Here is a 59,450-nt window from a genome sequence, read left to right as displayed (position 1 = left end):
GGGCCCCCCTGGAAAGGGGCGCTTGTAGGCGCCCGCGGCCAGGCGCGCTTGCCGGAGCAGCGGGGCTTTTCCCAAGCCGAGAGCCGGAGGGGTAAAGCTGGGAGCGTGCCGGAGCCACGGCGCAGGCGGCCGCAGTCTGCCTCCGCGACCTGCTTTTCCGACGTACAGTGCTAATTTGCAAGTGACTGACCGTGCATTAGTTACCTGCTCGGCGGGGAGGGTCTCCTCCCCCCCACCCGATGTCCACCACCATGCTTTGTACTGCGGACTGGTTCTTTTCTCCTGAGAGGCTCCAGGTGGCTGCGTGCTGACCAGTCCTGCCTAGCTTTTTCTCTTTTAATTCTTCTAAAGTGTTCATCTCTTAAAAAGAGTTTTGCAATTCGTGTGTTTCAAGTTACGTGGCCAATTCCCATGATACGCATAGGTGTTGTTTTTAGCGAACACGTGAGCATTTATCTTGCTTCCTGGGACGTTCGGAAGACTGTTGAAGTGGAACAGCTGAGGTGCCTCCAAAAGCTATCAGAGAAAGCAAAACGAATGTTTACTGCTATGTCACACTGAGGCCAGCACAGGAAGGAAACTCATTTTCAGCCATGTAAGAAAGGTGCCAAGAGCCAAGTTTAGCAGTTGCAAACCGATTGCTGTCTTACTATTTGAAATCAGTGCATAAGAAATGTAAATATGATAGTGTAGTTTGTTATTGTTGATTGTTTAAACTTAAATCTATTCAGAGCCAAATTTTCACAGATATTTTGAAAGGATCGTTCACTGTTTTTTAGTGCAGGTACCCAGCAGCTTAAGCTTCTCTAACCAGAGGTTTCTGTTGGCTAGGCCTTTGCTTTTTATTTTTACTTTTTTTAAAAAAATACCGGGGACTTCGTTGTCCTCAGGAAAAGGTTTTTTCTTTTTGTTTTTCATTCTTTTTCGCTTTTCTCTTTTCCTCATGGGCTCACTGAGCTAGTTTACTACTAGGTTGTGCAGATGCAAGGGTTGACAGATACAGAGAGGGATTGGACCCAGCAGCCAGGAATGGGCAAAGAGAGTGGTGGGGAGATGGTAGTTGCTCAACTATACCTTTTCAGCAGTGTAAACTAGCCTGCATAGTCGCTCTTAAGCATAGACAAAAAAGCAAAGAGTAGGCAAATTGAAGAAGAGTTTTAAGTTGTACATGTACATAACACTTCACAGGGGTGCAAACACTCCCACTCCCACACTGAACACACTTTTTCCATATAATTTATTTGGGGTTTTTTTGGAGCAATTAATGGTATGGGGGAGGGGGAACAGGGACATTTCCAAAGCTGAGTGCCAAGAGGCTTTCTGGGAACACCCGGCTGTCACTGTTACTAGCTGTAGCTGTGCTTGGTCCCCTTAGAAGGGTGAGGGAGAGGATGATGTTAGTAACTGGGTGCAGGCAGATGTCTTTTCTCTCCCAGTAACAGCCCGGGTATATTTATGCTGCCTGGAACTGTTGCTTCTGAGCTAAATTTACATCATCTTCTCCTCTTCCTCCTCTGCATTCTTTGGAATGCCATCTTTCAAAACAGTCTTGCGCTGCATACAAATTGTAGAGGAATGTTGAAATCCAATTCTTATTAAAGCAGCTGTTTTTGAAGAGTTTCTGAGTAACTGGACTGTTACCAATTTGGATTCATTGTCACAATACTTTTTCGGAAGATACATGTTTCCTCAGTGCTTTCAGGAGGGTTGAATCTCGAGTGTCCTTGGCTTACAGAGCTTTAAATTTTTGCAAGTAGCTCTTCAGAGAAATACTATTGAAAATATCTGTGTAAATGCATAGAACTCGGTGCATGTGCAAAAATGATTCAAATAGTAAGAAAATAGGTTGAGTGTAATGTATGCCTTAAATATTTATTTGTAGGCAGCATATCAGAGTGATATTGAAGTGTGAAACAGCCATAAAGCCGTGTGAAGGTAAATGTTTTATCAGAAAAAAAATCAATTTAGAAGAAATCAGTGATATGATGTCTTAATATAAGCCAGTAGATGAGGGGGAAAAGAAGTTGGGAGTGTTAGCAGATCAGCTGGTAGCACAAGGCTTTACAAAAGAGAAGTGAAACTTTGCACAGATTCGAAAGTAGTAGGAAACCTGACTTTAAAATAGTGGAAGAATAGAAATCAGTGGAGGAATCAAAATGAAGTTAGAAATAACCATACTGATGGGTGATAATAACTTTCTTGGCCCTTTAAATAGGTGAAAGGGATGGAATGATTGGGAAGTCAACAGTAAGAAAGAAGTCAAGATACCATATTGTGATTCAGAATGTATTTTACACCAGTGTATTATGTGGTAAAGTTAAAATTGCTGAAATGCTGATTGTCCTATAGTTATCATGGTCATCGTATGAAGAAAGAGCTAAGTGTATAGATCTGTTTTTTGTTGTGTCTTTTTTTATAGCTTCTGTAAGCTTCTGTGACATTTCTGCGAGAATGAACTTGTCTGGTCAAATTTTCTTTGTGATTTTTGGACAGCAGTGTATTTGTCTAAATTGCAACCAGTGCAGCAACTGAAGATGAAGTATCTTATATAAATAGCAGTACAGGAAAGGTATTCACTGTATTGGTAATTACAGTAACTTTAGCAATGTAAGGTGTGGGGTCTTGACGTAGGTCCTGATTTGAAAGTGTTCTTTTTGTTTGTTTTTGCTAAATACTTTCGCTGGCAGAAGTGATATGGTGTCTTAGGTATATAAAGGATGATATTCTTAAATATGCTGCAGCAAAATTGATTAAAAGAATTCATGTCTTGTTCAGCAAAAAGCTGTCTACAATAAAGTCATCTTACAGTAAATCCATGACACACAATTTCTGGCAGAACAACAGGAATAAATACATATATTAAATGCTTTCTCAGTTAAGACTGCGGGAACACCAACCAGAAATTTAGACACTGAAGCAATGTCCTTGCCTACATACTAAAGCAAATACTGTCACAAATTGTGTGGTATTGTTTTTCATTTCCTAAAACTTATATTCAGAATTATATTTGAAGTTAATTTAAAGCATATTAACTTATTCCACTGATTTCAATTTTCTTTAAATAAGTTTTTCAGAAGAAAGCTAAATGAAAAGAATGTGTGAGGTAATGCCTTTTAGGTTATAGATACAAAGGCTGTTATATTGATCACGAACCAAATGCTAACAATTTCTTCTTTGTTTGACAGCATTGCAGAAATTCAGAAAGATGTGGAATATCGACTGCCATTCACTGTAAACAACCTGACAATTAATATTAACATGTAAGTAAAGTGATACCTCTATGCACAGAAAATTAATGTTGTTCTCACAAAAAGTAGCAGTAGAATATAAGTGGCTCCTGTTCATAACTGATTTCAGGATCTATAAATTTGTCTTACATTAGTAGTTTTAGTGGTTTGAATGAAACTAGTTGCATTCATGATGCAGACACTCAACTTGAAGCATAACTGTTTTTTTCCATGCTCAATTTCTAAGAGATCCTGCATACTTCTAATTGAAGCAAGTAGCATAAAGTAAGCATTTCTGATGTCTTATTTCCCCTCTAGTAAAAGTAAATTTAAAAAGTAACTTACTAACCTGCTGCTAGGTCCTAGTATTCATTTTTACCTCAGTACGTGTGATCTTCTGAATCAGAACGTAAAATTGATTTATGATAATGTTTTGCTGAATTTACATGTTTTTTGCGTGCTTTTATTCTTTACTCTGGCAAATGCTCAAGTTATTATCCACAAGTTATTACTACTTTAGTCTCAAGGTTTTGATATGTTGTCTGATATTCTTACAGGTCATACTGCATTGTCTTTATTAGAAAGTTGTTAATTGTTAGAGAAATATTGTATTAGAAAATATCCCTGACACATTACTGCATGTGCTTTGTCTATGGACAGAATTACTTCATTGTTATCCATTCCTTTTTCCCCAGTAAATACTCCTTTCAGTTCCTTGGAAGCCTAATATTCTAATCTCTCTGAAGTGGCATTACTGACTTCTAATTTTGTAACTGAATAATCCTCTTGTGTAGTTCACGCTATATTTCTCCATAACAGTTTTCATAGAAAAGTAAGCTTAAAGTTGTCTTAAGTTGTCTTAAAGCAAACCTTATTATGGGGTATAGCTGTAGTAATGGTTTTGTTTTTTTTCTTTGTTTTTGTTTGTTTGTTTCAGCTTGCTACCACCTCAGTTTCCTCAGGAAAAACCAGTCATCAGTGTGTTCCCACCTGTGAGACATCATTTAATGGACAAGCAGGGTGTATATGTGACCTGTCCACTAATAAGTAATGTATGTATAATTGTGTAATTTGTAACTTTGCTAATTAGTAGCAGACCTATGTGTTAACATTAGTTAACACATGTCATATTAGGTTATTGTCAGTCTTTCTGGCAAAAAAGACTTGCTTGGATCCTAATCCCTTCTAATCCCTCTTGGCTTGAAAGCAAAAATGCAATAGTATTTAGTACCCTACTATTTTTTTCTGTTACTGCTATTACTGAATACTGAATTCGGTATTCAGTATTTAATATGTCTAAAACTGTTTTAAGTTATGCTGACTTAGAAAGTTACTGTCATTTTTGTTCATAGTATGATAGCACAGTTCTTGTTTCTCTACAGTATATTCCAAATAAAGGAGGATATTTTAAGACAGTTTTGCAGCCTAATTCTTTCTACTTGAATTCTAATAGAAAAGTGTGAAGGCCTAATGTGCAGTGTTTTAATATATTCTTCATTTTATTTACCATCAGAGATGCCTTCTAGAATGACACTTTTCCAAATGTAGTTAACGATGCTTTTTATCTCAACCTCAGATCTGGGATTTGTTTTTGGTTTTTTTTCTACCTGCTTAAGTGTGGTTCTCTAGCTGAGGGGTATTTTGTTTGTTAGAGATGCCTTGCTTAATTGATTCTCCATTTATGACATATTCAAAAAGTCTTGGTTTCTGTTCAGTTCTTTGTGGCTTTAGCCCTTAAAGGAACAAAGTTTCTAAAGTATTTCGGGCTGGTATATAAAGTTTACATTTGCTGATATGTCTCTGAAATCATTTACAGCACTGCCACGTGGCTGTAATAAATGGTTGTGTTCAGCATGTTTAAGAGTTGCTGGATTCCAGAAATACTTTTTCTTATGTATTTAGTTTTTCTAAATATTTTGTTTTACCAGTTTACAATGCACTCGGATCTTGGAAAAATTATTCAAAGTTTACTGGATGAGTTTTGGAAGAATCCACCAGTTCTGGCTCCTAGTTCAACATCGTTTCCATAGTAGGTGTTTATAAGCATACTGGAACTACAGTAACTTATTAAAAAAAATGTGAAGATTAAACAAGGCCTTAAGGGATGGAGGAAATGAAATAATATAATGGACTTATTGAGAAAGTTATAACACCCTTACCTCTGTATTTTGCAAATTGATGTGCATGCTTGATTACATGATTGTTTTAAGAAGCAACACTAAGTTGTGTTGGACTTATTGTATCAACATGTTAATACGACTTCATGCTTCTATTTTCTTGAAAATGAACAAATGTCATTATCAGAAGAAGTCTCTATAGACCATGATGTGAGCAGTTGTATTTTTTTCATATTCTGTTCATAATCTCTCAGACAAGGAAACAGTTTTTGTTGCCCAGATGTGAATTTAAATGATAATTGGATTAAACATGTAAGGATGGCCTGAGACATTCAGCTGTGAGCAGTGCAGGTGTACAGACAAGGCTGTAATATTTTACATTACAATTGTGGATTTAAAATCATTCATGTTATTTGAAAGTACTTACATATGTATTGCCAAAGTCATTAAATGCTATGCTGTAAATGAGAATTATTGAATAACACAGATGCATTTCTAGTACTTCTGTATGAAAACAATCTAAATTTATGCTCTCAAATTTTTCAGAAACAGATTTGTAATTACACTTCTGATTTGCTCTCTAACACCTAAAGAGCAATTGTTCTTTGACTGCTTTATAGTAGGATGTAGCTTAACAGACTTCTGTAACTATAGAGTGCTATAATGGGTAAAGTGGACTTACTCTGCTACAAGTAAATGAGAACAAAAATATTTATCATCTTCTAAAAGTTCAGTAGTCTCTTGTACATGCTCTAGTAATTATAATTCAGATGATAGAAATACGGTGTAAACCATTGATGATCGTGATCTCTTTTAGCCTTTACAGCAAACCAGCTGGAATGCCTCCGTATGCTCCTCAGGGGTTTCCATTTCTTCCTCCATATCCTCCCCAAGAAACAAATAGAGCTATAGCCCCTGTGCCAGTTGCTGAATCTGTTCCTTCAAGTTACACTACAGATAAGCCTGCTGCTCCCTCTTATGGCTTGATTGCTGATCTGCCACTGCCTGTCCCAACAGCTGAAGCAGTACTTCAGGTTTGTACACTGAGGTCTGTTGCTCAAGTTGTCAGACACTGGCTGTAAGTCTCCTTAAAGGCAGACAAGGCAATGCCACAAAACCCAAAGGATCAGTCTGAGTTAGTGTATTTAATTGTTTTGCTGGTGCTAGGAAAATGAAACTGTCATTTTGGTTGTGATTAAAAGGTTTTGAGAACAACACTGAAGGCAGAGCTGCAAGCTTCTTTTGAGTTTCACTGAAACTAGATTTTGTGCTGAATATTTGTGTATATATTTCTTCTGGGCTACACTGTATTCTTAAGTATATAATGACTGTTTTTACAACTCTGGAAAATGAAAAGCCCTTCTATACATGATTTCCTAGGTAGAATTTATCAGATGAGAACAATATGTTGTCTCCAGTCTTTACATGTAGGTATTTTTCTCATTTTCACCTGGTTCAAATAACTTTTCTTTGTGGAGCTTCTGTGTGTGTGTGTGTGTGTACCTACTTCCCCAACTCTCCCCCTACACACATGCACGCATGCTCCTGCAGCTCTGTACTCTAGAGGGAGTTTTTTAATCTCTTCCAATAAACTTGATATCTAACTTGATACTCTGTCATTGTAAGGTTAAAGTTGTCTTTAGAAACAAAAGCCTTTTTAATCTCAGAAGGCATATTTTGTTCATGTGGTGGAATTGAGAATTTTTACTTTCTATGAGAAGAGATACTTTTCTTCTCTAGAGACTTTTCCCTGAGGGTTATAGCTGTGAACACCATGTGTGAGATACCAAATTTCTATCCTTTTCTCTATTCTTATTTTTCTTAATTACTCTTCCTGTGTCTGTGTCATTCAGCAGATCTTTAATGGAACACTTAGCAAGACAGAATTATTGTCCTCCACATTTGACTACTCTTTTGTGACGTGCCATTTCAAATGTCATATTTTCGTTGTTGTGATTGAGTTAGACTTTTTATCTGGAGACTAGTACCATAGCTACTTACTGCTTTATTTTTATTGGTGACAAATATTTGTTTCCAGGGTTGGATTATGAAGAATTATCAAGAAATTGCTGTTCAGAGATTTGCTAACCATTCCTAAACTTCCATTTAGGTTGGCCAGAATGGATTTACTTACAAGATGCCTGATGTTCCTGATGCATTTCCAGAACTCTCAGAACTAAGGTAAATTTTTAGAATGTGATAAAACTTTCATGTTTTTTAAAAGGGGTCTGCATGTAATTTTTGTAATATTTCTGAATACATTATTGAAAGTACTTTGTAGAAAGGCCAGATAGGACAATTATTTTCTGACCATACAATTTACTAACTGGTAAGTCTTGTATTCAAATATGCTTCTTGTTTAGGATCTTCTCAGTGGGAACGATATTTCAGGATTCAACAGCTAGAATAAACATCTATTAGTTAAAAAAAAAAAAAAAAAAAAAAAAAAAAAAAAAAAAACCCTACAATCAAAGTCATCTGCTCTATCTTAAGGAATTTTACCAGGGACTTAATTGCTACTAATAGAACAGCTGTAACTTCTGAAGGGGAAGAAGGTGTAGGAGAAAGGACTTGAGACTGACTTTACATCAAAAGTATTACCTTGTCACAATTCAAAAATCAGATCGGTTACGTTCATAGTAACTTGCTCAGATCTATTGAGACAGGCTGCTTAATCTGTCTGACTGAAAGGATTATTATCTAATTATTAATTATGAAAGGGTCTTAGGAATGTTGTTTATTCACTTGCTGATCTCATCTTTGTGGTGTTGTCAGTTGTCATAGCTTATTAATTGGAAACTATTCTTTGAAGGAAAGAAAAGGACTTTTGGCAAGAAGAAATTGTTTTTTGTTGCTCTGGACACCTTTTAAGAGTCTGTGTTGAATTTAGCTAAATGGACTATAAGTCTTAGCAACATCTTTAATAAGTATCAGAAAGGTTTGAAGGTGTGGGGTTTTTTTGGTGTTCTGTGTGTGGTGGGGTTTTTTGTGTGTATGTGTTTTAGAAATAAATCATTTCAAGGAAGTGGTTCTTCTAAGGCTGGCTTAAATTCCATGATTCTTCTGTAGGCAGTTGAGGCTTTAGAATTTGGCAATATATGTGTATCTAAAAGTCATGAATGGTATTGCAGATGTGCTGGGTAACATTAAAAAATGTAAAGTAAGGCATGAAAGAGGGACACATTCACACCCTGCTTTTTAAGCTCACTACTGCAGATAGTAGTACACATAATTCAAATTTACAGGTAAATACCTCAAACTTTAATGTTTTGGCAAAAATGAGTAACTCTACATGTAATGTTTGCTGTTAGCTTTAAATATTCTTTCTCTCTGTTTGAATCTAGTATATCGCAGCTGACCAATATGAATGAGCAAGAGGAAGTGTTACTGGAACAGTTTGTGAATCTACCACAGCTGAAGCAAGTCATTACTGATAGAGATGAGTTAGTGAAAAGCATTGAAGAGCTGGCAAGTAAGCTTTCAAAACATCAGCATCTCTGGTTGTATTCTAGGTGCTGAATACTTAAATATAATAATAATAATAGTGATTTTATTTTACAGAAAAAAACTTATTGTTGGAGCCTAGCTTAGAGGCAAAAAGACAGACAGTGTTGGATAAAGTAAGTGAGCAATGAAGACTTTTCCAGAAGAAGTACTTGCAGTATTCTGTATTTTCAGGGGGGATAAAACATTCTTTCTTTTTACTTCCAGTATGAGCAACTCACACAGTTGAAAGCAGCCTTTGAGAAAAAGATGCAAAGACAGCATGAACTTAGTGAGGTATATTATATTATATCTATTTCATACAATCTTTTTAAGAATACTTTACTAAAACTGAAGCTTTGATTCATGCATTTATCCATGAAGAATATTCTTCTGGTTGAACTCTGCTTGTATGAAATAGTGAGATTCATTCACCTCTGGTATGAACTAAATCAGAGTGTCAAAAGTGTCAAAGTGCCAACTAATTTAAAAACAAAATGATGTTTAAATTACACTGCTGTTGTTCTATGATACAGTAGAAACAAAGTTGAAAGAATGTGATGAATGAGCCTTTTGATCTATTCTTAGGTTTAATCTTATGGCAAACTGTTTGAACAATAAAAGCCGTGTTAAATTAGTGTATCTGTTAAACTGTGCCTGATGAAAATGGTTAAAACCATTGCTGTACAATTTTAAACCTTCTGACCACTAGCTATACCAGTGTGTAACATACAGTGTCAAACTTTGCACATTCTAAAGCACAAACAGGGGAATGTCATTACTTCAAATGTAACTTGAGTAAGGAGAGAGTAAATTGTTAGTATATTTACCAGTTATGTATTTAAAAATGCAACTTCTCATGAAGTTTTTGATGTAGAAGCTGTTTTATTGTTTGCAAGATTTTTATTTGAGAGTATGATAATCCATAAAGACAGCATGTGTAGTATCTGAATTTCAAAATGCTGAAAGCATAACAAAATGTGAAATCACAAGTGGGTAAATTACATGATAGCAAACTAAATGATCTCATTAGTGACCTAAATGAATTTGATGCTTTTTTATTGCAAATCCGAACAGACAGCCTGCTAATGTCTTCTCTGTGTGATGTAAATTGGCTTTAAAGTGAACAGAGCTAGTCAGCTGGCATTGAGAATTTTTTTTTCTTCTATAAGAAACCTCTCAAGAACAGGACAAAACATCCCACTGTTATGTTACCTTTCCTTTTTTCTAAGTCTGATTTGCTGATTAACGGTTAGGAGGCTGAGAGCTGGAGCTGCAGCTGGATTTTTGCGCTCTTTTCTTCCTTGTATGCTCTATCTTTGTTTGAGATGTTTGCTTTATACCACTCGCCTGGTACTTTTTCTTCAAAACTCCAGGGAAGTCTTTTCACTTGTACTATGGCATATTTCAGTCATCTTTTATGACTACAAACTTTCTTTGTTTTACACAAGAGTACTGATTAAATCAACAGACTTTTCTGATTACATTACAACTTTCTATGGTAGGCAAACCAAATATTTTTTTGTGGGGGTAGAGGAAGAGGAGGGATCCAAGCATCTAAAACATTAAATCTGTATAAATATGCCTTAATGCTACAGTTACAGCTTTGTACAGACTCTTACTGAAAAATGAATCATGGTCTGACATATACTGTCCTAGTACAGTGAAGGAAAAAGAATGAAATTATACACAGTAAACAAATAAAGGTTTGAATTTATAAAAGCATATAAGAATGAATATAATGGATCAGAGTAGTAGCAGCCTGTCTACTTCTGGAGTCAGCAGTAGTATCTTGCATAGCTCTCCCCAAATTCTTTTCCACAAGTTCCCTTCCAGGAGGAGAATCTTCTAGTCTCCCTTTTGATTATGCATATTGGAAATGAACATGATTTCTTATGGTAGAGTTAAGTAGTTTAGCTACATACTGTGGGAAGAACTTCTTTGTTTGTTGAATCTGCCACCTGCACGCATCAGTTGATCTCTAGTTTGTAGTGAAGAATGCAGTGAATGTTTCATTCTCCTTTATGTTGTTCAAGATTTTATTTAAGTTATCAGTCTCTGTCTTTTCTGGGTTAGACTCCTAATCTACTAGTTTGCCATAATTTGATATAAAATTACTCCCTGCTTTTTGATACTTTAAATATACAGCCAAGCTCAAATCTGTAGTTGAACTTTTAGCAGAACAATTTTTCTGTTTCTTCCTAACTGTTTCAGGTGCAATAAAGTAAGCAGCGCAGTATAAACCACTCTGCTGAGCAGAGGTTAGCTGAGTAAAGACAATGTGAAGCAGTAGTTTGTACAAAATTGTGTTTGTACTAGCAAAATATCTTTCTCTTTGCCAAATCATTGCCTAATAAGGGGAGGGGGAAAATATACAGTTAAGTTTTTGCAAAGTTATGTGTGGATATTATTTTCCATAATACCTATTTCAGGGACTAAGTGAGGGAAACTCCATATTAATAGCATTCATTTTTGAAAACCTAAACTAGGATTGACTGAATCATTTCGAGGTTATTAAAAGCTGAACCAGAAAGGACTTTTATCACTTTAAGCTTTTGGGGCTTGTATAACTGACTTTGAATTTCAGTAGAGTCTGTTTATTTTAGGCACTTAAACAATAATTCTATTCAGAAAGTATGCACTCGAGAACCAGACATTTATAAGCTGGATGCTTTCAAACAGTGTAGAATATCAATAAAGTTGAAAAGCTTTATGCACTTGTGAGTTAAATTGATCTCAAGAACTAAACTGGCAACACTTTTTTCAGATTGCATCATTTCTAGTTGATCTATTTACACTGCTTCTTGGAGATGATGCTCTGTTTAGTCACTTAGTCTTATATATTATAATAATGCTCTATCCACATATCCCATGTTTATGTAGTCATTTATCTGTCTTATCCTTGGAAATGTGAATTTTGATGGACAATTTGATATTAAATAGGTGTTTTTATTTTCTTAGAGTTGCAGTCCAAGTGCTCTGCAAGCCAGACTGAAAGTAGCTGCTCATGAAGCTGAAGAGGAATCTGACACTATTGCAGAAGACTTCTTAGAAGGCAAAACAGAAATAGATGACTTTCTCAGTAGTTTCATGGAAAAGAGAACAGTATGTAATGAACAAGTCATTCTAATCAGAGATACAGAGCACAGAAATTTAAGACTTAAGCAGACCTGAGCGATCTTGTAATCCAGGATAGTGGTTTAGCAAGCTCAAACAAAATAAAAATATATCCATAAGTGGCTTTAGTCACTTTAAAATGGACTCTGAATACCTAAGGAGCATAAGCTTTTAACACAGGAATACAAGGATCTTCTGCATCAGACTTTAGACCTGTACTGTTGCAGATATTTTTGTGTCCCATATTCTTCTCTATTCTGTAAAAATATAAGGAAGTTAACCACAAGGGCATTTCTAAATTTGGGAGGAAGTCCCTAGAGAATGATATGTTGTATTAAGCAACCTTAACCCTTAACAATTACTTTAGAAAGTTTAATTTATTCTATTGATGGCTATCACCAAATAAGTTCATTAATCACCTTTTCTTTCAAGAAGTCTAATAAATGTATTTCATGACATAGGAAGTGCATCTTTTCTGCTGCAAGTAGTTGCTTTGGAGTGATGTTATCAAAATATAGACAATTACTCAGCTTGAATTTTGGAAGAGAGGTGGGTTCACAGGGCTTTCCCTTTTCAAAGAGACTGCAAAGTAGCTAAATCATTAATGAGAAACTGCAGTATGTGTAGTAAAAAGTTCCTTTCCAGAATCACTGGTCCTGTGTCTTTTATTTTAGCTCTGCCACTGTAGAAGAGCCAAAGAGGAAAAACTTCAACAGGCAATAGCAATGCACAGCCAATTTCATGCTCCACTATAGGTAAACTGCTGTTTTAATATTTGTGGTGAACTTTTTTTATTTAAATCTGCTACATTGTCACACACTTACTAATTGCTAATTGAAAGTTTGTTTACTACAATATGTGGTGTTCTAATAATGCCTCATGTGGAAGTTAAGTTCAAATGGACATCACTAGTTCCATCTCCTATTTTTTAGTGAGAGAAAACAGTCAATAGCAGCAAAACTTCTGTTTAGGACTGCATGTGCTGCACTTGTTATGAATTAAATCCAAAACTTAATATATGAAGAAGTTAAAAATGTCTAATTATGGAAATTTGTCTTTACAGAATTCCTGCAAAATGGACCTACAACGAGAAGAGTGAACAAACCCCATAAAGCACACTTTTTAATAACTATTATTTGCAAATAACCATTTCATCATATGTGGTTGTATTTCTAGAGGAGATCGTATACAGAGCTGGGACTGTTTTGTACAAATTAGAATGTCTCTTTATATTCTCATTGTACTAGAGAAATCCTTCTATTGCAATCTTTGCACTAATTTCTTGTATTTATTGTTGATAGTTCTTATTATACTTGAGTTCCTGCTGCTATACTCCATTCTTTAGAGATTAAATATCAAAGCTGTAATTTTGACTAGCTTTTTACATTTTTATAAAAACATGATTCATATCTTTTGTATTCTTGACTTTAAACATAGGTTTGGCTTGATCTGTGAAAGAGTTTGAGACAGCTAGTGATGGGGCTTTGGAAACAGGAGTTAATTATTTAAGATTGTCAGTGAATTCACTGGCTGTTTTTTCTTGAGGCCAAAAATGCTTAGCAGCATTTTTTTTTTAAGTAATAATACAAAACTAAATTTAGCCTGTATTGTGTTTTGGATAAGTAGTTTTGACTTAAGCAAAGTATGTTTTGGAACATTTTCTTTGAATCAATCAAATAAATGATCTCTAGATTTAATGTATTACTCAGCACTAATGGAATTTTGATTTCAGGAGTGGCATGGTACCTACCAGTGTAATTAAATACAACTTGCATTTAGCAATTTCATTTTTGTCTTGGTTTTACTTGGAAAGAGTGGAAAAAAAAATCAAGTCACTTCCTAGTTCTGGTGTATCATACAATATGAATGGATTTATCATGTGATGAACCTGAAAGCACTTTACAAAATCTTAATTCTGAAGTTTTGTGAAGTAGCAGTTATTTTCCTTTTTTCTTTTTAAAAAGGAAAGGAATAAACACTGTTTTGTCTAGGGTTACCCAGTGTGTTATGTCAAGGCCAGTAATGAAAATTTGGAACAGTGAGTCTTAATCTTGTCCTTTAATCACTGAATCAGGTGAGAATGGGTAGTGTAGCCAAGAACCAAGTGTAGTATCTTGTAGGAGAAAAATACAACCTCCTGAACACATTCATGTATGTTATGTCTCTCTCTCTTTCTCTCTCTGTAAAAAGACACATTCTTTTTCTTATTTATCTTATCAGTGAATGAAGTTCTCATGCAGAAAGTCAGATTTTAGAAGAAAAGTAGTTGTACAGTTATGGGACAGAAATAAGATAAAACCTGCAGAAATTAATAATCTATCCGGAATCCTATTTTTTTTCTTTATATCTTTTGTCAGGAAGCAGTTTGGAGATAACAGCACTTTTGTAGCCAAGATGTTAACATCTGTGGTATCTAGATAGGGTCACAGGGCAATGTAGATTCAAGTCTCGGACTAAAGCAGGTCGGAACAGGACAGTGTTTTCTGTATTGGTAATTTTCTAGACAGTCCTAAAGTCTGTGCTCTTGTAGCAAAATGGAATAATGTATTTCTTTTCAGTTAGAGGTAAGTGAGTAAACTTGCAGTCATGAAAGTCACATAAGCACAGCAGGAAGTCTAATCCACAGACTAGTAAGTCTTCAAGTAGGCCTTTAGTCTGTGCTGTGTCATACTTTACAATATTGTGGTCTGTCTTAAGCTATCACTTTTCAGGGCAAGTAAGTTATTCTCTTGTACTCATGGGAATTTGTGGGTTGTTCATTTAGGTTTTTTTTTTTTGTTTGTTTGTTTGTTTTTGGTTTTTTTTGTTAAGCTGGCCCAAAATCTGCTATTAGGTGTCCCAAGCAAATGATCCAAATCAAAAAAGATGCTTAGGTGCCTGAAGCTTGTAAGTACTACTGTTTAAGTAATGAAGAATATCTCCTACAAAAAACATTGTTTCCACTGAGTGTGCATAACACTGCCTGTTTGTTGACATTGCACTTCTGCTAACATGCTAGCTGAAGTCCTAATTCAAAATGAGACACTGTAAAATATGTTTTGGATGATCTGAGTATTTTAATCTCTGCAGCCCAGGAGGAGACTTAGGTTTAAGATGCACTCTTGCCATCAGTGTTACCTTTTTGGCAAATTCCATCTACTTTTATGCTGAACGTGCAGGTTGTTCTGGATCTTTTTCTAAGCATCTAGGTAAGGAGCTTAAAGACTGGACACAATTCTGTGTAGAGTTATTTTTTTCCTTTCCCTGTGCAGAGAGAAAGGGACAGATGACCAAATACTTGGTGCTGTTCCTCAATTGAAGTGTTTCCCTTATACATTTTGTAATGATCTGGAAGAACAAATTTTTTCCTCATCTGTCACCTTCAGTTGAATGTTATGTGATGTGTTGTGGTGCTCTCATTTTAAGATTGAACTATCTAGCTAGCTCACCTTCAGAGGATTTGTTTCCCAGACCAGTACTAGTTCTCAACACTTCAGCTTTTCCTTGTAGACTACTCCTGTATTTTCTAAGAGAGCAAACTTACAGATTCAGGGCTTTTTCATACAGTGTTTCTGATAGCACTGGAGGACAGTCTATAAGAAAATGTCAATGTTCAATATCATTTCTTAGTACAGTGTTTTTTGTTCAGGGATGTGAATGTTCGGGGTTCTCTCTTTTCTCCTTTTACCTATTCTCTTGTATTGTTGTTCCTGTTCCTACACTTATTTCTATTTTTAGCCCCTCATGCAATCACAAACTCTTCCTTTAGGAACAGCACAGAAGTCTGTGTTCACAGAGGGTGTGTTGAGTTAACTACAGGTATCCTGTAACATGCAGGAAGGGCCAACCCATTTCTGGTTCTCAAGGAACAAGCCAGTCTACTACAGAGTTATCTCTTTCTGATTTAGTCTCACACCTGGTGGGCCAATGATGTTTGTTTTTTTTCTCTAATCTTCATTCGGTCACCAGATGACCTGGTGGAACACTGATCATGTTTTGCCCAACAAATAATGGTAAGTTTCTAGCACGCTGGTAGCGTTCACTGTTAGACTCTTCCCTTACCTTATCTTGCAGAAAGATGAAGTGTAGGTATAACTCCAGCTTGGAACAATTTCTTATGAAATGTAAGAGAATGGAAGCTGCTATTAGTTGCATATTAAAAGTCTCTTAAAAATGTGTCAAGTGAGCTCTTAAGCAGCTTGGAATAGTAGGGAATGTACAGTGAGTGACTTCTGGAGAGTGGTGCATTACGGCCATGTTCATAATGAGGTGTTCTGCTAAGTTGAAACAGTGACATAAATTAGCATGAATACAAGTCTTAGCATGAAATACTAAGGTGGGGGAGGGTTGCATTCTGTAGTGCAACAGCTGATGGAGCTGACTTTTGATATTTTTTAACTTCTGATCTCATTGCTAAATGTTTTCTATGATGGAATTTAAGCCTGTTATTCCTCTCTGAGTTAACTGACTACTGAAATCTCTGTATAGCAATTGTAACTGACTTTTTTTTTTTTTTTTTTTTTTTTTTTGATTTGCAGTATAAGGCTGTGAAATCAAATAAGTTACTGTAGGACATATATATATGTATATACTGGTGGTATACATAGGGTGGTATACAACTGTGGAGTTAATAGCACTTTCTGTTGGGGATTTTAGAAGAAAGCTTTCCTAGATTTCACAGTATGCTTGACATGCTAATCTTTCTAAAAGGCATTGACTGTCAGGTTTGTGCAGCTATGCTGGTCACAACTACAAGCAATAGACTATCCATTCTAAATAGTACCGAATGTTCTTACTATAATTGTTGTTTGCTCTGTAAATACTCTGTAGCTTTGTCACTTTGGACCTTGACCAAATACAGAAATTAGAAGTCTTTGTTAGTGTTGTTTCTGTCCAAGTTGTTTTTGCTACTTCCTTTGAAGACTAGGAATGTTCTCTTGAGAGATCTGAAGACTTTCACGTAAAGCTGAATTAAAACTCTGGCAGCAAACTTAAGTCAGTTATCACAGCCTTATTGTGTACGTGACTGAACAGTAAATACTGTAATGTGTTAAACTTACAAATAAACACTTTGGGATTTTTAAGAATTCTGGTAATTGTCTACATTGTGGGTGGATTTGTGCCTTGCAGGACGTGCTGGGTGGATACAGAATTGTGTTGGAAAGCATTTTGCAGTCAACAAGCAAATTACACAGTCTTCAATAAACTAGTTGAGGACAAACTTTCACACTTCTTTAACCCTATTTAACTCTTCTGACAACAGCAGTTCTTGGAGCCTTCTTCACTAGAATGAGCTTATGCTTTGAAAGCCCATATTGTAGCTCAGTTTATTGTTTTTGTAAATGCTATGTCTTGGTCAGATACCTGTAAAGATCAACATTTTTATATAGTAATAAGATAAAAGGAAAGCTTAGATATCAATAATAAGTAAATACCTTAACACAGTAAGAAGTAAGAAAGATTATGGCACTGTTTAGTTTTTTGGAAACAAAGCTATTGAAATAGCCTTGGAAACCAATACACTTTAACAGTGAGTCTTTGCCTGAATTCAGTCAGTATGGTTCTAATGGGCCAATAAGGTTTCATTAGCTTCTTTTCCAGAATGTTTTGTAATAACAGATCATTAAACTGTATTCTAAAGATTTTAAATAACTTGATTTGCTGACAGCAGATGCTTAACTGATAATTGAAATAATATAACTATGAATGTTTATCTTATCCTTTTGCTCTTATCCTTACCTATCTTCATATCTATCCATTCTCTGGCAGTGTCTCTGGCCTCTGAGTTCTGGGTTTGTGCTGGTGTGGGACTCTATTGGCACTGGAGCTATGGCAGGCTTTCTACTGGTCTTAGTAGTGTGATAAGCTGAGATACTTTCGACTTCTCTTCCCCCAGTGAATTACTAATGCCCATTTGTCACTGGAGGATTTTCAGTCACTGTGATGTTTATCTGTATTTGCACCACAGAGTGGAAGGGAGACCAGCCAACACGCAAGCTAAAGGAGCCCATTTCAGCCTATATACAAAAGCAGCCCATTGCCTTGACTGTGATGCTTGTGATCCGTTAGAGGATTTCTGTGTGCAGATGGAAGCAACATCCACATAAAAGCCTCCATTTAACTTGTCAGCGATGACAGAATGCTTATCTTCATTGCAAAGGCTACCTTCTAATTACCGCGTTCTTTAGATTATTATTAGTCTGTGTTATCAAGCAGTTTATGGTATACAAACTCTTGCTTTGGCTTGCCTCCTATCTTTAAAAGATGCAGCTCTCCCCTCACTGCTAATTTTAGAGCTTTCCTTCCTGCCTCCCTCCTTTTACTGTTGTTTTTCCCCTTAATCATGACTGTATCCTTCATTTTGAGCTGCCTACTCTTTTTTTCACCATATTTCTCAGCTCTTCAGAATCTATTTCCATTTGTTACTGCCTTTGCCTATGTTGTGTTAGATACCAATAAAAGCAGCTAATATGTTCATTTTCTGTTCTTCCAACCAGATTTATTTTGTAGAGAAAACTTAGCTGTTTGATCCCATTGCCTTGCAATACACATCAGAATGCATTTTCATACTAAAGAACAACTTGAATTCAATGAAGCTAAAATTACACCACAGAAATCTGTAGTGTTCTTCTAATTCCTTCTTTCCTGCAGTTTGTCATGCTTATTTGTATCCTGTTTCAAATTACAGTGAGCTTATTGTCAAAGTTGAAAGGATTTACAGCAGAGGGAAGACCCCCACAGGCTACAAGAAATTAAGGTAGTTCACTGTATATCTTGTTATCTCTTTATTTTTCCCTAGGAAAAAGTACGGGCTATAATAGACTCTCATATAATGAATGCAAGTCAACTGAGAGTTGAATGAGCTTTCTTAGTTATCATTTGTAGATTCCTTCCCAGCTTAAACTAATGAATTCAAATATTAAAGTAGTAAAGATATGAAAATCCCTTGATCTATGTGACAAAATGCTTCCTCAGTAACTGAAGAATTATGTTGCAAAAATCAGGAAAGGAGAACATCCTTTCATGCACTAATATGGAATAACATAACACTGCATGTCCTAAGTATTTATTTGGAAGTATTTCTCAGCAGGCTAACATAATGCCACAAATACATACATTACAATGAGAACAATAACAGCAAATGCAAAATTCTAAAGGCTGAAGGATGCATCACACAGAGCTGCTAAGTAAAGACTTCATTTAAAATATGTTAATATTTTAGTTATAGAGCTAGTTACAAGAAATAGCATAAGCAACATGAAGACTACTTTAAATTTGCATATATTCATATTATGTATCATTTCTAGACGTGTCTAACTGCACACAGTAATATCATGATACTGCAATTCTACATTTTAAAGATTGCCTAGCCTTAAACTCATTTTTAGCAGGATATTTTTGTTTTGTTTTCTTTGCTGAATTTACAGCATGTTTCTTTATTTTGAGAAAACCCATTCAAAATTTCCTTTAATACCATAAACTTTACAGGCTATGTTCAAAATATGAAATATTTTTTAAAAGCACAATTAAAATCAGGACTTTCCTGTATTAAAAATCCATAAAGATTAAAAAACAGAAGGCTAGATTCTCAATAGATTTTTAATTTATCATAGCTCAGCTTATTTTAATTGAGCTACACTGATTTCTCAAATTGAGGATCTGGCCTTTCCAGTATAACAGTAAGATGAATCTTGCCATTAGGAACTGAACTATTTCTTCAAATGCAGAAGCTCCCTTAGGAGATTGTTCATAGTACTGAAGTTGACTAACTCATTTTTAGTAACGGAATTTCTTAGAATAAAAAAAAAAAACACTCCACAAAAGCAGACTGAATAATAAAGCCTTAAATTTCCAAACTGAGGTATACTTATATAATTTAACTCTGCCTATAAGTCTACCCTTGAAGGAATAGTATGAAGTACAACTAAAAAAAAAGTTACATTTCTATTGTGCTATGTTTAACTAAAACACAATATCAAGTTACCCCTAAGCACGTAAGAGCAGACATAAAAAATTTATTTTTAAATGTTCTTAAAAAAAACAAAAACCAAGAAACATGCAATTACAGCCCCATGTGTAAGCTGTTTCAGGAAGTCCCAAGTTTCAAATATTTTTCCAAGGTTTATTTCTATATAATGGTTATAAAAGCTATACCTCTTACGATTTTATACTGAAAATTTTTAAACACAACTTGGAGAATAAACTTTGTTTTGTTCTTCTACTCCATTTCAACTCACAGGTAGAAAAATGCTGGAAAATGAGCAAAGAATTCTTTGAATTAGTCTTTTTGTTGAATTAGCACTGCAGTGTTCAGATTGGCAAATACTGCAAGGGAAACTGTATGCGAATGAAAAAAATTCATTCTACTTAGTTTATTTTAAACACTAAAATTGATAAAGGAACTAGTAGAAATAGTATTTCTTATTAGCGTAACCTTTCTTTAATTTTGGCCTTGGAGGAGCAATACTTTCAGAAGTGATTTAGACTCTCTATTCACCATACTAGAGATACCTCACTTCTGCTGAAATAAAATATTGACAAGCAGGAATCAAAATAGGCTGGAGAATCTGGATTTTTATTACCTTTAAAATGTTAACCTTTATCTCATTTAGATAACTCTGAATAGGAGCAAATTATAAACAATAGAACTTGAGAACAGAAAGTCTGGAGTATCCTGCCTGACATTTATCTTGTAGAGTGACACGTTACTATGAACACTGTGCAACTATTTATTTTTATATTCCTCAAAGCTTTGCTCACAGAAACCATTGAAATTTTCACACTTAGGTGAGATCTGAGTACAAACTCGATTCACTCAAGTGCAGCAGTTCCTCACCCAAGGATCTTTTTGCAGGATCAGAGTCCCCTTAAGTAAGCATATTGATTTGTTAGTTTTACTTTGCCTTGAGAGATTTTAATAGGAGAATATGCAAAATAATTGTTGAAATTGAAAACTGGGGGGAAAAAAGTGAAGAATATACACAGCATGCCTGAAGACAAAAAAGCTCTACAGAAGTAAATTTTGATTCACCGGTAAGGCTAATACTATCTTCAACTTTGTTCATAGGTATAACAGTACTTTGGAATTTTCTATCTTTGGAGAATATTATTTTGTACAATAAATTATGGAAATAAATGTACAAATTAAGGAATAATGTGCAGTTAAAACACTACAGTGGCTTAAATAAATATTTGTAACACCAGAGAGTACTATTCTTCAGCATTGTTTTAGAACTAATAATGGCTTATTTTGCTTAGATCTTTACTTACACAATTGCACAGTTCCCTTTCTTTGGGTTATTAATTTTTTTAGGCCACAGACCATTTCCATTCTCTGTCTGATGGAAAAATGTCATTCTAGACTGTGAAAAACACAGTTGTATGAGAATCTGGATCATTGCTGCTGTGAAGGTATTTCAGACTGCCAGAAATACAGCTTCATCTGAATCCTTGCCACTGTCTTCACTAGGCAGGCAGCCACCACTGCTTGGGGACCTGCAGCTTAAGTCCTCTACACCTGACTCCTGATCGCTGTTAGCTGAGAGGTCGGGATCAGAGCTTTTCAGGTTGTCTTGAGTCAAAATCAGGGCTGAATCTTCTTCATCCCCTTGTGAAGGGGTCCGAGATGGGAATGATTTCAGATTGTTGTTATACTCCTGGGGAGTGTTAGCCAAGCTGATGTTTGAAGTAGAGTTCACCAACTCTTTGTTTTGGTCTTGTTGCTTACTCTTGAATTTATTATCATTTAATTGCACTTTCTGAAGACTTGTCAATCTCTGAAATAAAGGAAAAGCATATATTACTGGCATATATTTAGATTCCAGGTCGCCTCTTATGTGTTTTTGCTTTATTAAAAAAAAAATATGAACTAAGTTCAGAATTCAGCCCAACTGTCGTCCTTTAAAACTGCCTCCTTGACTATTAATGTCTGTTGCGTATGAGAAGTACAGAATTCTGTCAAAAAAAGTAGTACTGAATGAGTTAGAAGGATATAAAACTTCTTTCAAGTCTTGTATTTTTGCACCAACGTCTAGGTGAAATTTTATTCTAAAAAAGAAAAAAGAAAAAAAAAAAAAACTTTGTCTTACAGATGCCACAAGCAAAACACTTCCAGTATGTGAGAACAAGAATGATGGCTGGAAATCCTTGTGGCAGAAAATTATGTAGCAAATAGGGGATTGTGCATTATTTAGTGCTCAGTTTAATTTAACTTCAGCTTGGAAGCTTGGGATTTCAAGATCAAATATTTATTACCTCTCCTAAGATGTTGAGTTCTTCTTCCAGCTGCTGAGTTTCTTCCTTCACCGCCATCAGATAATCGGTAACTGACTGTCGTGGATGCATCCCCTTTTCAAAGCGGTTGTACATACCACTCCAGAACCTGGAAGCAGTGGAAAGGTCAGCAATGGTGATGTGACTTCAGGAGACTTAAAATACATGCATTCTTCAGACACCTGCCCCCATTGGAGTGCATGCAAGTTCTACAATTCACTGAAATTTGATAAGATTCATAGTTCATTTGTGCTGAGTCAGCCATGAAGATTTAAATCAGTGGATATACACAGCTTGAACCAATTCTAAAACATAACAGAAGACCACTGTACCTTTGATTTAGTCAGATAGCTGTGGTTGCCTGATTCAGGCTTTTTGTTGATTCAAGACATGAATGATCAGGAAAAATGGTATAGCTTGTTGGAAAAGCTATGTTTATCCTCAAAGAATAATGCAGGGTTTTTTGTTGTTGTTTGTTTGTTTTTGGTTTTTATGTATATAAAGCATGTGCCACACAGCAAAGGTAGCTATATGGTAGCTGAGGTTACAACCTGTTTTTTTTTTCTTTTTTGCAATCCTAGTTCTTAATAATTGCCTTAATTCCCACAAAACTGATCTTAAAATGCTGTATACTTGTTTTTTTCTGCGGGATTGGGAGAGAACTTACCAAGGGGCTTCCCCCCCCCCCTATAAAGAAGGGTTAAAAAAAATCAGAATTTAAAAAAAAATATATATATGGTATCCTATTCTCTTAAAATTTACATTGCATTTTTAAACATTAAATGAATTGTATATCTGAAAAAAAAAGATTTTTTTGTTGTTGTTAGTGGCATATATGAAAGTGTTAGTGTTATGTCCTGCTGATAATCTAAAAATCAATGACATTGTAACTATTAACTCCATGCTTGCTACATGCTTATTTTGGGTTGTGTTCACAGGCAGTTTTGCCAGTGGTCCACAGTGGCCCTGATTCACTTAAGTGGTGGAAAATCATTTTCTTATTTTTTTTCTCCCTGTTTGTAACTGTAGCACTTCCTTTTGAGGTCTGCCAAACACTGCAACTGCCTGTGAAGTGGGTGAATGAGGCTAACATTCAGCAGCAGACCAAAGACCTTATTCCAGAGAAGTGCATAAATACATGCTACCATTTCTCTGAAGTAAATGAAATGGTTATGGAAAAAAAAGATTAAACTAGTGTTCTTAAGAAGTAATGTATTCAAGTGCTTTTCAGAATTGGGGGTTTAGCTTATGGTTCTAATGGAGAAGCCTTTGTTGAGAAGTCAGTTGCTGCAGACTGAACTGTAATTTATTGAAAGTAGTAGCCCGTAGCAAAAGCAAACACAGACCTATGGAAATTGGGAGACGCATACATGTTGAGAAGTTGTTCTTTCTATTTGCTTCTGGGCAAAGGAGTCTTATCTTTCTCTTCCTATAGAATTAGCTGACAAACTCCTAGATAAATAGTTAAGTTGATTTTTCATTTTCAGGAGAAAAGGACTCAAACTGCAGGTCTGTAACTTGTTCCATTGAATTTCCTGTCTTCTGTTTTCTTTCCAGTACATGGCCAGAACCTCACTTGGTAAGTAGTTAATCAAACAGGTTAAGTAATGGACAGACCTACCTTCGGGTACAGCTGTCTAGTCAATAGAGATATTTTAGGAAAGTCTGCACGCTCCTTAGTGGCTTATTACTCCTCTGCCAATCCTATGCTATTCAAGTCAGATCCCCCCTTCCACCTCTTATTATCAGACAGCTCATGCTCAGAAATCCTTACTCACTTAAGTAATTCCATTAAAATCAACAGGATTACTCATCCAAGGAGGATTTGTAATATCAGTATTTTATTTAAATTTTAGTTTTTGTGAATTTCTAATCAAGCTCTGTTTCATTTCGTTAAGATTAATGGCACAGTTATTCAAATCAGAATGTTAATATCAACATTTTAAAATTGTTAGGTTTTGTTAAATCTTGAAAACACTTAAATATCAAGTAAAACTTATTGGGTAAGTAAGTTTATATCTTGAAGTATAACAAAAAGGCAGAAAAAGTATTTGCTCTTTGTTTTATTAAACACTTGGGGGTTTTCCATATGATTTCTTGAAATCCCTTTTTTTTTTAAAAAAAAAAATAAAGTCACTGATTGACCAAATATTCATCACAAAATCTTGAATGGGGGAAGTTTAAGCAACTTTAAATTTAGAAGCCACAGAGGAGAACAGAATTTAAGGAGCCATTTCTCAGTGGAAGAAGTGAGTAACCTGAAATTAGGACACAGAACTATCAATACAGCTTTAATCTTAAGCTTCTTTTGAGACTACTGCTTTGTTGTGGAGTGGTACGGAGGTGTTGGCTGAGTAATTACTAGCAGGCAGGCGACTGACTTGTTGTATCTGATCCTAAATTTACCCATGTATAAGCTATATTCTGGAATGAGAAATACTTAACTACAAACACATGTTCTGTACTAACACATCCTACAAATTCCAACAGCAAGGGGTATTACCTACTTGTACAAGAAGTTGCATGGAGCTATCTGTGGACGCAGGGTCCCTTGAGTTTGACTGTGGTCCGATCTGTACAGAGGATTCAGGTAGTCTGCACGATTTTTCCACAAGTGAGCCCACAGCGAGTATGTTCGTTCTTGGATTCTGAAAAATTGCATAAAAGTAAAGTGTATATAGATAAAGATACCTCTGCTGCAGTTCAGGTATAGTTAGAGCTTGGATGAAGCATTCTAGTGCTCTGCATTGCTCATTTGTGATCAGCTTTATGCTTTCTTAATTCAATTACACTAAAGTTATAAGTATAGGCAAAAAGACCGTGGCAGTGAAGCTGCTCTGAATTTGAGCAACGAGAAGGAACCAAATGGCAACAGCAAACAATAACCGTCACTTTGCTGTTATCATTACTGCTGCCATGATCAGAATGAGAGAGAAAAGCAGGGGGTATCAGGACGTAACTGAGGAAGCAGAGCTCCAGGAAACAGATAGAAGGAGCAGAATATGAACACCAGCTCTGCCAGGAACTGTATTACTGCCCCTGCTTGGGAGTGAGGAGAGGTAAATTAATACATAATTGCTTTTGGGAAGGTCTGAAACGAACTACAGAACTCAGTTTTCTAAATACCTAGTAAAAGGTATAAAAGCAGTCAGGCAAACAGCAGCAGAGCCTGCTAACTGGCCCCCCTGGAAGGTTACCATACACAAGGCTGTCTATAAGAAAGTACCTGAGAGCTGAAGCATTAGCTGGGAAGTAGATGGGAGAGCTGTGACCCTCAAATTGAGAACTTAACTAGGGTTATATCATCTTCCACTTTTTAGTTTTACATTGACAGTTTCCCTTACATGTTGCTGTTGCTCTAATGCTGCTAGGGCCACTTGGCTAAAGATCTAATGCTCCTGTCAGTTTTCATTAATCCATCGTTCACATGCTGTGGATTATACTCACAGCTGTGCCACATCAAGGAGGATCAACTTTTTTGGTATTAATCTGTGTCACCAGAAGAAGGTGACTGAGAATTCTACACTGCACCTTGTGCCTTACAAAAGCACATCTGTGTAAACTGGCAAACAGCTCAGTCTTCACTACAGAAACACCCGCAGACCCCATGCTTAAATATGCTATTAAAGAAAAGGCTCTCATACTTAAGCTCTCGTCTCTCCTTCTGGCTGTTACACAGGAAATTACCAAACTGGCAAGAATAGATATGATGTTGTACATGGATCAAGAATCTTTCATTGAATTCAAAGGCACAAGGAAACTGTTCCATTAGCTGCCAAACACACTCAATGAACTGGTCGATAACAGGCGATATCTCCTTTGGATCACCATCTAAGTTGCCATACCTAAAACAAGACAAGATACATTCAATTATAACCTAAAATCCCCTAGGAAAACTGTATAATGCTAATGAAAAAGCAAAAAAAAACTTTGGTGTACAAGTTATAAGTATTAATTTCTAAAATCTCAATTACTTGTTTATTTTTACTTACAAAAATCAAGCAACACTGGAAGTCTTTTCATGGAGTAAAACAAAGCCAAAACTGAATAACAAACTTACAAACGTCTTGTTGCCTTACAGCTAATAAGAGCTGGCTACAACCATGTAGTAATGCTATTAATAAATAAAATGTTATGCCACAATAAGAGAAGTCGTTGTAAAAATGACTGTAATGGCTTTAAACACGCTATCTTAGCTGTTCTTTCAGACCATTGCTGAAAAACAGAAAAATGAGCAGGAGAGGAACAGAATAACCATGGCAGAAAATGGTTTAAAGCTGCCCTCTCTTGGTGAAACTTATATAAAGTGGGAAGTTTTTACACCCTGCTGTATTTATCAAATAAAAATGAAACTTTCTGTGTATAAAAGAAAGTCTGTTGGAACCACTTGCCATAGGTTACTTTAAAGAACAAGAGCCAGAATATATAAAACATATAAGTAAAAAAATATTCTGTAAGTCTGTCTAATAGTAGGAAGCATTTTCAATTGATTGTTCTGCATATGCAATACGTGTGTGTGTGTGCGCGCACGCGCATATATGTGTATATGCTAGAGCTGAAACCCATAAACATCTAAAATTGAAATGTCTAATTCTACTATTATTATGCCACAAACAATATAAGAATATTGCAATGGAAACCACAGCCATCACTGTGGTTTCATATAATCTTTCACCACTGATAATAATAGGCATCTGACGGCATTGTATTAAATACAGTAATTCGTGCTGGAATTTAGCAAGAGTTGTGGAGCTGCACACATTTCCAGAAAGGTAGTGGGTTTTTGTTATTGTTGTTGGGTTTTGTTAAAACATAAATCTATATTCAAATCCAGCAATATGAAGTTTCAGTATAAAACCTACATTTTAATTTTTATGGTGATGTAAAGGAAATGTAGAAAATGTGTGTGTGTTTACATATATACATATATATATTTGTATACATATTAATTTATAAAGGTCTCAGAATACTTTCATTACAAGAAAAGCATTTGTTATAGATGCACAAAATAACTTGTTCAAATAAATTGTTTTTTGTTTCCCTTTACCTGAAGAGTTTTGTTTTTCTGAACAAAAGCTGTTGTTTTCATTAGAGCACAAAAGGACGAGTGTATTTTAGATAACTCACAGAGACACCTAAAGTTAAATACGGTCCTGGTATCATAGAATCAGTAGGGTTGGAAGGGACCTCTGGAGATCATCTAGTCCAACCTTACCGCTCAAGCAGGGGCACCTAGAGCATGGTAGACAGGGTTGCGTCCAGGCGGGCTTTGAAGATCTCCAGAGAAGGAGACTCCACAACCTCTCTGGACAGCCTGGTCCAGTGCTCCGTCACTCTCACAGGGAAGAAATTCCTCCTCACGGTCAGGTGGAACTTCCTGTGCTTCAATTTCTGCCCATTGCCTCTAGTCCTGTCACAGGGGACAACTGAAAAGAGTCTGTCCCCGTCCCCTTGACACCCTCCCTTCAGCTACTTATCCACATTGATAAGATCCCCCCTCAGTCTTCTCTTCCCCAGGCTGAAGAGGCCCAGCTCTCGCAGCCGTTCCTCATAGGGCAGGTGCTCCAGCCCTCTGATCATCTTTGTAGCCCTACGCTGAACTCTCTCCAGTAGATCCATGTCTCTCTTGTCCTGGGGAGCCCAGAACTGGACACAGGACTCCAGATGAGGCCTCCCCAGGACTGAGTGGAGGGGCAGGATCACCTCCCTCGACCTGCTGGCAACACTCTTCCTAATGCACCCCAGGATACCGTTGGCTTTCTTGGCCACAAGGGCACATTGCTGGCTCATGGTCAGCTTGTCATCCACCAGGACCATCCCAGGTCCTTCTCTGCAGAGCTGCTCTCCACAAGGTCAGCCCCCAGCTTGTACTGGTGACTAGGGTTATTCCTCCCTAGGTGCAAGACTGCACTTGCTCTTGTTGAACCTCCTGAGGTTCCTCTCCGCCCAGCTCTCCAGCCTGTCCAGGTCTCTCTGAATGGCAGAACAGCCCTCAGGTGTATCAGCTGCTCCTCCCAGCTTGGTATCATCAGCAAACTTGCTGAGGAGGCACTCTGTCCCCTCAACCATGTCAGTGAAGTTGAACAGGATGGGACCCAGTACTGAGCCCTGGGGGACTCCACTAGCCACAGGCCTCCAACTAGACTCTGTGCCACCGATGATGACTCTCTGAGCTCTGCCTTTAGGCCAGTTCTCAATCCACCTCACTGTCCACTCGTCTAACCCACACTGCCTGAGCTTCTCTAGGAGGATGTTATGGGAGACAGTGTCAAAAGCCTTGCTGAAGTCAAGGTACACAACGTCCACTGCTCTCCCCTCATCTACCCAGCCAGTCATTCCATCCGAGAAGGCTATCAGGTTGGTTAAGTGGGATTTCCCCTTGGTGAATCCATGCTGACTACTCCTGATCACCTTCTTTTCCTCCATATGCCTGGAGATGACATCCAGAATGAGCTGTTCTGTCACCTTCCCAGGGATGGAGGCGAGGCTGACCAGCCTATAGTTGCCTGGGTCCTCCTTCTTGCCCTTTCTTCCAGTCCTCAGGCATCTCTCCAGTTCTCCATGACTTTTTTTGAACAGCTGCTTATGTAGGAAATCTTGGCGTTACTGAAAAGTCTGTTGGATTGCAAAGAGAAAAATTCCTTTGCCACATACTACTTTTCTCTCACATGCATCTCTCAATGCTAATAGCAAATGTAAGCAATCAGCTGAAAAATGATACAAAAATATTTCACTGTTTTTTCCAGGCAGCAGCTAAATTATATGGTGGGAGAAAAACCTGTGAAAATATCTTGAGAGCACCCAATTGATATGCTTTCAAAGGCAAGAGGTATAGTAAAACTGTAATGGCTGCAGATACTGACTGCATGAAGAAATATATAGAGAGAACATATAGAAAGCCTTAGCACAACCTTACCTGTGGTTAAATTTGTGACCAAAGGAAACCCAATCTTTTTCAATTAACACCTAAAATGAGAACATTGCATTCAGTGTTGTAAAGCAGTTGCAAGCAGAGCTGACAAGTCAGAGCAGGCAAAAAAATGATGTAAGGAAGCAGTACTGGAATCTCACTTAATTTTTAGAATAAGCAGGAAAGTGAAAGGAAGAATGATATAGGCAAGCAGTATTTGAATCCCAGTTAGTTCTTAGAGTAAGTAAAAAATTAAGAAGCAATGAACGCTGTTGCCAACTCAAGAGAAAGTAGCATTCTCATGATGCAGACAAGATGTCAGTATTTCGTCATAATTTAAATAAGCTTGATTCATCATTTCCTAAACTAGACTTTAAAAATGTTCCAGACCTCTTTTTTTTTGGATGTGACCATTAACTTGATTATTATCCCTAGATGCTTTACTAGTGCTGATTTGCTAGCAAAAGGATGCTCAAACATGGCTGCTCACTCCAATCTTAACACTGGGGGAGCACACACTTCTGACACTCAAAACTTCACTGAGACTGTAACTTGGATAGATAAAAACCCTCTCTTCCAGGTTAAAAGAAATATATATGTATATACATATATATATGGAAAGTTTATTTTCCTTTAGAAACAAAGATACTCATCTTAACATTTCCTTGAATGATGCCATAAAACTTTTATTTACTCTGTAAAACAGAGCCTGCTTACCATGAATCCCTTCATAGTTCTGTAATATGGATCCAACAGAAGGCTCGCTACTGAGCAAACCTGGGCTGTCCTATCCCAGCCATCAGAGCAGTGGACAAGCACACTCACACCTTCCTCAGCCACAGCCTAAGAATATAGTAAAAGGCAGAGGTATCACAAGCAGGGGAGAGACAAAGGTAAGAGAGGAAAAAGAGAGATAGAGCAACATACAGGGTGATAAGTTGAGCTGAGAATTGGGAATCCCTATTCTTTTTTCTTTTTTTCCCCATATACTTCCTGAATGACGTTGAGCATTATTCATTCTCATTTGCAAGGGCTTAATCTCATACATTACCTGCAATATGGTGGTGGCAACATCACCCTTTTATGCTCCAACACAGAATCACAGAACAATTAGGGTTGGATGGCATCTCTGGAGATCATCTTATCTAAGCCCCCTACTCAAGCAGAGTCATCTAGACCAGAACCATGCCCAGACAGTTCTTGAGCATCTCCAAGGATGGAGACTCCACAACCTCCCTGAACAGCCTGTTCCAGTGTTCAGCCACCCTCACAGTGAAGACTAATAGAAACATCTGGAAAATAGCTATACCAATTTTTATTTTAAGAAGCCTACTACATACAGGGAGATCCAGACCACACAGCCTGGAGAGTGATTAAAGCATATTCAGTACCATTGTCAGAATTAATGGCTACATAAAGCAGATTCAGATACACCTATATGCTCTAACTCACATAACAGTAGCAGAACAGCCTTGTTGCATAGTGCTTTCTATTTTCTAGGTTGATAGTAATGTTAGTAGTCTGTTTCTGGTGCCAGAGCTAGCCTGGATATTGTTACACTAGATTCATTCATTGTCCACTGAAGATGTGCCTCAAAAGACTTGAGGGGAAGCCGGTGGTAGTGGTGTGCATCCATATCTAATAAGCAAGATCTTTATGTAAATATTTAACGTAAATGACTGGGTATGGGGAGGTCCCATTTTATACACAATCCGGGGGATACATGCAAAGAAGGGATCATACTTACTGAGATCTCCAGAGTCTGGTGTTGCATTACTTTTGGAACTTGGGGGGGGAGGTTAAACATAGAATTTTTAGCGTTTGTCATTTCTAAAGATAACTTAGAAAGTAGAGAAAAAATAGGTTAGGAAAGACTCTACTTAGAAAAATAAACATTTAGGTTAAGTTTGGGCTTAAAAAGGAACAGGGAGTAATAATAAATTATCTCAAGAGAGAAGTAAAATTTACCAAAATAGAACCCTTGTGGGCAGAAGACCAAAACAGAACTGGGAACTGCACAAATAAGAATAGGTCAAAATGAATATCTGAGGAGGCATGCAAGCATATGGACAAAAGGAATAAATTGTTTTGGACATTATTTTAAGACTAGCTACTGGGGGAAAGTTGGCAAGAACTAGGGTTAAATGACTTGATTTCTGTAAGCTAATGAAACCTGGTTTCCAGATTTCTAGAATCTAAAGCTAATATTTCTAGGAGAAATATTAACATATGGAGCATTTGCCCTATGAGGAACGGCTGTGAGAGCTGGGCCTCTTCAGCCCGGGGAAGAGAAGACTGAGGGGGGATCTTAACAATGTGGATAAGTAGCTGAAGGGAGGGTGTCAAGGGGACGGGGACAAACTCTTTTCAGTTGTCCCCTGTGACAGGACAAGAGGCAATGGGCAGAAATTGAAGCACAGGCAGTTCCGCCTGATCATGAGGGGAAATTTCTTCCCTGTGAGAGTGACGGAGCACTGGACCAGGCTGTCCAGAGAGGTTGTGGAGTCTCCCCCTCTGGAGATATTCAAAGCCCGCCTGGATGCAACCCTGTCTACCATGCTCTAGGTGCCCCTGCTGAGCAGGGAGGTTGGACTAGATGATCTCCAGAGGTCCCTTCCAACCTTACTGATTCTATGATTCTGTGTATTTAGCCTGTAGTAGGCATTCAGGAAAGAAACTGCTGTTGTCTGCTGAGCAGAAAGAAAGCAAGGAAGGGACACAAGCATGGTTACTGAGAAGGGAAATTCATGAAATATTATTCATATATTGTTGTATAGCAGGTCATGTGAATAAAATAGCCTAGAAGAAATTGTAGTAATAAAAATAAGAACTAAACCCTAAAAGACAGAGCACAAGTTAAAGGAAGGGGCTATTAAAATTAAAATCTCTGTTAGTAGATGATAAATATCTGCATTATGAAATTCTCTCTCCTAATCCCATCCAATATATCAGAGCCAGCAACTGTTTCCAGCAACTGTTTTCTGAAACATCTATCAAGCATGTAACAGTAGAAGTGACTCTAGATTTTGGGCTTGGTAGTACACGAGTTGGTTCAGGAAGTGAATTTAGTTGCGTCACTAAATAAGCCAGGTGATAATACAATAGCAAATATTACTGCGTTACAGCTATCACGTGAAGAAGTCGTTCTAGAACAGTAACCTTTGACGAAGGGAATGGCCAAACAACAGCGGAGGCGAGGGAATAGGGACAGAAACACTGATGATCGCTGCTAGAGAGTAAAGTAGGAACATTCAAATACAACGCGTAACAAGATACAGGATAGCAGCTTGAGTAAATTTAAGGTCTTCAGTGCAAAACAACACAATTTCTTTTCTTTTTTTTTTTTTTTTTAATTATTAGCAAAATGTCCACATGGCAACACCAAAGTCCTCATATATTTTGCGTTACAAGACATGAGTTTTTCTGATCCAACTTCATTGAAGATAATCGGTTACCTTCAAGCAGAGAATTTGGTTCTCTCTTTCTGCATCTGGTTAGTCTAAGTTTCATTTTTCATTTTACATACTTTACCTTTGCAATAAAAATGCCGGCATCCATAATGGCTTTGATATGCTTCAGCCAGCCAGAATTTTCTAGGCCCCACAGAAAGTCACTCATAGAAGGCGACTTCATTTCACAAACTGCAAAATAAACTACATCTTAAACGCTCAGTAATTTAAACTTCTGAAGCTTTCCTTGGCTGACCAGCCCAGGAGTTACCTGTTCAGAGATCCTCTGTGTAAAACACCCATCTTTCGAAAAGAATTGCTGCTTAACAGTATAACATTAACATTCAAAGACATACACATTTTAGAAACAGGGCTTGGTCAAATTTCACCCAGTATGGAAATTTCATTTAAAAAGAAAACCTATTACACAGCCTGTTGCAAACAGTTTACCAATACTTCCTTCTGTGCAGCACAGGTTTTCCGTAATTGTGTAGGGAGCCAAGTTTTCAAACCCTTGAGAGAGGAGATTTTCTATTTAATAATTAGGACTTGGAATCAAAAAGAATACACATTTCTGCAGGTGGGCGGGCAGACAAGCACCTAATTCATGCCTCAGCCTCCTATCTGCCACTAGATTTGTTGAAGAAGCTGAATCTGGTAAGTGCTGTAAGAGCCAGGTCACCAAGTCCAGCCTTCAGCATCGCCACAGATAATGGTATTTCAGATAGAGCGATTCTCTGAACAGTTCTCCGTCCCTGATAGAAAAATTCATAAAATTTCATGCGCAGTCTAAAAACATTGTGATGGTAAGGAAAAAAATCATAATTCATCAAGAAAATATTTTGTTGAAAACTAACTCTGTGCCATGTTAAAGAAATTCTCCCAGTTTTTAATCACACTGATTGCCTATTTCTCTTTTAATATTCCAGAGTTTGTGACATCAAAAGAAAAAAAAGGCAGGCAATCAAAAGTTGATTCAGGTGATCTCATTCTAGCAGCAAAAAATAAATACCTAGTAATATTTGATGTTACCATTTTCAAGAGTGATATACTAAATTCACCACTGAAATAAATCATGAATTTCTTTTAATCTGACACTGTCTTAAAGATACTAATCTCATACTAAGCTCATTCAAGGAGTACAATGAAAAAAGTCCTTTTTTTCCTTTCTTTTCTTTTTTTTTTTAACTGAGTTAATGTATTATTTGTGAATTAATCATGTTTCATTAGGACTCTTATTCTCAGGAAATCTTTTAAAAGACTGAATTAAATTTTTGATCCATTACAACCAGTAACAAAATTTCCATTTCCTCCGATGCGACCACAATTTACTTTTGCAAGCCAAATTCAGAGTTTATACCACATCTGAATGTAACTAACTGTCTTGATTCCTTTTAATTAAGAGGCAAAATAGCCTAATGCATCCATATGAAATCTTGCAATCTTGGTACATAGGGCCTCTTCCAGATGTTTGCTTTAGAACATTTTTGAAAGGTATTTTTAAAAATGCATAGATAGTAGCAGTGAAAGCAAACAGCCTTTCACATGATTAATGGGCCTGTGCAGATGGCAGCATGACTATTTAGTAGCTGAATTCCAGCTGAAGCTGCTGTCTCTGTTTACAGAAGTCCAAGGTAAAGCTGAAATTGTGCTTTGTTCATTCCCACTACCAAATTAGAATCAATATTTACCCACCAGTTCACAGAGCAAAGTCCAGACTGTCTTAAATTAAAGGCATACACCATACATTTCAAAGGATTTTGGCTACCCATTGGGACCTTAATGCTGAGTTTAGTTCTACATTCAATTAGAAGGTCCTCAAGGAAAACATCCTTCCATCTCAGCATAAAAGGTACCAAAAATCTTGGAAAAAATACTGCTTCTCACACCTGTTCTGGGGGCAGAGAGCACAGAAAAACCAAGGAGCCCACGGACAGAGCTTGCAGAAATCCAGCAGCGCTTCCATGGCAGGGGAGGAGGAAACAGGGCTCTTGTTGGCAACTTTCTCTTCCCCAGCCAAAGTGCCTGGAGGGGACATGAGGCACCGGCGGGATCGATTCCCACCGCTGGCAGCACAGCTGCAGGTAGAGGAGGGTATCCCACCCGTGGCCGAGCCCTGCAGCTCTCCTCCCGCCTGATCCAGCACTCAAGTCCAAGGATCAGAGGGCTGCTCTTACATCAGCAACTAATGCTGCCAGTGCGAGGGGAGGAGAAGCTCGTATCCGCCGTTCAAATACAGACAGAGAGCAGGTGGGGTCGTCACCTCGCCGCACAGCAGACGGGGTCCRGCCTGGGCTGCCCCAGGAGGACAGAGCTCCCCCCAGCACAAAAACCAGGACAACAGGGTCGGCAGCACCTGCATCTGCACCGAGAAAGGTCCTTGTGCAACATTTCCTGCCAAGATTAAATATTATTTTGAGGACTTTGTGCACAAGATCAAAATTATGAGAAGTATCGTCATATCCACTTTCTCTCCCCCCCCCTCCCCCCCTTTTTTTTAACTAGTATTTTCCCAAGAGAAATATGAGGCAACAGGGACAACTGTCAAACAGTTTCTTTCCAGAAGGATATTCTGGCACTTCGAAGCATATTTTTGTTCCAATGTAAAGTGAAATATCAACATTTTTTGAAGCAAAAATTCTGAAAAAAAATACTACTCATTATCCTACAAATTCAGTCATTTTATAACACTAAGACATTTTGCTAAAAAACAAACAAGAGTAAATATATGTTACAGTTAACAAAATTACCAAATTAAAATTAGTAAAATTTTAAAGCTGAAACAAGAGATTCTTTTAAGTAATAAATTAATTCTTAACATTATTATGAATACAATTTAATTACTTCAGGTTTTTCCTGAAGAAATTTCACTGAAATCAATGCATTCGTAGTAAAAGTGCATTTTCCAATAGAAAACTCTATCATCAATTTTTGTTCAGATTTCCTTAGTGTTGAAAGTTATTTAAGATTATGTACTGAAAATAAGCTGCAGTTTTCCATATGTATTAAAAAAAAAATCTGACCTGTATATCTGCTTAATTCAAAAAATTGAATAAAATTACTTTTGCTGTATTTCTGTCGCAAGTCAGGCCTATTATGGCCTTACATCTTTTTTTCCATTGTTTCAAAGCAACAATACAGCACACATTAAACTAAAATCATTTATATCATTTATCTCTTTAAAGATTGTCAACCCTGTAACACCTCACAACATATCACGATCAGCAGACATGTTTTGTAAGGTTTGTAATGCAATGTTTTACGTTAGAGATTCACCTAGATATATTTAAATAGTCCTTTATGAAAACTTGAGGGCATATTAAATGCGTGATATCAGTGTCTTCTGCAGATCTTCTGATTCTGGTACCCTTTGTATGCACAGGTCAGGTCATAGATAATTTTAAAGGCCACAAAAGAAGCAGATAAAGGGACCCTACTATAAATGGGAAAATAGAAAAACTACACAGTACCTTACAGGAGGAAAACCCTGCTCATAAACTGGAATCCATAAGATGCAATTTGATATTTGGAATCACAGATTTCACTCCTCTGATGCTAATCTTATCAGTCAGGCTTCTAAATATGCAATTTCAACATAGTGAATATAAAGCCTATCAAAAAACAGGCTTTTTCAACCTGTGGTTCATTTAAAAATAGATGCTAAGATGTTATGTTCCCAAGCAGCATGAAATGTTAAAGTTAAAGGTATTAGAAATTATCTTGTTACATATCAGTTTGGGTCATGGGCCTGTCTGATGAAATTTTRGCTCTAAAATAGTACACATCGCTGTCCCATGCAACCAGGCTGCTTGTTTATTGTTTTAACTTTGATGGACTCAAACTAAACAAATAAAARGACAGGTTTATTCACCTGGCTTCTCTTCTGGCCAAACAAGACTTTGTAGTTAACTTAAAATCCCCTTATTTTCCAGTCCAAGATCCTTTAGATCAAGAAGCTAATCAAGAATGTGGCATGAAAAAAATGACATACTAAAAAYAAATTGCCTTCAAGATGTTGAGTTAACCTAAAGTAGCAGGTAAGGTTACCTGCATGTGCATTTGTAATGAATAGAGCAGTGTCCTGAGCCCTTCTCCTCCACTCGAGCATGTTTACTGATCAGGGGCCAAAAAACCCACCCAGACGACCTTGGAAAGGTCTTAGCCACGGATGACAGGAGCAGGTATGCTCTGTGCCCGTCTTCTTCTTGGTTATCCTCCCAAGAGGTATCTCAGCAGAGATACTGGACCTCACAAAAAGGCATTGATAATGGCAGTTCTCCACTCCCTGCGAGAGCAGTCGATGCCAAAAGGCCTCCTCYCCTGACAGTTCATCTCTACAGGGCAGGAGAAGCAACGGTTTAKCTGCGGCACGATTTACTTCTAGTTTTCATAAATTGCTCTTTTTGGAAACTGAGCACAACCATCCTGTGAGAGTCCCTCTTTGATGTAAAACTCCAATTTGCACACAGATAATGTGAGATGGATGAAGAATAAAGGTGTGTGGGCAGAGCAACCATGCAAGAATAGCTAGATCGAGCTGATCCAGGAGGTGAAAGTATTTTTTTTGTGTCTTCTGTTGATGATACACCTGAAGTAAACACTGGGGACTGGGAGGAGCAGAGGGAGCACTTTTCACTATTTGCTTTTTAAAAATCAACAAATTTTGGGTCAAGGATTTATTCTTACCCTTTTCCCAGAAGGCCTCTAACAGTAATGTAATCCAAATATTAAGTGGCAGTCTGGATGCACTAGTTTATACACTGCTCAGTATTTATAAAATAATCACTATTTATGTCCAGGAATTATTTAGTTTCTGAATGATTACACCCACTGACTGCGAGTTTCGCAAGTACACTTGATGTGACATGCTCCRTACAGAGCATAAACAGATTTCTATTAAAATTTACAATCTAAAATACATGAGTTCTTTACTGAACAATTAAAAAAAAAAATAATCAAACCGCATGTTTTCAGAGCTTAGAAAAAAAAAAGTCCTGTATTTTCCACTAGTTTTCCACTAGTATTCAAGTCAGAAAGTCATAAATAATTTTTTTTCATGATACCATCAAACTATAAAGAAGGTAAAAAAAGTAGTAGTAAGGCACAGAGAAACCTTAAGACGTCTGCCTTTAAAGTAAATGATATCTAGATTTCACTCATGGCACAAGGTGTTTGTACAATCAGGAAAACATCACGTTTTGCAATGATGGTCCATTGCACAAGTTCCATTAGCCAGCAGGGAGACACAAGTTCTGTTTTCATGCCAACTTTCACTACTGCTGATTTCAGAGAAATTACTTTGATTTGTATGACACAAGAATCAAATCTTTTCTCTATTTTTCAGTAAAAAGTTATTACCTTCAAGCATTTTTTGCAGACTGTTTCTCATGACGTGGATGTTCTCAATGCCAATGAACTGAAACTTGATGTTAGAATAGTTGTCTTCATTTTCATATCCTTTTCCTGCTGCTCTGTTTGCCATCGCATTGAGCTGAAAAATTAGAAAAACTAGATGAAAAACAACAGTGAGCAGGTTCTTTTCAAAATAAAGCTCATGGTCTACAGCAATAATTCAGAGTGATTTAAATCAAGTGTAAATAGGAAACATTTATCATAGTGTCAACAAAACAAAACGTTAGGCAGGAATCAGGGCTTTGATCTCAGTTTCAACCACATTAGTCAAGATGGACACAACACGGTTTATATAGGGCTCTTCCTCTAGGCTATGCTGCAAGAACATAAAGATTATTTGTTATTAAAATGCTAAACTGATTTTATTTTCAATCAGTGTTTTATATACTAGCAGAATACATCCAGAAGATGGCAGTGTCTCACCTGCCATGCCGCTGTAGCATGTGTACATTGTACAACCTTTCCCCAATTATGTATTTTACTGCTAAAATTATCAAAAAGTTGATATAGCACACTTCTCTGACACTTGGAATAACGTCACAGTTGTTTCTCCCTAGCTCTGCAGTAGCTTGTCTCCACTTGCATAAGACCACAAGAGATCTGAATTGACAGAATGACTACAAATATTTTCGTTTGCAGTGCAGCCCTATCAAATGCTTTGCTGAGCTTCAGCAAAAAAATACACTGAGCTGGAAGCAGGAGTTTTGTCTTTGAGTCTGTGTTTCCCATCCTAAATGTTTCTTTACCTCACTTCTCCTGAGTGCAAAATTAAGCGATTTTTATCTTTATTTCCCCCTTCTGAGATTATTGAGRAAAAGCAAATGGACTGCCAAGCATGTTATGCCAGGTTCTGATGTCCAGACTAAAAACTAAAGCTGATATAAATTAAGTACTTTTCCTTTTTTATCCTTTTTTTCTTGGGGGGGGGGGGATTTTCTAAAGCAGAATCTCACTGTCCTGTAAAATTGTCTGTTTTAATAAAGTTACTGCTTTTATGTGAARTGTGTTCTGTAAGGCTGGAAAGCCTTTGAATTTCAAAATAAATATCATAGCTCCAGATGTAACAAAAAAAATCTACTTTACAAAACTTCTGTGCCTCTAAGCATAACTAACAGCCTCTGCTCAGAAAATATTTAAGATTAAAATAACAATAGGTATTGCAAATGAGGACTGAAGTGCACTAACAGCTTTTGGTGAGACCCTGTGAGGGATCCATTGGACAAAAAAAGACTGGTCCTCATTGCACTGAGAACCAACTTCCATGAAAAATCCAAATGAGCTMTCTCTTATTTTGTCTAGGGGTTAAGAGACTAGCGAGATAATACCATTTCCAACTTATTTCCTAAACTCTCAGGAAGCACCGCTGATTTGCTTATTCAGTAGTCACTTTTGAAATCCACAAAAATATATTTCTGTACTATCCAAGTAATGGTAGCATGGTGCATACTGGCTCTTGCTATCTCTACCTCAAGCACATATATTCTCACTCTTCAGCTTTAGTTTAGAACTGAAAGGAGACAATTAAACAGGATTTTCTGCTGCCCACACATCTCCAACTAAAACGTATGAGGAGTCTGGCTATTTTATATTGTAAGTCAAAATASGTTGATGAGGACCAAATTTGAGCTCTTCACTTTAAAAGGAAAAAGCTGAAGACTATAAACTTTTTACACCATTATTATTTCCTTTTAGATGCATGAGGAAACAGACAGAAGAGACTGTTTTCTAATTCTTATTTTCTGCCTAATTTGGAAATGTGAAGATAATAGTCACTTTTTGCATCTTCACAGTGCTGTTATTTCTAAAACACCTGTTGCTACAAGTCCAACTTTGCATTAGAAATACCTAGTTGCAGTTGTGGATCATCATTACTAATTGCAACACTGCATGAATTTCACGGAATGACAAAAGGAACCCATACTTTTTTCATTTACTCAKTGCCTGTGAGGAACTGCTTTTAACTTGTAGTATGCAATTAAGGAAAAAGTGCAGGCAGAAATTTTTTCCAATCAGCCAACTGTCTGCTAATCTTTGATTATCAATGAACAATAATAAATTTTTTAAAAAAAGATATTGCATGCGAACAGCCTGTCTTTTAAGGGCAGAGTCCTCAGTATGACTTGCTAGAAGGATATTAATAATCTGCTGAATTCTATTCTTTCTCTTTTGAAGTAGATGTCAGTGTTCTAATATAAACAAAATAAAGCAGTCTGTCTATAATAACATATAGCTTTGGTGGAAAAAAAAAAATCTGTATGCATATTTCTAAGTTACCATCAAATCCTGAAACCCTAAATGAAAAGAACACAGCCCTTAACTGACCTAACATCAATACTGTAAACGCTATAAACTTCCTCTGTAACACAGCAATTTCATCATATAAATCCTGCTTTATTAAAGGCCAATCTGAAGCAGATCTCTTTAAAAGTAAATAAATAATAGGCTAAATTTGCAAGGCTTTCTGATAATTGTTTATTTTAAATATTGTCAACTGCCAAACTTTGCAGCTGCCACAATATTTACTAACAAGTTTTCCACATCATCTATCAAATTCCATCTGTTGCTCGTAAAGTAACTATCTTAAATCTCTCAAAATTGTGCCTATCCTAGCTTAATCTCAGTGGAGATGAGAGTACAATCTCTAAGGAAACAAACCTCACCAGACTTTTCATGGGACCTGCTTTGGTGTGGAGGATAACTTAGTAGTTTCTTTTTGCAGAGTTAGAAATAATTTGTTTTACCCATATCCAGCAAGTAGGTTTACATTAGCTTCTACTGTAAACACACAGAGAAAGGAGAAAATGGAGAAAGGCAGTCACCAAAGTAAAAGCTCTGCATATGTTCATCCTRGTGTATTTAAATGAAGTGGAAACAAAGCTTTACTCCTCAGCCAWGTCCTTTGTATTGAAGATTGTCAAGCACAAGATGGATAGCATACAGAAAGCACTTYGGAATATACAATGAAAATTCATAATTTTGCAAGGAACCAGTTCTGATGAGAAAAGAGGCAGGTAGGTTTTAACTTCCAACAGCAACAGAAAACCTTGCACCAGCTCGWTATCTTATCTTTGCATTTGTTAAAGCTTTCCTGAGGAATGCCAGGAACAGCTTGCACTAAAACACATTGGTTCCTTAATCTATGCTCTGGATTTGTACGTGTATTAGGAACTGCAGAATAGCAATGAGGCTGTATTTGGCACCTGGAATGACAGRAGGTTTAGCAAATTGGTCCATTCTYATAGTGCAGGCACAGATAAGTAGGAATCAGATTTCTTTAGGGCCAAACTTTGCTTCCAGAGAAATTCAATTAAAACAACAAGTCTTTATCTCCTGAACCACTCCTAAAGGAGCCAGCACTGCTGGAAACAGACAGCCATTCAGGACTGACTGCACTGATTCACTCTCTCCTTTTAAACTACTGACTTTTTTCACTCCACACATGTTTCACCACAGTAATATTACTCTTACAGGACTGGAGCTCTCTRTTATTGCCTTGCAAAACATCATTAGCTGCAAAGTCAGCAAGTCTTAAGTGACTCCACCATTGAGAATTTTCTTTAATTAGAGAGGGGTACCAATATCATCAGCCAACGAACATTACGCTGTTACACCATAACTATTATACACCAAAAGCTGTTAAATAAGCATTATTTGGGCAGTCCCATCAGTACTTACTGTCCAAAGCCTGCTGTGAACACAGTCACACCAACCTTTTCCTAGAGCTCACTGCTATTGTAATTGGAACTCAYATATTAACTTTGTTCAGAACTATGAGTAAAGCAGCACCATCCTCATTTCTCCAGTAGGAAGGAGGGAAACAAAGGTCAAACTATTCACCAAATGAAAAAGTGCAGTGAAGTATCCCACAGTCCCAATTCTCTAACTGCTGACTCCCACAGCAGCTGTGAGCACTCACTATTTTCCCACTAGCCCCTAGGTCTTCAGTCAATCAACAGCTGAACAGATGGGTTCCTCTCTGCTGGCTGTTTGCCTCAGTAGTCTGCCCCAAATCTCTGTCTGATTTGTCCTTCTTCATGGTGTGCAGTTTTAGTTCCCTTGCCCCTCCAGYCTCTGTCTCCCACAGCTCTGCACCTGTCACATGATGTTGAAACAGCTTTCTTGTTCCTTCCCTTCACACCTGGTTTTCCCTTTCTCCTTGCAGCTCATCTGATATCTGCACCACGGATTTTGTGGAGATTCTGCTCTTTTGGCTTCATTTYCTTCACCTGCTGTGATACCTTCAGAATGGACATTACTGGCAGCAGAAGACAGAAGATATCCCTACTCTCGCTTCCAGGCACTGAAACTGTAAGCCTGCTCCTTGTTACCTCAGGATAAATTTGCTTGCATTACAAATCTGGACACARTCTTTATTAGCTTCAAACCTCTTCTAGATCTTTACTAAGTACCTTCATACCACAATTTTTCTAAAGCTTTTTGTGTTGGCCAAAGATTTTAGCCAATTGTGGAGAAATGGCATCTACGATCATTATTTACTGTGTTTCAGATTCTGCCTCTAAAATACGAAAGTGCTAGAGATATACAAAGAAAAGTTCTGTTGAATTTTTGTAACCTTAGTAAATGTATTTTCCTTAGCCTCACGCTTCTGTTGTTAAAATTTTCCCACCTGCAGGAGAGATCTTACTTGGAAAATTTTAGAACAAGAAGGTAGAGGTTGGCAGCATTACAAACAACTGAAAATACAGTTGATAGCAGGAATTGCTTTTTCACTAGCCTCATCAGTAATGTAGTTTCTGTTGGCTGCTTTGTGTGTGCATAGACATGTGAGCCTTCTATCACATAACCTAACAGTTACTACTTAGAGTTATTATTTATTTTTCTGTATCAACATCTGTTAAGAACAAAACAGAAAAAGGCTCAATATAAAGAAAAAAGTATTTAAGAGGTGAAACACAGACAAGATTCCTAGTTAAGATTCCTCTGATAAATATAGATTCACATGTGGATTTACACAGATGCGACTGAGACCAGAATTATGATAACTGTCATTTGGGTAGCAAATCTTCCCTAGTGTATTCASCCCAGGTTCAGTCTTGCGGAGTATGTGCAAGAAATTTGGTGTACTCACTTTGGGCCGAGTGTCAACAACATATAAGAAATCACTTCCTGGATTTGCTTTTCTAATGGCCTGGAGCATCTGTTCATCTTCAAGGCATCGAGCACTGAAGCCAGATAAAGGTTGGCTGCTCCTACATATGGATGCCTGCAGAAAAATAGACAAACAAAAAAATCAATATAATTACTAAGGAAAAATGATTTAGCATCCCAAAGCATTTTAAAAAACAGCTGTTCACCACAGGTATACAGTTASATGAGAAGAGCAAAGTGATAAAAAYTCATTGCATACTAATAAACAATAGTCATTTTTACAAAGGCGGGAAAACAATGAAACCCCATTGGCCCAGGTCTAGAATCCAGCCTACGCATCTACTTTAAAATAGTGTATTTCCCTACCATGAAATAACTCCTGAAAGGTAGTATCTAGAGAGCGTAATGAGAACAAAACTGCAATCACAAGAACACTGACACCGCATAGAGTGGAGTCTTTCACACTGTCATCCGCACCTCAGCGTCCTGCTTGATGACACTGCTGCGGGGTTACACCCAGCTCACACCACTATGTGCTTTACTAAGGAGCCTGAGTCACCGCGAGTACAGGAAACAAAATGCAGCCAGATCACTGGTTGTGGTGTATTTTTAGCACTGCCTCTGGAGAAAGACCTTACTGCTTGGGAAGTGGGTCAGGCAGCCTGTCTCCTGGAGTACTGCTTGCTACTGCAGAAGGCAAGTGAGTTTCTCCCGAAACCCATCAGGACCAGCTCTCCAGCTGAAACTGGGAAAGAAGGAACAGACCATGAAACGGGGAGCAGAGAGGATTTCTTTCCTAATCATTGCTTGGCAGGGAATGGAAAGATTTGTAGAGGTCAGGGGTCTAATTCAAGTCCTTTTTTTTCAGACCTATCTAAGCACTGACCGTATGCATGAAGAGAATCTGTCTACTGAAGGCCATGACCTAAGCAGACTATAGATTATTTATAACTGTGAGAAGGAACATGCTCATTTTCAGCCAAGTTTTTGAAATACCAGTAGTTAGTAAAATTTGCATGTTTAATAAGGGACTAGGAATTGTGTCAGAGCCTGTTTAGGCTAATAGATTTTGCCAATAGRTTGTTATCTACAATTTTGCCACCTGGTCAGTGCATGCTTCGGTGATTCGATATATACTTATAGATACCTCACATGAAGCAAAAGGAGTGTATATGACTATGTCAACAACTTGTCATTTTAATAGAGGAAAGACACAGGTGAGGCTCTCTCACCTGTGTTGTACCGTATCTGAGGTAGATATAGATTGCGGGGCTAATGTTAAGGGTAAAGTTAGTGTTGTGGCTTAAGTTAAGATTCAGGAAAGCAGGGGCTGGAGCTCCTGATCATATCATCCTGAAGGTTCAAAGGGTTCAGATATGCACTGGCACCAGTATGAGAGAATGGCTTGTCCGTCAACATAAAGCTTGGGGTTAAGATTCTGTTTAGCCCCAGCCTATGAAACAGCTACACTGCCAGACCTGCTGACCCACTAGATGTCACAAGCAGGAATCAAAACCCATAATCTCCATGAGAGATCCTCCTGCTGACCCTGTCCAATTGCTTAGGTGAGTACGTATATCTATAGGAACCTCTGGGTATGTTCAAGAGCAGAGCTAGAGGTCAGGGTAGGTTTTGCTATARCACAGGCTGAACAGATGGTCTAGAGTATAATCTTAGTATATCCAYGGACATCCAGAGTAAGATGTCCCAATATCATTGAATTTTTAAGTATCAAAGAGGTATGGGCAAATTCTGGGCAGGAATGGTGAAAGACTCTATAATTAACACCAGTCCCCACTGCCAGCAACAGATCCCTTCCCACCCTGCTGCCACCATGGTTATTCAATGCCTTCTGTCCCAAATCCTTATTCCACTCCTAGTCATTGCTCTGTTACCTGGCAGCTCATGCCAACTTCTCAACTAACAAGAAGACATTTTTTCCAATGTTTGCAACCCTCTTTCCAGCCCTTTGAGCCTTGCAKGATCCACAAGTGAACAAGCRAATGCATTACTTCAGACCCCAGTGGTCTGAACATGTACCCTAACYTTAAACTGAATTTCAGCCACAATAYGGAAAACATCCAGGAAGAAATCATCAAACTCATCCAAACTGAACTGCTTTATATTGGTACTTAGCTGATCCCTGAGACCTTTTCTTTTGTTGAGATTTGGAAATGTCCAAGAGTTTTGAACACTAAATACCTATATTTGGGCATATGATGATGTTAAGAAGTACTCAGTGYTGAAAATTTTGGCAATTTATGCAAAGATGGCATTTAGTGTTTAAGTCTTCATATCCTCCTATTTTGTAACCAAATCCATAAATCTTTACTTAAGCAGAATTCTGCCACAACACAGGGTAAAGAAGGAGTCAAGGTAATGTTTAATTGCTTCCTTCTGAAGTTTAAGCCTAGGATAGGCGTTGCTGAAAGAAAAGATTTTCTTGGAGATTGTAGTTTATGCTTCCTGCTTGTGACACCTAGTGGAAAACATTCCCACCCTGCACGTCAAACTCAAAMGATGTCCTGTAATCCCACACCAGCTCCATCCCTTGGGAAATCTTGGCCATCTCCCAGCACTACTGGGAAAGACCTCACCATGCAGTTGCCAGTCTGGGACTGAAATAGGAGGAGATATTACACACACAGATCCTTCGAGAGTGCAGACGGGACACCATCATAACTGGCAATGAGAGCTGTGCTAAGCCAGTCCCTAGAGGTCTAGGACGCAAATGTGAAAACACACACAGTGCATAGGATCCCTCTGTCCAAGCGATTTCTTTACCTCAGCTGTCAGAAACAGAAGTGCAAATAGTCTAGATACAGGGATTTTTTGTTTTGTTTGTTTGTTTGTTTGTTTGTTTGTTTTTCCCTAGTGGTTACAAGCAAGCAAGACAGTTGCTGTCAGCCCTGAGAGCATGTGCAATGGGGAGGAGAAGGCGGCACTCCATACCTGCCAGGCTGCCTGCTACTGCCCTGCATCTCTCTACATCTCATTTAGTCTCCCCAGGTCCCTCTGGCCTCTTGTACCGCTCCACCTTCTTGTGCTACAGAGATCACGTATTTTGTGTTAACTAAATGAAGCTGAGTTTAAGTGACTGCACTCAACATCCATCAATGAACCAACTGTAATTCCAGGATGTGCCCATTGACAATATGTTCAAACCGCACTACCATTAAAAAAAGTCTTAACTAAGCACTGATTTTTAGTAAAGATTTACTAGAAGAATTACGAAAACTAGACCAAAATAAGCAAACACTCCAAAGCTACAAATTCACACTTACATTGTTATCCTTGCAGTAGTAAGAAAGAGCTGGGAAACGCCTTCGGCTCCGAAATTTAGAGCTCCCCACTATGATGTGTGCAGTTGCAGATTTTGGTACATACACTTCTGTAGGATAGGAGTCACAGACCTGTAAGAGGAAAAGCTGCTTACTTGGTCTACAAAATGCAACTAATATTAGGCATCTCCATTGCAAAACCAAAGAACCCCAAAACTCTAATCTCAGRGAATGTTCCATAATTATTGTATAAACATCACCTATGTTTTTCAAAACAGTCTCCCGAAGCAGGGAAGAATTCATTCTAATCTATAGATGACAAAACTGAAGCAGAAAGACTGAAGGGCTATATTTACACAGGTTGAATAATGCTGAGTGCCTCGTTGAGAACATGCATGTAGTAGATCAGAGTCAGGATTATGCTGTAATACAGCATATGATGAGATGAATAAAGAGATTAGAATTCAGAGGAAGAAATCAGGTTCTGAGAGAGTTGAAGATATGTAATGAAGGAGAAAGAAAAGGCAGGCCTTGTGGTTAAAGATGCTGTTGTGGTAAACTTCGTTCTGTCCATGATGTCATTTCTCCTACACTTTATCATAGCAGAGGTCAAACATTTCTTTCCGCTGGTTTTAACAAAATGAAAACAAACCCTGACAGCATATTCAGTCTCCTCTGAGAACTTCACTGGTATTCCTTAACATGGACATGTTCCAGCAACAGATCCAATGAAGCACATGGACCAACTCCYTTCAGAAAATATTTTGCTTATTATTTCTCACAATTAATTAACATTCTAGGGACTTCAACCATATGGAACTGATTTCCATGTGTACAGCATATATGTGTATAGCACAGAGCAGAAAGGGATCCTCTATCTAAGCAGTATGCCAGGCCACAGTCACACAGATTTGCTTTACAGTCTCCGCAATAGAAAAATCACAGCAACTCACTCCATAGTCTCTGTTTACATCACTAATCTGCCAATAATTGTTTGGAATACCCATCCGGTTATATTCTTCATTGAGGTCCACAAGTTTCCAGCCTTGTTCTCGCTCTTCTTTATCTAATTTTGGATTGAATGAGAAACAATACAGCTCTTCATATTTTACTGAAAGAAAAGAAAAGAAAAGAAAAGAAAAGAAAAGAAAAGAAAAGAAAAGAAAAGAAAAGAAAAGAAAAGAAAAGAAAAGGAGTAAGACACCTTAGTTTTCTCATCTTGAAATCACAGTCTAAAACCAAAATCTTGGGTCATATCCTTCAGACAGTTTCTCTTTTTAAATAGTATGCTTGCTGTACAAAAGCCTTTAGCCTGGCTTACAACTTCTTTCAAGCATACTTTGAAAGTACTGCGATGCTTTGTTTTGTGTATATTTTACAATGTGTGTGTTTTATTACTTATATAATTAAAATAGTGTTCCACCAGACCTCAAAATTCATCCAGCACAAAGACAATGTGTCAGTGATAATAAGCTTTCACTTGTTCTCCAGATGAATTTGCTGGCCAGAGGTAGCATACAAATCTTTTCATTAGTGCAACATCTGTCCTCTGGCAAAGACTAAAGCTCTGAACAGCAGWGTGTGGCATAATCTTCCATGATGAACTAACTCAAAAGTCCTAACATTGTCCTCAGGGAAGTCTTCAATAGATTCAACGACATTTTAGTTTTGTAGACTGTAAAATTCTGTCTTTGAATTACTAGCAAAGGCATTCTAGATCCATATGTTGTAGTACCCTAAAAGTAGCATGTGTTACATCTATCATTTCGTCATGACCATGACCATGTTTAAGTAGCTATGCCACCTGTCATACTTGGTCAAGGACCACTTAGCTCATAATGGACTTTTTAACTTCTTTTAAGAATATCTTTATTCATGTTAATGAGTGTCTCAATGCTGTTGGCTGGTGGCAGCCAAACTCTATTGCCTTTAAATGCAACCTGTCAGTGACATGAATTAACTATTCAGCATATAGCTTGAAATTACAGTTCTTGTTGCTTCTTAAGATACTGTTATGTCACCAAGGCATGTTTCGTCCTCGTACTCAAAGTTCCTTACAACTTTCTTACCAACAGATCTCTAACTTTAGAAATGAAGCAATCTAGATTGTAAATTGAGTCCTCTCTGATATCATAGTTCCCCACTAATAGAGATGCTTCATTATATAATTGTAATAAGATTTAAATATTTCACTTGCTTTTCTAATATTATGTACCTAATAAGCAGACTCTTAGACTATTACAGTAAGCAACTTATACATACTCAAACAATAACAATAACAACTACAGTAATAATAGTAATAGTAATAGTAATACTACTACTACTAATAATAAACTTCCATCTTTTTCTATAGGAAGCCTTTATTCTTATTTTGGATTATGYTTTTTTAAGGTGTATTTTAAGATATATTTTGCTTTTTTAATGTCAGTTAAATGAATCATATATACAACATGAAAAATAAAGTATGAACATAAATAAAGAAAACTTCTTGTTAAGTTTATCAAGAAAGTACTGAAGGCCAGTAAAGTCTTTACTGAAGGGAAAGGAGTAAGAAAGGAATGATTTGCACACTATTTGACAGCTCAAACTCCTTCTGTATTCTCTACTTTCAAAATTCTCTCATAGTACCTCTTAGGAATACAGTCTGGTTTATTTTTCATCCGCTAACATAAAGTCTAAACATAATCCATAAATCCAATATAAGCCCATTTTAATAAAGTGCTTTTGGCAGCACTCATTTTAATGTTTTATTGCCAAAACCATCTGGGCTTTCTCTTCAGCTGGGCCTGCACCCTGGAGTACTGTGAAGCTCTCAAAAATGCACTTATTCCAAAATACCCAGGTTAGTTATGACTAAACTCTGACTCAACATTACAGGTATGGTAAAATAAATACATAGTGGTAACAAAGTTGTTCAAATGCTAATAGTCCGTGCCTTAAGGCTCTGTTATCAGTTATTCTCCAGYGCTTCTAGGCCCTGCCACAATCTGTCATAGTTATTTTGCCATAAATGTATGCAGTGCTGATGTTAGACCCGTAATAAATGTTGTGGTCAGTTTGCTCCACAGCACAGCCACCTAAGCAAAAAGGCTAAATTCTGCTGCCAGCTTTATCTATCCAAATGCTATTAACAGCTGGCAAGAATAATACCAAACACAAAGTTGCTCCCTCAGTGCAAGTAGGCCACCACATAACATAYACTATATTAAGCGGGTACATGGCATCACTGAGGTTCAGCTATGGTGAAATGAATGAGCAGGCAGAGAATGGAAAGTAGYGCCTGAATCAGTCAAAATTTCTCCTCAGAGAGGAAAGGATACCTTGTAATGCCCAGTGACTTTAGTACAGCTTTACCCCTGCACCAAGAGGCACAGCAGAGCACTGTCAGCATACATTTTGCTCAACTTGCAGTTAGAAGCTTCTAAGCCGAGGTAAGCAAGATTTTATCATTCCTCACAAAAAGATCAGATGTTTTCCTGGAGAAGGGACTGTACAGTGCAGCTAAACTATGCAGATGGCTAATGCAAAGTGAAATTGTTGCATCTTCTTCATTCAAATGCGCTTGTCCGTTGCTGCCTGCCACTGAGCTTTTATTCCCTCTGTATCAAAAAGCTGCTTTCGAGTGCACAGCCCTATGCACACATCCTCCTTGTCCCAAGGCATGAGCCTTACAGAATCACATTCTTTCCAGCCTGCATGAACACATGCTTGCAGCTGCAGCCCAGGGAATTAATCCAGATTTACATTGGCAGAACCAAAGGCTGAACTTTTCTCATTGTTTCTAAATTTCTCTGATTACTTTCACCTTGCATCACCTAGCATATCAAATTATGTCTGCTGCAGTGTGCGTATTACTACTGCTGCTATCCTAATTATAGAAAGCGTTTTACAGAGCTTGGTAGCTGTGCTGCCTGACTATGCAGTTTTCTCCTTCTACCCAGTAGATAAAATGCSTGTTCTTGCAAGATAAAAATTATTGCCAGTCTTGTCAGATTTATACAGATTGTTGTAAATGTGTTCTTTGCGTACTGATAAAATAATAAAGGACAGAGCTTGATGKTTTTTTTGCAACAGCAGGAATATAAACACTCCAAATTTAGAGATCCTTCAGTATGTCCCTAAATTTGTGTTTACACAAGAGATCCAGTAAGCAGCAGCTACACATCAAATAGCGTAATATATTCTATGGACACAGATCCTCTGGAGTATCATTTTAAACAAAATTTCATGTTATACTTTATGAAATGAGTTACTTGTTATAACCCTTCTTCATTCGGTTTTCTTCCTTGCATGATAAAGAATTATTTTAATATTCCTTCCTGCTCAGAGACTTTTACTCTCATAACACATCCCTAATTTTTCTTAAAATGTAAAGGATAAAGATGATGACCTTCTCACAGCTGCTTTTCTTTCATAATATTCTCTCTCTTTAGGATGAGGACTGACTTTCGTGCCGGGTTTCCTCCCCATACCTGGTCTTGCCAGACGTATCAGAGAGATGTAAACATCGTGGCAGTCGCGCTCCTGAGGAATGATCAGCTGGACGACCTGGAAGTTCTTGCAGCGGATCAGCAAAGGGCAGCCGGTGGCAGTCGTGGCTTGCTTCTCAATGGAGGAAATCTGGCTGTGAAGAACCTGTGAGGRAATTGAAAATGGTTATGCCAAGTGATTCAGGTCCTCAATAGCAAAAAACAATTATTCATAATAGTTTACCAGGTCTAACACAATAGCTTCCCCTGCTGTTTCAGAAAATCTTCCCACACTTTCTCTTATAGGTCTCTTCCCACCTCCAGTTTCAGGCTSAAGAGCTGCCTGATACAAAATCTACATACAAAGAAGCACTTCTGGAGTGCTGCAGCTGTTCAAATATTAGCCAAGTCATGTTGGGGGGTTTTCTTTTCTTTTCTTTTCCTTTCCTTTCTTTTTTGTTTTTAACAGTAAGATAATGGTTGTCTGAGAAAGGGCTCTTTTCATCTATTTGTACAATGAAAAGATGAAACAGCATCAGGTCCTTAAAACTGTTTCCAAAGTCTCTAGGCTAAAATATTGTGCCTCCTCATTGGCAGAATAGTAGTACTGATATAATTGTAAATGTTACTTCAAATAAGATGAAACATTAAATAAAGATCAAGAGGGGAACAGTGGGACCAAGAGAAGACAAAGTTAATAATAAGTGCAAAATAGACAGAAGGATTCATAACTAAGCTACATAAAGAGTCACAAATGGTATGATCCTGGAGCTATATCTGTACCTATATTTGCACACAACATCTGAGATAGACATGCCTTGAGATAAATCCACCAGAACAGGTAACTCTGACTATGCTAATGTGAAAAAAAAAAAAAAAAAAAAAGTCATTGAACCAGCACAGACAGCCCTGGGGAAAGGCAAGAGCTGCTTAACTCCAGGTAGTAATTCACACTGAAAGCAGCTCAGCGGTGGTCCTCAGCTCTTCCCAGAGCATACAAGCAATGCTGTGGCTGACAGCGGCAGTTCCTCCGTGACTCACCTCTGGTTTTCTTATAGTGCTTGTCCTTGCATTCCTATTGCTATGTTATACTATCCAGAATTCAGTAAAAATTTTCAAACTTTATCAAGCTGCAAAGGCTTTCAACTGGAATTTCAGATTCACTGAAATTATACAAGAACCTGTATAAACTAATTCTTTACGTTTCTGCTCTTTTGCAAACTATTTTCAAATTACTACCAATTAAGTGTCATGTACTTACAGCTAACTAAAAAAAAAATCATACCCAGGTTTCTTTACGAGTTTCAGAAGCATTTTCCACAAATATGACATGGGTAGCTGTTAAATACAAGGTGCCCAGCGTCGCTTTTCTGGAAGATGCACGATCAAGTAACCGAACATTTTCCACCTGAACAAACAGATGACAGAGGGAAATAAAAGAAAGAATCATCTGTATCACAATCTAACATAGCGAGATCTCAACATCCACATTTTGTCCATTGCAAAGTCAAACAGTCTATTAATGCTAAGATAAACATCATCTAAACAGTACAAAAAGTATATTGAAGGTTAATCTACTTGATAAGCCACAGGACATAGGATGGGATCACAGGATATTTCAGGTTGGAAGGGACTTTGGGAGGTCTGTCATCCAACCTCCTGCTCGGGCAGGGCCAGCTGTGAGATCAAACCAGGTTGCTCAGGGCTTGATCCAATTAGGTGTGGAAAACCTCCAGGGYTGCAGACTGCACAGCCTCTCTGGGCAACCTGCCCTGCTGCTGGACTCTCCCCATGGTGAAAAAGCTTTTCCTTATACCCGAGGATAGAAAAACATATCACAAGTTAGAGTAGTTCCAGAAGAACCACTGAATCCCTTAGAAATATCTCTAATAGTTATAGTTGTGGTCTTGGGGCCATGTCTATGGATCCATAAAAAATTATTTTTACAYTGATTCTTAAAATGGGAAAAGCTGGTTCAGAAATGTGTTCCTCCCTTAAACACGTGCTRTAGTTCCCACTGCTCTCAGAGGGAGGGTCACATGCACAGATACACAGACATACATCACAAATATTCTACTATAYATATGCCATAGATGATGAAGGTCTAAACCGGATTTCTGGGAAAGTGAAACAAGGGAAGCAAACAGAAACCAAGGGATATAGCTGGGGTTCAGTTTGAGTTGTTAAAGAAGCAATCTAGCCAACCCCACTCCCAGAAAATGCCAGTGAATGATCAAGTCATTGCTGGTTTATAGACAAATGTAAAATGGCTTTAAAAAAAAAACAAAACAGAATATCTCAAAATTAACATAGCTAAGCCTCAAGCAAATAACGCTGGAAAGTTGCCTTAGTATTGAAACAAACAAGCAAACAAACCTTCCCACACATAGTATTGAAAAGCACAGCTAAAACCATCTGTCCCAGAAATGCTCCAAGAGGCAAAAGTATGAAAAAAAAGATACTCTTCATGTGAATTCTCTTCTGTGCCATATGAAATAAATATCAGACAAGTATTTATATGAGAAAAAATTACTATATTGTGTGGTCTAACTCCAGGTCTCCCTTCGCTTTCACTTTTTCCTCTTCTGCTACTTCTGCATCCAAAAATCTGTTAGTAAAGAATGTCCCACTCCAAAGACAACRTCTCACTTGAGCTTTTTCTTTTTATCTCAGCACAGCAAGACCCTGTGCAGCCAAGGCAGGGCCTGACGTTCAGCTAAACGTCAGGTCCCTTCAGGCCTTTCCAGAATTATCAGCAAGGCAAAAGAAGCTGAATTAAAAAAAAATAAAAAATAAAAAAGGAGCAGGTGATAGTGGTAGAGCGTATCTCTTCAGCTCTGATAAGCCCCATACATAAATACACTCATACTCCTGCCAGTAGGCGAATCCGTAACACTTTGTTAACGCTCAGAGAACTGGCTTGTGGCTTGTACAGCAGGAATATTTTGYATGAAATACATGTCATAGGCATTTGATCTGATGTTATATGGCATTTCTGACTGAGAGATTAGAAGGATAAAAAAAATCAACACAGTGCACTTTAAATGGAGTAAAAACTYGCTGAAACAGTCGATAATTGGTCACTGAGGTTTTGGTGGGTTTCCTATTGCAATTTTAAAACCAAAACTAACTGTTTTTTCTAAAAGCATGCCTGGTGCAAACAAGTCAAATCGGGGAATGGCTGTGGCCTGTATCATCTGAATCAAAGTGAATTATCAAGACRGTCTCTTCTGGTTTCTGAACGCCGAAATCCTCCGAGAACGCGTGCTTTTCCTGCAAGCGGCGGCGCAGCCCTGCGCCCACTGCCGCAAAACGTCTTCAACACACTGGCTCACATCTTCCTTATGTGCTCTTTTCAGCTTTCCACTCAGCACTCACCCTTCCTGTTGTATTTCCAGCCCTTTTCAGGACTTAGGGTTGGTAACCGTTTGAGAGAGATGCTCCCGTTYGAATCAAAGAGACTTCCAAGTACAGGAGTTGATTTGAAAGTTGCTTAAAAGAATGCAAGGAGAGGTGGAGAAAAAGAACAAAGACCGCATCATTTTTCYACTCAGTTAAATAAAAGTTCACACCAATGTCCTGGTCCTGGAAACCAGAGCTGAGGTCAACAAACACAAATAAAGAAAAGTAAGGGGATGATTTGAAATTTAACAACACAGAGATTCCAGATTAAGTTGACAGAAACTCTTAAATGCTCTCAGAGGCGGGATGTAGCACTGGGTAYGTACTCCTAAACCTCCGCAGAAGTAATTCTTTATAATTCTCTGAAAACACAGGACAAACGGAGTGATCCAGGACCTCACAACTGAGTGTTTACCATGGGTATGTATTGCCAACACATTGAACTACTTTAAAAGTAGGAATAGAGAAGTCCTTAAACCAAAACAAGCCAGTCTSGTAGCAGAATGCTTAAAATCAAACAATTAGTAAAACCTCAAGGCCAGTCATAATCTGTTTTAAACAAAAATGAAGCCACTAGAAAGCACGAATTAAGTCTTTTCCCAGGACCATCTACTTCAGAGGTCACATATTGGGGTGAGGAAGAATGGAAGAAAGACAGCATAAACCCAGGAAATATTCAGCAACTAGCAAAARAGGCGATACAAAGGAGCAGGGATGATACAACACAAAGACTGAGACACCAGCCAAACTCTAAAAAGAACCCACAGGCAAAACAAATAAAAATGAGGTTTTGTCTGGACAAAAACAGTACCTACAACGCAGTCCAGCCAGCTCTGCTGTGCAGGCCCTCCTCAACACACGAGGAAGCTGTCATTCCCAAATGCCTCCCCACAGGCCGAGGTAATTTAGGACATGAAACACAAGGAATTCAGACATTCACCCAGCAGGACAGGGGCTGAAGACTGAATTTTCAGGCATCCTAATCCAATTGGCTCGTCAGCCAGAACCCCATGAGTGAACAACGCTAGCAAGATTCTAGATTTTTTTTTTTTAAAAAATAAAGGTTAGATTGGAATAAACAGGAATAGTTCCAATAAGAAGTCTGCAGTAAGCCCTATTTCATTAAAACACCTTCCAGAGCTGCACTGGGACAGTTCAGAGGTTCATGTAGCCCAGCAGATTATCTCCGAGAGTGGACAGTTGTGGTTGCTCRGGGAAGAGCAAGGCGAGCGTGTGGTGATGCTCCCCTGGGATGCTACCCTGGCTTCTGGAAATCAGCAACTCGTGRGCTTCCTAAGCTGAGGTCATAGTTKCTAATAGCCCTAGATGGATTTTAATTTGATGAATTTTGTCAAATAGCATTTTGAATCCCTGCATCTATCAGCAACTACAACACCCTGTGAAAGTGAGTTTTGTTTTTCAGCTACGCATTGTATGAAAAAGAAAAGAACACACAAACACACACACAACTTTCTTTTGCTTTTTTTGAACCTGCCGTTGATGGCTGAAGCACCATGCAGTCGGTGTGCCAGATCTTGCATTATGGCAAAAGCAAATGTTGCTGGCTGCTTACCCTCTTCGTGTCACACATGCTTTTACAGAACCTGTCCTCGGCCCTCACTTTCCCAGACTGAAGGGCTTTGCTTTGTTTAGTTGGTACCTCTCTGGAAACTCTTCCTGGCGAGCTCTTGCACACTCCTGTTTATTCCACAATAGGTCTATTTTTTGAGGAAAGACCAAAGACTTGGGCATACAACAGATTTGTGCACAGTGATGCTTGCTGTCTTGTTCTGTATTCAATTTTAAAAGTTTCCAAAAGCTGTTTGGTTTTTTGCCCCCTGCTGAGCTCTGAGCTGGTAATATTTTTYTTTTTTTTTAGAACCAGCATTTGTAATTCCAAGTCTTCTCTACTGAGCGGTAATAACGGCCTCAGAATACACTGCCGTACATGTGAATTTAGGCCCCTGCCTTGTGCATTGTTTTACATTTATCAGTGATGAATTTCATCTGTTGGTATCAGGAGACATTGCTACGAGCCTCTACAGCAATCCTTCATTTCTCCTATCCTGAGTAATGTAGTTACATCAGTGAACTCTGTCACCTCTGGCATCTCCTCCCCTCCCTATATCTCCCATTTAGCAAGCTGAACATCGCAGGCTCTTACACAGATTCTTTGGATCTCTAGCACTGAATTCCCTCCATTGCAAAAACTGACAATATAACCCTGCTATGTGCTTCTTATCCTTCAGCTAGTTAGTAATATGACCTTCATTTAGACCCTTCACTCCTATCCTATGATACTGAAGCATCTTCAAGAGCTTCGATGTCTTTGATGAAGGGCATGCTCAGATGAGTTCTGGAAGACCTACCATCCTCTAGCAACAGGATCACTCTAGTCCATATGTTCAGTGMCTTCTTCAAAGAAGTTTAAGAAGGTCCACGTTCCCAAGCAGAAGCTTTGTGATTCTTCCCCTTTATATCATACTTAACCATGAATCTAACCTAAACCATTATTTAGGAGGGAGGAAGTGTTGGGGGGGGGGCAGGTGCTGCAGCTTCTAGTAATTTTCTCAGATTAGGTGTCATATTGGTTATCTCCCTTTCTTTAAGACTGRGACACTTTCAAGCAATTGGTTGCACACCACAGCTATCTGCCTGACAATTTTGCAATTTAGTTCTTTCAGTTTGCATGAATACCATCTGCTCCTGGTAATTTTCTTTTTTACCATTCATTACTGTCAGGTTCTTCTGAAATCTCTTCTAACAGCACTGTCTTTGGTGATAAATCTCCTGATATGTTCTTCAGAGACAAATATGCCAGACTGAGAACCTCCCTAAATACCTTCCTACTTCGATCATTTACTGGTCCTATAGATTTTCCATCAGGATTCTGCCCGTGCTCGAAAAAGACATTACTACAAGCTTTCATGCTTTTACCAAGTCATTCAAAATCTCTTTTGGCCTGCCTTATCGTGTTTGTATATTTAACTTGTTTATGTTCTTTTCCATTTTCCTCATTTAGACACAACTTCAACTTGAAGGAAGCCCTTTTATTTCTAATAAAAGAAGTCCTTTTAATAAGAGATATCCTCTTACTCCTTTTCCCTGCTGTTTAGCTATGCAAACCCTTTTTTGGTCTTCTAAAGTCTTTTCCTGGAAGCTGGCTCATATTTAAACAATCTTTGTGACTCCTGTAAACATTTTAAATTTTGGCTTTCTTTCCTTTTAAACAGTTTTCACATTTTTATGCAGTTCCCTCTTTGAAGTTAAATATTGCCCTGGGAGACTTTTTCCGCCTTTTTTGCTATTTCAAGAATACAGAATCATTACACAGACGTTCTTTAATAGTTGTATTTTGAACTAGTTTTTTCTATCACTGCTTAATACCAGATCAAGAATTACTTTTGTTTTTGTGAGATAACCAAATAGCCTCCATATAGGCAATCATTTACGTATGATACTTAAAATTTTACTCAGCATCATACTCCTTGGCACTTTTGCCCAATCTCCTTTGGGTAAATGATGTCTCCTGCTGTTATTGTATTTCCTGCCTTTGTGCCCTGTTTGACCTTCTCCAGCTTGTCACATGTACCACCTCCATTTAGGAAGCACAGCTAGTACTAGAGTCCCAATACTGCATATTTCCCAGTACTATAGCCCTACAGTGCTGCAGTTCTTCTTTTCCTGTTTATGGTTGTAATTTCAATCTGTATCGAGCTTGTGCTTTTGCAAGACACAAAGCTGCTCCTCCGCTGGCAAATCTGTTTCAAATCTGTTTGAAAACAGATTTACTAATAACTTGCCTCAGGAACTACTTTATTGCATCTAACAGTTTCCAAAAGAAAGAGGAACTACTTAAGCCTAAACTCTATGTGGATTCCAAACCACAGTGCTAGGTCATTATTGTAACTCTGGAATATGAGTGCAACCACATATTCACACCATTCTACTATTTTTTTAACCTGGTAAAAGGCTTTAGTCTATAGTATCGCCTTAAAATCAGTATTACATTTCCAAATAATGTGCATAGATGTTTGTACAGGCTGAACCTATTGTTGAAATTTCCTAACTGAATTTAAGATAGAGCTTGATCAGATCAYGGAAGTAGCCAGTGGTATGGTCATCTATGAAAACTCAAGAGCCTGGGACAGTCCTCCTCTAATCCACGCAGACMTTGGCAATTCAGACCTGTACTCGGCATCATTACTGCAGCCCTTTGCTGTTCTCTGCTAAACTCAGACTTGCAGTAACTTGCATAAGTGGCTTCAGGAGCAATAAGGGTCTCTAAGCTCTCAGGAGCTTGTTCTGAAATCTCTCTGCGTAACCTCRGGCTCGCACCGACAGATTGTGCCTGAGACCCATCGGTGTTTCTGCCACTCAGTTTCCAGTTAATCAAACCTTCTGAAAAAGTGGTGTATTTCACCCGTGTACAGAAAAACAACAACAACAGAAAAAGGAAAATCAAGCTAGCCTCAAAGCTAGCCTTCGTTTTCATTCTCCTGATCAAAGGAATCAGAGCATGAGACTTCCTTCCCCTACTCTACCCTTCAGAAAAAGAAAGTCAGGTCTGTAGATGGGTTAGGGGGAAAGTATGATAAATTCCACAAGAGAGGAAGACAGGGTGCACCAGTGCTTTGGAAGAAGCYAAGTTTTTCTATTTCAAAAACTTACAGCACACCAGGAAATCAACATTAAGAACAAACAACCAAACAAAAATCAGTATCAGAAAAAAAAGACTGTCCTAATTAGCCTCCTACTTTTTCCCTGAAAAGTGCTCCATTTTTGAAACCAAAAGCGCTGCAGATTTTATTGGAGAACTTAAGAAATTGTGCATGTACTGACACAATTCAGGAAAAAACATATACACCGTGCACAGGCACCATGCCTGAAGCAAGCCGCTGCTGAGAGCAACCGGGTCCGAGAATAACAAGTGAAGAATGTAAAGGAGCCAAACTGGCYTGTGAAGCCGAGAGCTGGAAGTGCTCAAAGAGCAAAAAAGAAAGCACTAACCAAGCCAGTCTGGAGAGTGGCATCGAAGTAACAACTTTTGTAGTTTATTTGAAGCTGTTGCCTCTGCCATTTATTTTTGCCGGATGACTATGGTTGTCTGGGCTTAAGGAAAAGACTGCCAACAGATTTATTTCAATGATTACAGTCCCTTACAAGGGAAAATAAAGCTGGCCAGAAACTCTATTTTCAATGCAACACAGATGAGAGGAGAGG

The 59,450-nt window shown here is 37.8% G+C and overlaps 2 protein-coding genes across 2 annotated transcripts; one reads left to right on the top strand and one right to left on the bottom strand.

Moving 5' to 3' along the window:
* Positions 1-239: 239 nt before the first annotated feature.
* Positions 240-17,010, top strand: VPS37A (VPS37A subunit of ESCRT-I). Its single transcript, XM_085305519.1, has 13 exons — positions 240-271; positions 491-595; positions 3,186-3,260; positions 4,165-4,279; positions 5,156-5,256; positions 6,162-6,378; positions 7,455-7,525; positions 8,689-8,816; positions 8,906-8,964; positions 9,056-9,124; positions 11,789-11,932; positions 12,619-12,699; positions 13,008-17,010. The coding sequence occupies exons 1-12, from the start codon at positions 240-242 to the stop codon at positions 12,697-12,699; spliced, it is 1,197 nt and encodes a 398-aa protein (XP_085161645.1). The 3' UTR covers positions 13,008-17,010.
* A 4,075-nt stretch (positions 17,011-21,085) lies between these two features.
* MTMR7 (myotubularin related protein 7) lies at positions 21,086-52,275 on the bottom strand. The gene is made up of 13 exons (XM_085305518.1): positions 52,111-52,275; positions 50,829-50,991; positions 47,310-47,467; positions 46,360-46,488; positions 43,056-43,190; positions 37,913-38,045; positions 32,637-32,746; positions 29,823-29,948; positions 29,112-29,161; positions 25,840-26,040; positions 24,703-24,843; positions 22,178-22,304; positions 21,086-21,699 (listed from the first exon to the last, which is right to left on the bottom strand). The coding sequence occupies exons 1-13, from the start codon at positions 52,273-52,275 to the stop codon at positions 21,340-21,342; spliced, it is 1,998 nt and encodes a 665-aa protein (XP_085161644.1). The 3' UTR covers positions 21,086-21,339.
* Between the last annotated feature and the right edge of the window lie 7,175 nt (positions 52,276-59,450).

The sequence above is a fragment of the Rhea americana genome, unplaced genomic scaffold, assembly GCF_003343005.1.
Source record: "Rhea americana isolate MKP2758 unplaced genomic scaffold, rheAme1 scaffold_221, whole genome shotgun sequence".
NCBI lineage: Eukaryota > Metazoa > Chordata > Aves > Rheiformes > Rheidae > Rhea > Rhea americana.
The sequence above is the reverse complement of the archived record's forward strand: the minus strand, read 5'-3'. Positions and strand labels throughout refer to the sequence as shown.

Bases quoted from the DNA above. Each gene is read 5' to 3' on its own strand.
- VPS37A (XM_085305519.1), top strand. From the start codon at position 240: ATGTCCACCACCATGCTTTGTACTGCGGACTG. The intron at 596-3,185 runs GTAAGAAAGGTG...TTTGTTTGACAG, and splicing joins GGAAACTCATTTTCAGCCAT to CATTGCAGAAATTCAGAAAG. The intron at 3,261-4,164 runs GTAAGTAAAGTG...TGTTTGTTTCAG, and splicing joins CTGACAATTAATATTAACAT to CTTGCTACCACCTCAGTTTC.
- MTMR7 (XM_085305518.1), bottom strand. From the start codon at position 52,275: ATGATTCTTTCTTTTATTTCCCTCTGTCATCTGTTTGTTCAGGTGGAA. The intron at 46,489-47,309 runs GTGAGTTGCTGT...TTCCTCTTACAG, and splicing joins ATGTAAACAGAGACTATGGA to GTCTGTGACTCCTATCCTAC. The intron at 22,305-24,702 runs GTAGGTAATACC...CACTGCTTCCAG, and splicing joins CCATGCAACTTCTTGTACAA to GTTCTGGAGTGGTATGTACA.